The following is a 60,948-nucleotide window of genomic DNA, read 5'->3' as shown; positions in this document are numbered from 1 at the left end:
CACTCCCTCACCCATATCTCTTTTGTCTCCTTTCGAGTGTTTGATGGGTGCTGGGCACGAGAACAAGGGGATCAGATGCACACCCCAAACAGGAAATGAGAAAATTCAAGCAAAATAGGCCCACGTCTGTGCGCCTCGGAGAGAGAACGACAGAAACTCGCGTGGAAGGAATGCAGATAGATAGAGCAAGGGCAGACGGCGGAGGAAGTGAGATAGACGCAGTGAATCAAGGGGCTGTAAACGTTGGAGGTGAAAAGGCTGTTACACCGAAAACGTCCATCTCAGTGGAGACACCCTCGGTAATAAATGTAAAAAGCTTTCACTAGTGCTGTGGGTATCGCCATGAAACCCCAGTTGATTACTTACAATAAGACAATCATTTGTTAAGTTTTCTGAGATTTTATATTTCAATATGCAAATGAGGCGTTATCTTATGAAATATGTGCTAATTTGCATACATCTCAACACTGGATAAAGCCAGGTTCAAAATTCTCATTTTGTTGACATGTCAGGGTCAAAGTCTTTTACTGAGGGAATTATGGATAACTCTTACATTGGAATACATGAAACTTCTCCAGTTGATTACGTTAGGACACTTTCTTTGCAATAATATTATATTGATATATACATTGTGATATTTTTGCATTAAGAATTTGCGGAATTGTGTTTTTAAATATGCGAATGAGACATTATCTCATGCTAACTTCTAGTGAACTCAGGAGAAAGCTACAGAAGTAATAAAATACACACCTAAATATGCATTTTGGATGTTTTCTTTCCACTAGTCTGAAAGAAGTTATGGAGGCAAAATAGCCCAAAATCTCAAAATTGACCAGTGCATGAAAAACAATGTTTTTTTGCCTGGCTCCAGCCCGTTGTCATTCCCAGTGCATCAAATACCGACGCTTTGTCCCGCCCCTCAGTGTCACAACACACCCTCCGGCTTCCATATGAGACGAACCGGCGCTTTCAATAATCACATTGTAAACCCATCTGCGTCATGATTGGATTATTAGACACAGAGCAAACGCTCGGGGAGCGTGATGACTTGACCTCAGGACTGAAAGAAAAACAACAAACAGGACTTTCAGATCACAATTGTGATGTATGTGACATGTTTTCTGCACTTATGTTACGTTGTTTGTGTTGAACCTGGTTTCCTTCGTTATTTGAAGCCCAACCATGATGTTTTTCCTAAAAACTAACTGAAGGGTTCTGTTGCCCAAACTCAAGCAAGTGTTTTTGTTTCATTCCCAACGTTAACCACGTGTTTACTGTGTTACTAAGTGATGTCAAGGGGTCCTACAAAGCATCAGTATGTGACAAGTTGGAATGAGAACGTGTTAGTCGCTCCTTAACTGCACACGTGATCTCGTCCCAGTCCTTTTCAGTGCTCATTTGGGGCCGTGGAGAACACCGACAACTCACATGGGAGTCAGACAGAGCAGCATTTGTTTGCTCCTTTCACCTGGAGGTCACACCAGCTTTTGCGACAGCTCCCGCATCACAACCACGTCCCACAGTCGTACTGACGTGCCAGACGGCGACCCTCCAGTAGTCGAGCTCGTATAAAACAAGAAAAGAGCCAGAGGATTATCCATCTATCAAATGTGACAGTGGAGCCCCTCTCATCTGGCGGTGCTAGCACGTTGTTTCCTTGCCAGTTAAAAACCGGCAGCGACGACATGTTGCGGCGGCTAGTTTATTTTACATCACGGGGCCGCCACTCCTACTGTTTATGAGCAACCAGCACACATGGTCAAGCTTTCCCACAGAGAGGAACCCGCATCATGAGTGACTCAGGATGTCTGGGACGCACACACACACACTCTGACCATGAGATGACTGTGGGACTTGAAAGGAAAAGGAAGGCTTCCGTGGAGCTCTGCAAAGCAAGGTGGTAATACAGAACCAACCCCAAGCTCCGGGGTCCGAATCGTCCCCGAGGGGCGGGAATAGCTGAGGGTCTGATGTGGCCAGGCGGCAGACAGACACCCTTGTCACAGGTGTTCAAGACAAACTGTAAATATCAGCCGGCGGAGCGACATTACTTTCCCGACCGCTGCTTAATAGTGGGCGCACACAAACTGGAACACAGATGCTCCTTGAGTCTCTAATGAGACACTAAAGCTTTGCCATGTCAATACCAGCAGCGGAGAACAAAGAGACTCAGAAACCGTGTCTGAAAATATCCAGTCACACATACAGGCAAGCCATCCAGGATGTTGAGGGGGGGTTGGGGGGGGGGGGGGAGCTTCCTCTTCCTGTTGCTCTTTCTATTGGACTTTCCTGTCAGTTAGCATTAACGACTGACAGACCTTTACTACTGACAGACCTTTGGGTGCCTTCCAGACTCATCCCTGAGCCTTTCTTCTTTCTTTTATCTCGAGGGAGTATGATTCCTTACTGTAAAGTATTAGTTCACATCCTGTACACTTGGGTGGCCGGGCAGAGGAGGCAGCGTAAATTCTAGGTACTCTCTGGAGCAGACGGCCTCTTTGGCACCGCAGCGCAGAGACCAGCGGGCATATCTGAGAGAAAAAACGAGGACCACACTGGGAGGTGCAGCCACAGGAGTTTACAGGCGGCGTGATCCAATACAATCAGCCCGAGATAACGTCTTCCAACACTCTCACTGGACGCCAGTTGAGCTGATCAAATTGAATTAGTCAAATATGTCATCATGACTCAGCAGTGCCAGAGGGCTGTGGAGAATCAGCGCCCACTTTTGAAGTCTGGATTCTGTTATACCTGACCACCTGTCATCTGTTATACCTGACCACATTCCTTTAATGTTAAATAAAAGTAGCAAAACCACAATGATTCCACGACAGGTCCTGCATTCAAATTGTAACAGCAGCTGATCCATCGAAAGCGAAAGTCGTCCTTGATTTGACGTTATACTGTGATAAATATAATATATTACGATGATCAGTAGAACTGGTGCATTCATGAGATGAAGATTAACTTTGATTTTAGGTCAAATCTCTAAAGTAACCCGGAACTTATATTATGTATGATAAAAAAATGTAGATGAAGTGGCCTAGAGTAGAAGTTTAATAAAGCATACAACTGAAATACCCATTTTAAGTAAAGATACCTCAAAGTTATACAGTAAATGTTCCGGTTATAAGTTACTATCCAAGTTAAAAGTGCAAAATAGCAGGAAAAGAACAGAATAGATGTAGTTCAAAAGTAGTGAATACTAGAAAAGGCTTGTATGCCACATATACATACCGCGTGTGTTTCAGTATGCTCTCATATGCATGTATCATGTGATTGTTGCGTGTGAGAGTGCAGTGAATGGGAGGGGAGATGAGGGAGGATTGCATAAACCATACACATAATCTCACCCTGCTGCCCAAAGTGCCCCAATCACAGGAAATGGGTAAAGGAATGACTCAGCTTGCTTTGACCTTCCCCCCCCCCCCCTCTCCTCCAGGGCTGCTTTAATTAAAAAAGCAACCCGTTTGTTATTTCTTCGTCTCCAACACCCAACCTATCGCTCTCTCTCTCGCCGTCCGTGCCTCTCAAAACGAGTGCATCCCAAGAGTGGTGATGAGTCATAGCTTTCTCCTCCACCCATCACTCTTGTGCACTCTCTCTCTCTCTCTCTCTCTCTCTCTCAACTGGCCTAGATTCCACCTTCAATGCAGCGGCGTAAACAAACAAACAGCTGTCACACAGATGTGTGCCCTTATCATACCTGCTCAGGTGCGTCTGACACACAGAACACTCGCAAACGCGCTCGAAACAACTTTGGTAGCGTCATGCTGAAGCGTTTATGTTTCCACCGAGGCCCAGTTGCTTAAGGCTAACACACACACGCACACACATCCGTGCACCCTGCGCTCATGCACGTACGCAAACACTCGCACGCTGCTTCAAAGGATGGCGTGTCGTAAACAGAGGGACTGGGAAGGAGGAATGTGTTGTTCATTGGGGAATTCATGGCCGGTGGGGAGAGGAAAGAGGGGCGGGGGCACGCTGACCTAATGTCTCTCCGAGTGGAGGCAGCAGAGGGAGCAGGCCCGCCGAGCCGTGCTCTCTGCTGTGGTAACCTCTGCACGCCTATCGGTACAGCCGAGAGCCCCACCAACACAGGGGGCCGACTAATCGAAAGCAGATGCCGTACCGAGTCAACACCTCCCTAACCTCCCAAACCTCCCATTTATCCAATAAACAGAGTCCGGTTACCATGTGATACGGACAACACGTGTGTGTGTGTGTGTGTGTGTGCACTCACGGAGCAGGTAGATGATCATTCTTCCTGTCCGCTCTGTCAGTTTAACGCCGGTGTGTGTGATTTGTGACTTTAGTCACACCTCTCTTGATTGGAGTCAGCAGCGTTGCCCCTGCTTTACTGTGTGTGTGTGCGTGTCCGTGCATGTGTGTGTACGTGTGCGTGTGTGTGTTTGTGGATGAAGGAGCCAGTGGGATGACTGATGGTGTGTGATTGAACTTTTAGTTTGCTCCCACTGGTGAGGGTCACAGCCTCAGCTCAACCGAGCTCTCTGAGAAGTGTATGAAGAGCTGAAGCCCCTCCCGTCTCCCAGCATGCCTCTGTTCCACTGGCTTCTGTAACTGCACGGCTCTGTCCAAAACCATTCACTCTTCACTATAAACCACATAGCGTGCCATAGTATAGTGTCTCGTTGGCATTGTGTAGCAGGCAACAATGATCCAACAATGCAACGTTAACATACGATCAATGGTAATGAATTACAATGAATGACCTGTCATGTACCAGACTCCATTGACAGAAACAGTCATTTCTGCTAAAACAAAATCCAACTCATCAAAACCGTCTTTGTTAGTCTTTTCACCAACTCTGGTTTGAGTTTCAAAGAAAGACTGAATAAGTAAACAGATATAAAAAGCAGTCACCACTGTAACAGTTTCACTGTTTACTCACCCTGTTTTCCGGCGAGTTCATGACGTTGAACATGACGCACCAGCCCAAAAAACAGAAAGGCATACACGTCGACTGGCAATCTGCAGGAGTCCATTGCCTATTTTTAGCAGACTTTCCTGTGTTTAACAAAAACCCACATATATACATGTTCATTTTGGTGGGAAGAGGGTTATACCTTAGATGAGCCACTGGATATGCTACTGACCAGCAGAAAAAGGTTGACGTCAAACATCTGGCTTAACAGCAATTGGCGGAGAACAAAAACAGAGCTAACAGGAGAGCGAACTTATATAAAGGTAATCTCTGTCTGTCAACTTGGTATCGCCAAGTGAAAGAAACAAAAACAATTGATGCACATTTGAAATGGTGTTCAAATGAAACCCTCAGAGATATGTTTTTCAGAAAAGACTGTTGAAAGAAAACCCTTTCTGATAATCTCACTGAGTCCCACACGTGAGATCAAACTGCTCTTCAGGAGATGTATGAGCGACGGGAGATCTGGGTGTCTTCATGGCTAATGTTGACTTTTCAGACCCCAGAGTCAGATCCTCTGTTTGTTACCCAGGGACATGGTAGCTGTTTATAGGGGCAGATTTATCCCTCCGTCTCCGCAGGGACGGAGAGCTGAGGAGGAAGGAAACAGAGGGGCGGTACCGTGAGAAGAAGCCACTGCAGTGTAATTGGTACCTTTCCTTTTTTAGAAAACGCTTTCTTACTTAGGTCCAGCAAATGAGTCAGACATGCTTCATAAGCACACTCAGACACTCTCATATGGTTTATCATACTTTCCCTTTGTAGTCTCCACTTTGAAGAGCGTTTGAGTTTCTTCTCTTTGTCTTTGATCCTTTGCGTATTCAGCTATGATGCTAGCTACTTATGTGCATGACAAAAGAGCCATCTGGTGAAAATAAAGTGAGAGGTTTTCATTTTGTGAACATGTTATCTTCTGTAGACATTCGTGCTAAAAGGTTTCAGCTGCATGGCGAGCGAGCAGAGGTGTGTGGTCTTTCACTCACTCCCCTACATCTGCTTTCTTCCCCTATCACTTGCCTTGTTTAGTTCAGGCGATAACTCCAACGGGCCCGGGAGTCTTCAAAGAGCCGGGGAGGGGGGGGGGGGGGGGGACGTAAAGATGAGAGGAGAAAAGTGAGAAAAGGAGAGACGGAGAAAGAGCTGACTCAGACTTTGATAAACATCTTGGCTTAAACTGCAGGTGTGAAGTGAGGGACTCGGAGGTGAGGGCAAGTCAGGTGGAGAGGGCTAAAATACCTGTCAACTCACCGCAAACCTTTTGCATATTCAGCAGTTCAGCCTTCACACGGAACATCCAAGAGTTTAGTTTATGGCTATCACAATCAAACAATAGTGCAAGAAAACATTCAGTGAGATATGATATGATGTGTGTATGTGGGAGAATTCTCATACTTCTATCTTTGTGGGGACCATTTGCAGAAACTTGACAGTGAGGACTTTTCCACCGGTCCCCAGTTCTTCAAAGGGCTGTTTGAATTATGAGTGTGTGTGTCTGTGTGTGTGTACATGTTTTAATGATAGGAGCATAGGAGGGCACTTATTGCAATATCTACCTAAATTAAAATAGAGAAAAAAAGAAATGTAAACTACAACTATCACAAATCCTTTTTGTGAAAGGAAACTCGAGACTACAATTGAATTGTTATACAATTTTAAATGGTTATATTGCTTCTGGACTCACTAAAATAAATTTGAATGTGGTTGAATGTAATAAGGCACATCCAAATGAAAAAATAAATAAAACTGCAATGGACAGAACGTAGAAATCAAGTAGAAAAAGTTCTATAAATTAGAAGTATTTACTTCAGTTTAGACTTCTTCTATCAATAGATATATTACCCGACAATATAAACTTTACAATTAATGTTTTTTCAAGAAAATGAATGAATTACACAATGACCATTTGTATATTCATTACTCATCCTGCTTTGACTTGAAATACTTCGTTTTTCTCTCATGTCGAAGAATCAAAAAACGAATTAAACTAATTTCAGTAAATGGCGGTCGCAGTTAACAACAACTACACGATATTGAAATGAAATGGCAGACGGCAGTCACAATTGGAATTCAAAAGAATACAAAAAAAACAATAATAACGTATAACAGGGAGTTGGAAGGTACGTTTGTTGATGTGTGAGTATTTGTGTGTGTATATGCACAGATTCAGCACCTGGAGCAACAATGGCTTTGAGCAGCTGTGGTGTTTGTGAAGCCGAGCAGAGCAGCAGCAGGACACCGGAGTGTTATTAAGGTCACAGTCAGCTCCGTCTGAGGCCACAGGAATAACAGCAGGTCGCTTCAGTGCTCCACTTATAATGACCGGTTGTGGCGAAACAGAGCAGTGGACATATAATTGCAAATGTCACAGATGTTGTAATAAGCCCAAAACCAAAATATCATTTTGGGACTGGCAGTTTGGCGAATCAGCTTACATTTAGCGTCATCACTTTTCATGAGCTTGTAAAAGCGCCACAAAGAGAAAAAAAAATGTTTCAGGCAGCGTTACATGAAACAGAGCCTTTCATTTTTTTTGCAGATAAAAGAAAACGAATAACAAGCACATGGATGCAATTAAAGGGCCAATTATGTCAAAATTGAGTAACTCGCACAGATGAAGTGCAGCAACATTTTTCCGGTTACTCATGCATTCGTATAAACACGGCACGTGGATCATGTTAGTGATAAAAGAACACCTGCTTGACCTTGAAATGCTGCAGGCATCCGTCTTTGCTCTTCCCTGTTGCGTAACACTCGTACATGGTAGGATGGATTCCAGCACCACCCCCCCCCCCCCCTTTTCTTTTCTCGACGGATGGAGCAGTTTCTGGGATGTGCTTCAGGAGGTGTCAGCAGTTTGTTTCAGTCCCATAAAAAGCCCCAAGGGCTCGAGAGGAAGCAGCTGCTGAATGAACATCAGTTAGGAGGACAAGCCTGCTTGAGTTTTGACTTTCCTCCGGGACTGTTCCATTAACACCGCGGTACATTTATGAGCCTCATGACATTCGTACGCGTTGTTTGGCCGTTACAGGGAAAGTAAAGCAGGTGGAAGGTCGGACATTTGTAGAAACTCGTTTTTAACGATCTTGTCTCCTCCAACAAAACTCGTGTTTTGCTTGTTTGGGTTGGGTAATGATCCTGCTTTCTTTGAGGAAACAAAAAAACACCTTTCAACATTCCAATTACATCTCACCTGCCAAGATAAAACAGGACATATTTCCCCTCGGCACCATTACAATTCAAGACCTGGCAAGAGATCTGTGTGGATCATTTTGAGAGGTGAGACAAGAGTGGATTCAATTATGTTGATCATGTTTCATTTCACTTTGTTTATCTGCCTTTGGAGAGCACTTTCACAAACAAGCGCCTCTGTGTTGGCTCGCGGAGAGAAACATTCCTTTGCTTTCCAGAGGAACCCTGGGTAACATGACCACCTTTGGAACAAGATAGCACAGATCACTGTCACCTTGTTAGCGAGCGCACGCATCTCCGCGCCGCAAAGCTTATGTAAGGTATTCGGCGTTGATGTGCTTGAGCCGTGGCTGTGTGTGTCAGTGGGTTCAGTGTTTTTCATGTGCATGTGTACAGTGTGTGTTTAATTTTCCATGCAGTCACTGCCCTTAAGTCTGAGATTCACCAACGGGTCTGGGCCTGCTCTCCTCACTCCCAATGCAGCCTCGCGGGCTGCCAGTAATCCCTTGAGTACTGAGGGAGAGGGGTGGGGCTGGCAGGGTGGGGGTGGACGAGGTGCTCGGAGATAGTAAAAAAAATAATAAAAAATTGTTGGCATGGTTTGCATCCCTACAGGTAAAAAAGGTAGTGCCAAGAACTTGGCGTCCGGGAAATCCTGTGCTGGGTTGGGAGTCGGTGAAGCCCAGCAGGGCTCGCTGCTCTTCTTCCGTCGGGCCCTCCTCCATCCAGAGTAAACAGGCCACCCCCGCACGCCCAGAAATAGAGCACACGCACCTGGCACACGGCACGCTTTTCCACTGGTAGATCTCTCTCTCCTGACATTGGACAGTCGCTGCTAAGACGTCGAGTACAGATGCACGTCTCCTTCTGCACAGTGATATCGTTAGCAAGTTCTTCAGAAAGAAAATAGTTCCTTCATTAACTACTTTTATGGATTGTACAATGGAACTAGATGGAACAAGCCAAGTACCATCTAGTTCCATTATACTGGAGAGAATGCAGACATCTCTACAGCCAATATTTCAGAAACCAAGCAACTCACACCAAAACAATCTAGATTGATGAATGGAACTACACGTAAGAGAAAAACGGTGTTCTTTCTATTTTGGGGTGAACTGTCTCTTTGAAAAGAAGAGTTGTGTAGGAGGTGTTGCAGTTACACGTTCACAGACCCCAACAAATGCCTAACACGAACAAAATGAAACATTTCATTCATGTTTTCATGTAATGAATAAGACCAAACTGCTGATGATCACATCTACATTACACTATAGGTGTGTTTGGGCTCATTTCGTAAAATGTTCCCTGCGCTTGCATGCACCAACAAGTGCAACAACACACACACACACACACACACACACACACACACACCTTCACAACACAGCGCTCTGACAAGTGGAAACACAGCATGTGGTTTTATTTTGCTCACAGAAATCTTCCACTCTGACGTGATAATTTAACAATGTTTATTTCAAATTGTTAAAATATGTACAAATGCAAATTTCAAATGGTAAGTGCACTATAAAGTTTTGGGTTGTTGCTTGAGTTGTGCAAAAAGCATCACACTTCAGATGAGTCAAAAAAAATTGCCCCTACTTTACTATGAAAAACAAACAGCAAATGTGTGTATTGAGTCTCAATGGCTTCCCTAAAACCGACACCACAGCCACATCCCCCTGACCCTCACCCTCTAGAGACAACAAGCTGTAAATCCTGAGGGACAAAAAAAAACGCTGCGTCATCACTCTTACACCCCCTGATATTACTCATGTTCTCTGACAGCACGGGAGGCTTCATAAGGACAAACTGGCATTACAGCTACGAGGACAAAAATAGCATTGTATAAGTCACGTGGGCTTAAAAAACAAACAAAGAGTAAAACGGTTGGTGTGAAATGCTGCTCTGTTGGCTGGAGGCTCCAGCCTCTCAGTCAGAGGGAGTTTCCCCGGGTCGGACTCTCCCCGCCGGTGTCTGCTGTCCTCTACGGCGCAACTCTCTCCAAAAACACCTGCGGCGTTATCGTCCAGGAAAATCCCCAACAACCACCGCCGTTTTCCACACCTGAGACTTCTAGCACCTTTATCTGTGACCTCATAAGGAAGACGATATGGAAATAACAAAAGTCCCACACAATCATCTGTGAAAAAGAAAGCGTTCTTTCAACGAGGTCATGTTGGTCCTCATGTCCTTTGGCATCCTTTATCCACCTTTTATTTGGGGGGGGGGGGTATTAATCATGTTTTTTATCCTTTTTCATGTTTCACTTTTATACACTTTTTTACAGATCTGTCCCTCCAACAAATAAATTAATTCATTTCAAGACAGATATTTTTTACTACTGCAAGGGAAAAGTCTACACACATAGAAAATTATATCTTTAACATCTATATGAAGAAGTCCACGGTGTGATGTGTGCGATAAAGGGAGAGTTTTTGCAGGAGGAATGGTGGTGACCGCAAAGATCCCGATGACTTCCAATATTGTGTTCCACATTATTGTCGTCCCCTTTACCTCCGTCACACGCTCCCCCTCCGTGCTCTTGAACACATCTCAGAGTGTGTTCGAGGGGCGGGCAGAGCGGTGTGCCGTGCCGTATTTTTAGCTACACTTGCAGGACTTCACGATCATATTGGACAGCTGCTCCACCTGAAGGCGAAAAACCAACAGTAATGTGATTAATCATCGGCTAAAGTGTTGCTTTCACATAAAACGTCCTGTAAACATGTCACCCCAGAGTGACGGTTACTTGGCCGCGGCATAGATACCTTGTGTTGCCTGCCCACGTAGTAGAGGATTGGCAGTGGCTCCAGTGTCTGGGGAACACAGCAGGGCTGGGCAGAGGCTCCTGGGTTGTGATGCTTGTACAGGGCCAAAATCTGTTAACAATTATATGAGGGGGAAAGACATGAAAACAGAGAACTCGGCTCAGAATTCAGCAACACGAGGCAAAAGCAGCTGTAATAGACTTGGATTTACGGGTTACGAGAGTGCTTTTAGCTAGAATCCAGTTATTATTCACAAAGTGTTGCTTCTTGGACAGTCTTTGTAAATGTAATTTTAAAAAGGTGTTAAATTCGATATTCAGTGCAAAAATATAGCAGCAAACAGCTATCATCCATTTAAAGATATGGAGTAATGTCGACCTGAGCAGATAAAGGAAGTCGCTCTCCCTCTGAGTGTGTTGTAATCCAAGCTTCTCTTCGCTGTGTTTACTGTACATCGTAGCATACTAGCTCATGGACGCAGCTCTGCTCTAACACTGCGGTTACAGGCTGTCCTGACGGATACAGCGTTGTCGTAGAGGTTTAGCACCCACCCTCCGGTTCCCGCTCAGGAAAACATAACACGTCGGCTGCGAGCACTGTTAGCTGCGAGCCGCTGGCTTAGCTTTTGCCATGTTAAAAGCCATTGTGTGGCAATGGAAAGACTCCGAATATCGTATTTAGCACCTTCAATGCTTGTAAACAAAGACATTTCTTGACTGTTTGATACTATATTTTATGGTAATCCATTCATTAGCTGTCGAGATATTTCAGTCTGGACCAAAGTGGTTTTGATATCAAATCCATCCATTAATTATTTTCCACCTATTCGGGGGCTGTGCAGGGGCAGCAGGCTCGACAGGGAATTCTATATTCTATACTTCCATCTCCCCAGCAACGTTTCCCAGCTCTTACTGGGGAACCCCGAGGTGTTCCCAGAACAGATGAGACATATAATCTCTCCTGAATGTTTTGGGTGTATCCCGGGGACTTTAATCAGTTGGACGTGCCTGGAAAACCTATAAGTAAGCCGTCCATTAGGGTTCCTGATCAGATGCCCGAACCACCTCAGCCGGACCCTTTTGACACGAAGGAGCAGTCGCTCTCCTCCGAGGTCAACAGTTAAAGTGCTATGTTGTTTGTATTGGGCCTGCAATTAACGATAACTGTCATTAACATTAACTTGTCATTAATTAGTATGTCATTAGTATGTTCTTTTTTGGATTCATTGTATAGTCTATAAAATGTCAGAACATTGTGACAAAATGCCTTCCAAATGTTTTGTGGGGGTTTTTTATCCGACCACCAGCAGAAAAATCTCACATTTGAGAAGCTGGAACCACTGAATTTTTTGACTGAAATGTTTAATAATTTATTAGAATTACGGTCTTCATTTTCTGTTGAGGATCAGCTCACCAGTAATTTAAACCCCCTAACAAGCCGTGACTCTAACACAGACTTCACCACTTGATGTGTTCCACACTACTGGTGGGCGAATCAAAACAGTCCTTTAGTTGCCAGAGGGGCAGAAAATCAAGTAGTCAGAAAGCTTTGGGTCTGAGTTGCCAAAGCTTACATGACTGTGGCTTATTCAGTGAGGTGTTGCCCCATACCTGAGAATATTTGTTTTCAGCATTCCAGATGTAGGTGCAGGACCCCATGCAGTAATTGGCGTTGTAGCCCGTTGGTTTATGTATCCATTTCCAGCCCAGATCTTTCCTGAAGTCGATGTACAAGCTCCGCACGCAGCAGTTCTCCGTCTGGCTGCATCAGAAAAAACGGGGGAACCATCTTTAGGGAAATAGTGTGATGATACGGCTTAAAGATATTTGCCTTTAAAAAGGTACATTTTCAGATAGTATTTCTTCAGGGAGTGCAGTTAGTGACAGTGTGGGCTCCACGGTAGCTCTGACAGCTTGGAGTGGCGGAGTAGCCGTAGGGGGCGGGGCTTAGCAAAGGGTCAATTGCTGCTGAGGGCCAGGCCTCTTGTGTCAGTGGAATGAGGGGGGCATTGTAAAGTGCTTCATCCTACTGTAACTATCCTAAAACAACAGAACAACATGATATTTGCAGGATCGCTTACGCTGTGCAGGTTTCCTTTGTCTCCGTGGAGCGTTTTTTGCGCGAGGTGAGGTGGCTGCTGCTGTTCTGAGGGATGGACATGGTCAGGATGTAGGGTGGTTGCTTTGTCATGATTTGAAACGTTCGTGTGTCTCCCCTATCAGTCTCGATCCCAGAGATCTTAAAGCTGAAGCTACTGTCGGCACCTGTCTGGCCGCATTCACAGAACAGCCGAAGTTCGAAACCCTGCTCATCCTCTGTTGAGACAGAAATGTAAAACAGTGGGGCATTTGAAACTGGTTGGTTACTTCATCTGTGAAGGTAAATATCATCTGGAAATTGCACTAGATTGCACCGAACTAAACAACTGGACAGACGTCATCGTGGTACCAGATCAATAAACAAAGCGTGTTTATCTCACCGGTCCCTTTGAGCCAGGTCTGCAGGGTCTCAGTGACATCGAAGGACAGCCATTTGTCTTTCAACTTGTTGGTGATGAAGCGGGAAGCGAGGTAGCTGGGCGACTTCCCTGGTACGAGACCCTGGTACAGCTCCACCCGCTGCTTATCAGCTATCGCGGGTTTCTTGATGAGCATCCGCAGCTCGGCGTTGGTCAGCAGGCGGTAATCTCCCACACTTTTCCGTATCTCTGAGATGTTGAAGAACATCGGGATACTTTTGAAGGCCTCAGTGGTCCCTGTGTCGTTTTTTGCTGTAGGGATATATGAAACAAAATTTTGTCGGAGATTTCACAAAAAATATTTTGGACAAACAAGTTCAGGCAAGAATTCATCTCGAGTTTTTGGATGCATGAAGGCACAATATGCCATCATGTTAGAGATAAAACTCATAAGTAACTGGCCCTGTCATATAATGTCTCAAACTAATCTTATGCACAAAGAAGGGGCCCTAATTTAAATGCGCAATTGAATTCACATAAGTTATTTTCTCGAATCTGCCACTTAAGATTTATTCCAATAGATTGTACAGCACCTGGTTAGCGGCACAAAAACCACAAGCGATGGCTCACATTAACTTTTCTTTGACGCCACCCGCAAAGATAGCGGCGTTATTTTTGACCGACCGAGTTTCAGCAGTTTTCTTGAATTTTTTATGAATTTCTGTCCTGCCGTTAGTTTGTAGTTGGTTTTCTATTTATATAACTGATGACTGTGAATTTAGATCGTAGGGATCCAGTAGTAGAAATGATCAGGTCAGGAATTACATTTTGCACCTTTCAACGACGAATATTTTTTTCTGCATTACACTACATACATTTACTTTATTATATTTGCACACTGCACCGCAAAATGTAACCCCCGGGATGTTTGTTACTCTGCTCTTCATAAACAAAGAATTCCGCACAAACATTCATAAAATGGAAAAGCCAAACTCACAGTGGTACTCACTAATCTTAACTGCAGCCAAACATTCATCTATTCCAGCTGCTGTAAAGTTCACCACAGAGAGCGTTTTGTTTTCTGACAGTATTCCTGCCCATATTTGCAACTTGTATTCCCCGAGGCGGCCCGCATCGTGACAGCGGGAACATTCCCCCTGCAGAGGCTGATGGAAAACAGAGCCAAGCTACTGAAGGCTTTAATGCCATAAATCTACCAGCGTTACATTACAAAAAGGATTAAGTTGGACGAGGGCGTGCAAAGATAAGCGGATGGGAGGGAAGAGGATCGAGAGGGAAATGCAATGTAAAAACAGAGAGTGAGTGAAGGTGTATAAGAGGGGGGGGGGGTGAAAGAAAAACAGCAAAGTGAAGAATGCACTCATATGAATATAACTCACAGTTGTGAAGGGGTGGAAGGGTGTGAGGGGGTGCAGAGAAATTGGAGATGTGTATCAGTGGAGCCTGGGACCTGGCGCAGGCCCAAACCTTCCACTCTACCTCAGCCTGCCAAAGCCGGGATTCTCTCCACTCAAAGTCCGGGAATTACTCTTTGACAGGAGCAAGAACGCAGCCTGTACCGGGGTCCGCCGTGTCACGGCTGCCCGGTGTATCACTTACACAATATCACCATCTGTGTTGTTGCTTAGCTAGTGAGGCCAAAGTGAAACTGAAAAAGAGAGAGAGCTGTCGTGTGCTGGTAAGGGGGAAATGAGATGACATTCTGCCGGCCCCACCCAGAGCAAAAGTCAAATGTTTGGTTGGGGGCGCTCGAATTGAAACCCAGAGGGTCACAGCAGCAAGGGAAGAGAGAGGCGAACTGACATTGATGTACCAAGCGACGCCACAATAAGGGAAAGTCTCCGTCTCCGGCTTGTGAAAGCGAGATAAATGCGTGACGGGTTGGAGAAGTGTTTACTGAACAGGAAATGAAGTCACTTCCCCTAAGTTGGCTGCAGCTTCATCCTCACTTCTACTTTACAATCAAGTCCCCGTCACTAACCTGCTACATCTGATCAACAGCATTTCTGAACCAGGCCTCGCTCTGCCAGGTTAGGGGTAAAGACAGCACGCTGGCCTGTGCACTAACATGGGTGTGGGGGGGGGGGGGGGGGGGATTTGTGTGTTGAATCAGGGCCTATCCACAGGTAAGCCGGGGGACAGCTGTTGTGACAGGCAGGGAGACAGCTCTGTAATTACCAGTGGGAGGAACCAGATTCCAGCAACAGGCTAAATACCTGCCTCCTTTATATATATACGCTGGGCTCCACCCTCCCACAGCCCACTCGTCAATCTCTAGTTTCCCCCACCTCGCCCCGTTTCTACGCACACCGTCCCGACACCCCCTTGCCACTCTTCTTCATCGTAGGGCTGCAGCAGCTTCATTTACTCTCGAATATAACGAATACTCGGTGAACTAACTGCCCCGCCGAGCGGGGCGCAAAGTGGCCGCTTTCCAAACGGGGGGGAAGGTGTTCTCTCTGTTAACGAGCACAATTGGGAGAAGTGAACTTGTGTGGGCCACCACGCAATTACCACGACGGAGGCTAAAACTATTAAGTTCTAAAACGCACACATATATGCATCCCTGTAGGCCGTTTAGGGGAATCAGGAAAGTGTGAGTCGTCCACTGAAAAAGAACCACAAATTGAGGTGACGAATAGGATTTGTTAATGAATATATCAAAAAGAAAAACTTTTTTTAAATGGCTTTGCTCACACACAGTCGTCTGTCTTTAACTCACAGGAGCTGGATTGTCGCCTACACCCTCCTGTGTGTGTGTGTGTGTGTGTGTTTTAAATAATTGCAAAACACTTCTCGCTGGGCCTGCACACGTCCACTTGGCTCTCCCAGTGTGTTTTTGAAGGAGCCGTGCCGAGGGTTAGGACGGTGGATGGCTGTTCTCTGGCATTCCACAGAGGTAGGAAACACATGCTCCCCATGGGCACCGCTTGCACCGGACCTGAGTCACTCGAAATCTCAGTGGCCATCGGCCTTGCCTTCCTTCCTGCCAAGCTGCCCCGTCACAAACACGCTGCAAACACACTGATAATAAGCTCAGGAAACAGAGGAGAGAGAGAAAGAAAGAGAGAAAGAGAGAGAGAGAGAGAGAGAGAGAGAGAGAGAGAGAGAGAGAGAGAGAGAGAGAGAGAGAGCGAGAGAGAGAGTAATCATGGGCGGAGAGATATGGGAATGAAGTGGAAAATGGTCAGGGAGAAGGAGATATGATGGAGGACAAGTGACAGGATAAGCAAAGGAGAACCCGATGCTCAAATTACAGGAAACCCCCAATCCCTGAGGGACAGAGAGAGAGAGAGAGAGAGAGGGTGAAGGATGTCTTCTCTCATCTCATTTTCCCTTGATTCTCTCCATCTAAGCAGAACAAAACTCAAGCCCCTTCATTTTTTAAAGTTCCTTTCTTCTCCGTTTGGTTTGCACACTCCTGAGCACGGTCCATCCACTCAAGTCTTCCTTTTGAAGTGGTGGATAAAAGAGGGATAGTGTGAATGCCTGCCTGAAAAGGTGAGGAGTATAGACATGTAGAGAACAATGGAGCAAAGAAAAAAAAGTCTGTTTATCATCACAGTCTGGGAGTCATTGCTTGATTACAGCCAAAAACCATTTTGGCTGAACAAACAGCGCATGTGAGCTAGCCAAACAAACAGCGCTAATAAAGCAGCAAAACGCCACAGATACCAGGAAAGGCAACACGGAGCGTCAGATCAGATGCAACACACGGCCCTGCTAACTGGTAGCGCCTGTGATCTCTGAACTCCTGAAGATGTTGGGTGGAGATCAGATGGAGGTACACATGTTGGAGGGAATTTATTGACGAGACCGGAGCTGACCCCGGCCCACGGGGTGCTGATTAATTTGGGCTGTAGCCGCTAAATCTGTTTATGATAGCACCTGCATTAAGGTTTAAATATATGCACTACTTACGAAAAAAGACCATGGTTTGTGTTCAAATAATAGCGCAACGAAACAACCGTAACAACATTACCTAACATAAGCAACAGGTGTAACAGGGTTACGTAACAAGCGGAAAGTCTGCGTTTTGTTTTGGTTTCGCACGGGACAGCAATAGCGGTCTACTGGGTAAACGTCCTGTGTTTGACCAAATGACCAGCCCTCCAATCCGCCCTCAGTGGACTCTTTTGCTTTTTTGTTACTTGTTATTACTGGTTATTCATACCGAGTAACTTTCAATAACGGTCACTCGATATATTCTACATCTCTTGTTCTGCGAGTCGCAAGAACGTACAGTTCCCCCTCATTCTTGACAATGACGTGTGATGGCTGATGTATCTGGTACTCACTGGTCATGTTGAACTTGTGCAGCACCTTGGCGAAGTACTCCTCCTCCTCCTGCTCCGTGGAGATGTCCGTATGGACCTCGGTCTGCTGCTCCCTCAGCATCTCCTTGGTGCTGTTGTAGAGGGACAGCAGGGTGGTCGGGATCTCCTCCTCGTCCCCCGTCTGGTCTGCCTCGGGCTCTTTCGGCAAACGCAGTTTGCTGAGGATCTGGCTCCTGATGGCCTCGATGCGCTTCTTCTTCACCATCTCCAGGTCCAGCGTCTTACACGTGGACATGCCGCTCACGTTGCCCACCGCGTACACAGCCACGAGCGCCAGGAACGCCAGCTTCATGGTGCCGACCGTTTGCACGCTTTGGTTCTCAGCGAATCCTCCCTCACCTTTTCTCTCGCCTGCTTAGAGAGCGGTGAATCACTCGGTGGGCAGGTGTGAGTGACGCAAGGTGTTTACACACCAGCAGAACAAATGAAGCAGTGTGGAGAGCCCTCAAAGTTCCGGACTACTGGTGCCACCGCTGTCGCTGCTGCTGTAAAAAAACAAAACACTTGTGTCTTCTTTGAGGGGATGGATGGAGAGAATCTCCCAGTGGGCGGACAGACGTCTAGTGATGAGCCAGCCCTCTGACTCAGCCACACAGGTAACACGATGACGACCCAGACGCTGAAATGAAGCCTGGAGCGGAGCTGTCAAATGCTATGAGAGCCCCAGCCCAGCCAAACGTGCACACAGACAGCAGCACCCAAAGACTCAGAAGACCCTCAACGAGTCCACAATAATCCACCAACCCTCTGAATCCTGTCTTACTTGAGTATGTTAAACCTCCACGTGTCGGCCCAGTCTCCTCTTTACATGTCCTCGGGGAGCAGCAGAGCGAATGTGAAGGGAGCCGTGTAACACTCGGAAAAATGAACGGTTCTGGCAGAGCTCAACCTACTTAATATCGGAGTCTGACGCGTTTCAGCTGACACTGCTTCCTGTCCTCCTTGACCCACAAGGTTTCTTCACAGAGCACTCAGGGCTGCCCGGCACATGGACAAGTAGGCCCTCTCTAAATGTCGAGAAGGAAGGGAAAACGGCAACGATGACCTCCTGAGCCGGCCAATTTTGAAGTTTGATCCGATGACCCCAGGGGCTGAAGCGTCGACCCCGGAGCTGATCAAATATCCTCGGCGCGGGGAACGAAAGTCTAACCCAGTATTTTGGAATCTCACTGACTTACTCTAGACCAGTTCACAAAGTGATGCAGTCAAGCCATCAAGAAATGTCCCCGCAGGACAAAAAAGAACCATCTGATAAAGTGGTGTCGCTCTCCCGCTCTGACTACCTCTTTTTTTTTAAGCAATAACAGCATGTGATCTGTGCACAGCTGCAGTTCACCAGAAAATGCTTTCAACGCCTCATGCCTACTTCACACACACACACACACACACACACTCACGCAGGGCAGCTGTAACTGTGTCTTCATTCTCAAACACAATAATGTGATATCGGTGTATCAAGTCGGAGCAGCTCAAGCACGCTGTTGATCGAACACTGTCCTCTTGTAAGGAAAGTTTGACACACCTTCTCTTTAACTGAGCGTACCATCCACAGACACAGCAGCAGCAAACGAGTCCCTTAACACTGTTCTGATAGTCTATCCATCCATCGGTGTCGCCTCCTTGTATGCCCTGTGCAGCTCCTTCACACCTTCCCCCTTGAGTCTCCTCTGACACGACTCCCCTACTCGCACCTCTATTTAACTCCCCGTCTCTCTCTCTCTCTCTCTCCCTCTCTCTCTCTCCTGGTGCTTGTGAGAGCTTGCTGGTGGCAAAGTGATTTGTGGGAGCTCAGCTAACTTTTCTCTTGCACTCCCTCGCTCTGCCTTTCTCTCTCTCTCGCTCTCTCGCTCCCTCTAACTCTTCTTTTTTTTTCTGGTTCCTGTTACTCGTCTAACAGAGCGAGGAGCTCTCCGCCCAGGAAATGAGGGTAACGGCCTCAGTGTAAAGCATCTGCTGCTCAACAGAGCTCTGCCTGCCTTCTGTCCACATCAGGAAGCCAGCAGCCGAACACCCTGAATGACTGACTTTAGAGGCACCGGCTCCCTAACATTCTGTGGCCTGTCTGCCACTGGCCGACCGTGTCAACAGGCCCCTGCATGGCACCGGTGTCCCGCCAACTGACCGCCACATTTACCTGGTGGCTGTGAAGGCGGGCAGGGCTGCCAGGCCCAGGGATCTGAGCCACTCGGGGCCGGCGTGTCTAAAAGTAGAAGGGTGAATTTGAAGGGATGGAGATGCCAACAGGGCTGGACCGTGCGGCGTACTGACATATGTCTGGGTGCCTTTTTTAGAGGTTGGATTGTGTATTTTCAAAAGGAAGTCTAGATTAAAACAACCTGGGGATGGTTGTAATGCTTTTGTTTCTGTCTAAGGGTTCAACAGGGAAGTACAGATAGTAGATGGACATAGTATTCAGACTTTGGTATTTTTTTTTCCCTTTAGGTTTTGCCCAAAAGAGTTTCCCCTGGTTGTTTATTGTCTTCCGTTCACAGCTATGAAGAGTGAGCTATTCATCAAACACTGGCAACAAATGGTGACATTTAGCAAAGGGAAACTCAAGGCAGAAATCCCCTAAAATACCAGCAATGATACCAACAGAACAAGATGATCGCTCAGACAAAGACACCAACAGCGTGTCCCACAGTGCCGACAGCACGGTGTCTCAGATTACCATTAATTATACCAGGGTGAGACTAATATGAGTGCGGCTTTCAACCGTCAACAACTACTACTCGAACTTGTGTGTTGGTCTGTGGGAGCTCCGGTGGGTGCGTGCTGCCGCCTGGTGGCCAGAGATGGTGCATTTGGGGGTTGACTGTCAACTTCAAGCCTGAAATATTTAGTCTTTTTTTTTTCTGAGCCACAGTTGTGTTCTTTTCTCACAAAATAATTGTCTATTACAAATGTACACAACTATTATAACAGTATTGAGGTAGAGAAAGGTCAATTACACATCTTCCTTCTCTATCATTTTGTCTGAGAGATAAAATAACTAGGCTGCTCCCTCTTAGTCCATTCGTTGACTAATCGGTCGATTTGGTCTTAGTCAACCAACATTCCTTCAGTCGTTTTTATGCTTTTTTTTCACGCTAGATGGCATATTTCCAAGAGCACATCTTTGGCAAACACAAGACTTAAAGTGGTGCTTTTGTGTAATTCTTTGTGGAGAAACCAGCCGGCAACCTCTGGTTCTGGTTCTCTGCATTCTCTCCACTGGCCAGCAGGGGGCGACTCCTCCGGTTCTAAAAAGATGTCAGATTGTATAGAAGTCTATGAGAAAATGACTCTACTTCTCACTTGGTCTATTCCCTCAGTAAACATTGTAAACATGGGTTTATGGTCTTAATCGCTTGTTTAAATCTTCTTCCATACAGCATGATGTTCATTGAGTAAACGATGGTCCATTTAGAGTCAAATCGATGATAAAGCAGAGTATGCTTTAGGGGCGGGGCTACCTTGTGATTGACAGTTCGCTACCAGAGACGTATATGGCGTCTCTACCACGGCGTCACTCCTCAGCAGTCCAAATATGGTTACTACATTTACTATAGTCACTGGTTGCAAAAAACCAAGATGGCGATGGCCTCAGCGGTTTTGCTTTGGTTATTAACATAGCAGTGATGTATTTGAAACCTGAGGATAACGAGCATTTCCTCTTTCGCTCCTTTAACCAGAGATGCATCTTGGGATAAAAATGAAGGACCTCTGAGTATCAGACCAAGAGAGTTTGACAAAAGAGGAAGCCACTGAACACACACACGAGTTGCAAATAGATCAAGCCTGATTCAAAACCACCTGCTGTATTTTCTCTGCTCTCCGGTGGTTTTCTAACGTACCGCAACGGGCCTCTAAAGACAACAACCTACGTGCCTCACTGACCCCGTTCAACTAGCACGCCTCGCCAGTCTGCTATGGGCCACTTCATATCCTGCACCCACAAGGCCCTCGATGCCTGCACCTCAAGGTGTCTGAGTGTCTCCAGAGCACAACGCGGTGCGCTTTCCCATCATTCGCCGTGAGGCCCTAAATGACATCTCGTGTGATTCTGCAGAGGATCCCATAGAGCTGCGGCAAAGCCCGAAGTCTCTGGGCCAGACGAGCCGAGGGAGGGACGCTGGGGGAAAAAATATTCACAGTCAACAGAGAGAACAGAACAGTCTATAAATCATGCAACCACATCAGAGTTGGTCATGTCTGCGGCAGAGTGACACGATGCTGCAGCTTCTTTCAACAGCGGTGTGAGGCGCTCTCTGGAACTTTGTTTTTGATAACAGCTCATATACTAATGGACAAGCGTGTAAAGTACACAATGTGTTCCTTTTTCAGTACATAAGGAGCAGTGAAAGGGATTTTTTAGTCAAGTAAAAGTGGCAAAAAAACAACATAAAAATACAAAGATTTTCACCCACTTACCTGGAACATTTTTCCAGGTAACAGGACTACAGGGATCAGAGGCTCAAAAGCAAAAATCAACATAGCAACTCGGACGAAGTCACCGAAGTTGAGCGGTTAAATACCACAGGGTGGACGAGGGTGGAAACAGGTGTGTAGGTGGGTGGGGCAGTCAGGTGATGGGGAAAAAGAAGGAAAGTCTGAGGGCATCTTGTGGATGAATGGAAAATGGTAATAAAGGGGCCTGAGGATCAGGGGATGTAGCTGGAGGAGGAGGAGGAGGAGGAGGGACCGAGATATAGACGGTGACAAAATTAAAGACCTTCATTTAAAATCACACTCAAGTAAAATTACAGAGGTGTCATCAGCGAAATGTACATAAATCATTAAGATTTCATTCCTGTTCAGTTAGAATTTCTGTTTGAGTGAAAAGAGTTTAACAGTCTGTGGGTCTTGGTCTGCCGTTTTTTAGAAATGACGGAGAAAAACTGTAATACAGCATTTGTCACCAGACACCCAGTTCGTAATACTGTAAATGAATGTATTTCGCAATACTTTCATCAATGGGCCATATGCTCAATCCCCACTGTGTGACCTCCTTCAGCGATAGTGATTTAATGTACATTTATTTATTCAATGAATATATTCAGAGATTGCCACTTTAAGTACCAAAAGTAAAAGTACTCATAATCCACAGACTTGTGAGCCATGATGAAATTGATATATCTTGAGTAACCAGTTCATGGTTTCTGGAAGAGACTTTGCGATTGAGTTTTTCAAATGTATTCTTTGACACTCTTAGCAACACAAGCCGTTATGCTGGAGAGAGTGCAGACACATCTCTACGGCCGATCTCCAAGACGTGGCAACTTACACCGAAACATTCTAGCTAAATATACAGCACGACAGGTAAACATTTTTTGGGGGTGAACTGTCCCTTTAACGACCGTTCACCTCTCCTGTCGGCCCACCGTCTGAGTCAGCCGACTCCTTGGTTAAAACGAGCGTGCATCCACTCGCGCGCTGTAAACTCACGTAGCCAGCTCTGTGAATTGGCGCTATATCGGTTACCTGTTGCTCTTTTTCCTGCGCAGTGTCAAACGTGCTAATGAGTCCTTACTATCGCTGTGTTCATGAATAAATGAGACGTCGTGTCGATACGAAAGCGAGGACTCGAGAGTGAGACAGTGGACTGACCGTCTGTGTGTCGACGCGAGATAACGACCAGAGAGGGTTACCAAGGGGGGGGGGGGGAGAGACCGCCTCTCACTACTGAGCTACTATATTTCATACTCACGCTAGGCATTGACGCCCAGAGGACATGTAAGCTATAGCTTTGCGGACTTTCGATGGACTTACCCGCAGACTCGCTGCTGACCTGTCGATGAGGAGACCCGTTCACATTCTGCTGCTGCAGGTGAGTGCGCCTCTCGCGCTGGTTGCGACACTTACAACTCGGCGTGAATTGGTTTTGTCAACACACATCCTCTGAATGTAGAACTGCCCCTCAAATAAAAATATATTTGACTAGTTTTGTAGGAAAACTGCAAACCCCAAAGGAAATAGACATGCGCACTTCATGCCATTTTATTTCGGCGATTCCATTAGATTTTGGTGAAGTGCCGAGCGTGCTTTTCTCTCTTCACAGGTGACAGCCGCTAACTGCCGATGGAGAAATATGAAAAGCTGGCCAAAATCGGCGAGGGTTCGTACGGCGTGGTGTTCAAGTGCAGACACAGGGACACGGGCCAGATAGTGGCCATCAAGAAGTTTGTGGAGTCTGAAGACGACCCCGTCATCAAGAAGATTGCATTGCGAGAAATACGCATGCTGAAGGTGAGAACAGAGCATCAGCCCGCAGTATCAAGTTGGGCCCACATCTAACACCGCGGAGTGGACTCTGTGCACGCACACGTGCGCATGCACGCGGCAAGGCCATGTGATCTTTTTTTACACTGTGAGGTCATGCAGGTGTAATTAGCCTACACACAATGCATAGACAGGGCAGCTTTAAAGAGCTTGACAAACATTTATGTTTTTGGAAAACAAACTTTTAAAAAGACAGAATAAAACTAAGTGTAAACATGTTTACAATGTGTGGAAGAAAATCTGAAGACAAACAAAAATAACAGCCATAAACACAGCATTATGATGCATGCTTTAGATCCTCTATTAAGTATTTCGTCCAACATTTTGTGCTGGTCGAGCGCTAAAAACAGTGTCCACGGCGTCTGTCGGTCCCGCAGCAGCTGAAACACGTGAACCTGGTCAACCTGCTGGAGGTCTTCAGGAGGAAAAGACGGCTCCACTTGGTGTTCGAGTTCTGCGAGCAGACGGTCCTCAATGAGCTGGACAAACACCCTCGAGGGTAAGTCTGAGGAAACGCAGCCGTGGCGTGTCTGTGAGTTGTGGGAGATGCTGAAGCGCCACAAATGTAGACAACTGAAGACATTCCTTCTCTCTCCTCCAGAAGTGTATCTGTTATCTATTTCGCTGGTAGCTCTTTTTAAAAATTCATGACAAGATTGCAATGGTGGAATTTACATTTCCTCATAATGTAAAAATACTTTTGAGGCACTTTAGTCGAGTACTTTCCTTTTATGCTACCTTGTACTTCACTACATCTTAATAAATTGTACGTTTTACTCCATAGTTGACATACTTCGCAGACACAACGACACAAATATACTTTAGTAACTTTTTATATGTTGATTACATTTGACTGATAATACTTGCTTTTACTTAAAGTCACAGTGTGTAGGATTTAGTGCCATTTAGCGGCGAGGTTGCAGATTGCATCGTGAGCCGCAGAGTTCAAGACCTCGGTGACGGCGTTGGCCTCGCTCAGAGGTCATCCTCGCCGTAATAACACTACTTCAAGAGCAACAGAAGTCAGACGGCGGCTGGCGGCATCGTGGGTTTGCACTCTGCGGCCTGCGTTTACCGCAGTTTCTCAAGCGCGTCAAAGAACTACGGTGGCCTAAAGGCTCTCACGAGAGCCCGTGTTCGGTTTGGCCTTTCTGGGCTACCGTAGCAACATGGCGGACTCCGAGGAAGAGGACCCGCTCCCTATGTAGATATGAAAGGATTAGTTTAAGATAACGAAAACACATACATTCTTAGTTTCAGGTGATTGTACACAAATGACAACAATGTTATGAATGTTATATTCCATTTCCGCTAATAGATCCGCCTAAATGCTACAGTAAGCTCCAATATGAACAGCCGAGTCTAAAGCTAAATATCAGGTATTTAGGGGAAATGGTTATTTTCTCTCCATCCTGTGAGCACTCCTCAGCCACATCGAAAGTCACAAGATCAGATTTTTACCTTTTGTCATCTGATGTCACACAGCATGCCCAGGCCACAATGGCACGTTGCTATCGGACCATTTCCCCCACAAGGCTGTGCAGCAGAAACTCTAGCTGCTCCAGAAAACAAAGGCGCTGTTGCCGTTAGAGACGGGCCTAAGGTTACCCGGGGTGACAAGGGTTGCTGTGTAAAGCACCACTTCTGTTTTTAGTTTTTTAAATACTAGACAAGGAAAAGAAGACTGGTAAAAGGTTTTAGTTGAGTTCCTCTTACGGCGATCAATAATCCTTTGTGTGTCGTCCTCTGCAGGGTCCAGGAGGCTCAGCTGAAAAGCATCGTGTGGCAGACTCTGCAAGCTGTTAACTTCTGCCACAAGCACAATGTCAGTACATTTTTAATATGGATCTTTGTTTCATGTTTTTTTATCTGAAAGGATACATTTGGAGTTTCCAAGACTGGATTAGAACTTTTCTGTCTTGCCGTATGTGCAGTGCATTGAACACATTGTTTCTGCTCTATCTCTCCATGCTGGTTAGCAGTGGTGTATAAAGTACCCAAAAGCCATACTTGAGTAAAAGTAAAGATACCTTACTGGAAAACTACTCCAGTAAAAGTAAAAAGTCACCTATTAGAATACTACTTGAGTAAAAGTCTTAAAGTATCTGATATTTATTGTACTTAAGTATCAAAAGTAATTTTCTGATATTAAATGTACATAAGTATTGAAAGTAAAAGTACAAGTAAATGCTGTTAATAAAAAAGCAAAGGGTCAGAATTTTGAGAATGATGAAGTTTATTCTTTTAAGTGCTGTGGCACCATGACCAAGGACATGAGCTGTGTTGAACATAATTGGGTTGGCTGTGATCCATCCAGGAGCAACAATGTTCAACATAACATATTGTACATAAGTATACTTTTGCATCTACTATGAACTTATCATCATAATTCTCCGAAAAGCAATATGACACTATGAAGGAGTTGTAACAGTGCGTTTATAAGTATGCTCATTCCGACTAGAGGATGTAGAGGGCCAATGCATAATATTGTGTTCAGCAAAAAATATCCACTTGATGCATCAGGTCAGTGTTGTGAGAAAGGACGCCTGCCTTGTAAACTCCTATGGGACTGATTTGAACACAATAGGCAAAGGTTTTGCTCAAGCTGAATCTGCAATTGGGCGACTGCTACCATCATAACTCCATCTGATCATCCACAACATGACTCAAATATCAAAACATGATCAATACTAAAGCAGCATCGAAAGTAACAACCCAGTCATTACTTGAAACTGAAACATGTCCTGTTCATCTTCAGAAGACAATTCTAGAATGTAAAGAAGTTACATTGTATTGGAATGTAACTTCTTTACATTCTATGTAAAGAAGTTACATTGTATTCGAATGTAAAGAAGTTACATTATATTAGAATGTAAAGAAGCTACAGTGTATAGAATGATTATATTGAAGTTATTTATTTAAGTTGTACACGAGTCACTAATCACTTTAAGAGTGATTATAGCTGATTTAACTTACAGACATGAGATTGATCTTCTCATGTCACTCTCTTCATACAATGATAGAAATTCATCCCCGTTTTATTGATATCTTTACGAAAAGTTACTCCTCATTTTTTGTGCGTTTTTCCTGCAAAAGTCCAGCAACATGAGTCTGTTTTGGCTTGTTACATGCATACTGTCTTTTCAAAATAAACTTCCATCTTCACAGGAAACAACTAAGGTTTAGGCGATGAAACTACTTCGTTAGGTTTAGGAAAAGATCGTGGTTTGCGTTAAGATATCTACGGAAGTGGCGTTGCTTAAGTACGGAAGTCACGTCACAAATAAATCAACATTGGCTTCTCGTTTCACACACGGCACAAACTGCGGCCTGCTGGAGGAAACACCAGTGTTTGTTTGACCCATCCACCTCTCCTCATCCCACCCGTCCTGTGTGGAATGCTACTCATGTAGTCGCCCGCTAGCTATAGCATGTAGCATCCTGGGCATCACTGGGAATCAAAACACCGCGGCTTTGAGAGCACTTGTTTGCGCATTAACGTGATTAACCAATGATTTAACTTGCTGCTAGGACCACTGATTCACCAAACATGCTTGCTTCCAGTCTGTGTTCCACCACAGTCCCCGACGCTGCTCTCATGATTCATTTTGTTTCTGAAGATAGATTTGATTTTGTAGCGAGTAACGAAGGTTTCAGGGGAAATGTATCGGAGTCAAAGTATCAGTTTTCTTTGCAAAATGTAGTGAAGTAAAAGTAAAAGTCAAGAGAAATATGAATAGTAAAGTAAAGTACAGCTATCCAAAGAAACGACTTAAGTACAGTAACGAAGTATTTCTACTTCGTTACTATACACCACTGCTGGTTAGACAGTCACACATTCACAGTGGGACAACTCGTTAAAAGCTAGGGGACAACGTCCACAGCCTCACAGAAGAAGGCACTTTGTTTTTAATGCACAGAATGTGAAACAATTAAGACTGTATTTTGTCCATGAATGACTACAGCAACAAATAACTTTGTGTACATCCGATTATTGTTTTAAGACGTTTTACTGTTGACTCTTTCATTTTTCCCAAAACATTATATTTATATATATAGATATATATATATATCTATATATATATTGCTCTACTACTCTGCTTAACTTTATTTCTACATTTACCTCCATGAGGACTTTGTATCTGTATCATTGCAGTTACATATACAGTACCATATCACGTTGTTATTATTATTATTAATTACTGAACCAGGTCAACATTTATATTTTAGAGTAGGTAACTTGCTGACTGTGGCTGCTCACAGCATTATTTCGATCATGGTTTTTGTGTGATAGCAGTTTGCCAATTCCCCAGAATCTTTCAAAAGATCGTGTAATCTTAGACAGAAAGAATTGATTTCGAACATGTGACAAATGTTATGAAAACTAACAAGAAGAACCAATGAAATGAACAGTAAAGATATACAACAGCAAATAAAAACAACAACCAATAACAGCAGCAGCAGTAAGCATCACAGTGCTAAGAGAGACGAGGCCCATTTCCGCATTCTCTCAAAACACATGTTCATACATCCTCGAGAAAAATGTATTCACACCTCGTTTCATTTCTCCATCTAAACCATTTCATAGATTCACCCCACAAATTGACGTACACATGCGACGTGTGAGATTTGACAACTACTCTAACTTGTCGGACATTAGATTGAGCGTTATTCCAGATCACAATGAGCAAACTCTGACTCGGCTTCAGTTCCCCCCCGAACAGGAGTCATTTAAGTCTCGGCGACTACAATGCAGTGTTCAGCTTCAATATTGAAATGTGCTCAGCTTTCTGATCTCTTGCTGTCGTTCCTCCAGGTCCCTTCCTCATCCGTCAGCCTCAATATAAGCATCTCTCTCTCTCTCTCTCTCTCTCTCTCTCTCTCTCTCTCTCTCTCTCTCTGTCACTAAGAGATTGTGTATCACGTTGCCTAAATCCTTGATGCCGAGCGTTTGTGTTGCAGTGCATCCACCGTGATGTAAAGCCAGAGAACATCCTCCTCACCAAAACCGGAGTCATCAAGCTCTGCGACTTCGGCTTTGCCCGCATTCTGAGTAGGTCAATCCAGAGAGCCAGTGCATTTAGTGTTAATCTCCAATGATTTATTCAACATGGGACCTGAACGGGCTCCTGCCGATGGCCTCCTAACTTTCAATGTTATAAAGAAGGCATTGCACAAGAGGGCTGCTCCGCCAGTTAGCGTGTCTCTGTTTACCCTTCCTGCCTTGGGTTTCGGGTGTTATGTTCCCATACATTAACATGTAGTCGTTGTAATCCCTTCCTCTACGACGCTCGTGTTATTTGGTGTTCAATACGTCTAAGTGCATGTGCGTGTCCCTACAAGTCATCTCTGTCTGCATACTCAGCAGGACCAGAAGATGAGTACACGGACTACGTGGCGACCCGCTGGTACCGGGCCCCTGAGCTGCTGGTGGGGGATACTCAGTACGGGCCCCCCGTGGACGTCTGGGCCCTGGGCTGTGTCTTCGCCGAGCTGCTCCACGGGAATCCACTGTGGCCCGGGAAGTCCGACGTTGACCAGCTCTACCTCATCCGAAAAACTCTAGGTACACCGAGGGGCCACAGTATACCGATCGCATACGACGTTGCTCTCTTAAAGGGTCTCTTTGGTCCTTTTGAACCTGGATTTATGGACTGGGATATTTTCCCTATGTTTTTGCGTCAAAGGGACTAACAGGGACAACGAAGTATCGAAGGAGAACCGCCGCTAAACAGGCTGCAATGTAATCGCTCAGGACAACTCCTCACCGTCAATGTAGTCAGTAAAAGTGCTTGTTTTTGCCACTGACGAGCTCAGATTATTATTAGAAGTGTCTTACAACATTATGGAAAGAACCCCACAGAGAAATGAAACCGTTTCTTTTGGCTTTCTCTCGATATAGTTTGTTGGTTAATCTGCTTCTGGCTCTGAGAGGTCTTGTTCTGAAATCTTGCGTTGCGTCCACATGGTGGAAATCAGCCAATTATTCAGACACAACATTGAAAATCTTCTAGATAACACCAAACTACGCTTTCTGTACTTCAACACAACTAAATCCGACAACACCGACACTCCTCTTTCCGACTCTCACTCACATTTCCACCGTTTTTCACATGACACAATAACAAACAGACCGGATCAAGCTGAAGGTAAAGAGGAGAGGAGTGGCCCCGAGCAATTACACTGCAGCCTGTTTATCAGCTGCAGGCTGCAGCGTTCAATACTAGACCAGTTTAAAAATTGTCCCCATTACTCATTTACAAAAACAGAAACATGGAAAATAGGGTCCAGTTCCCACAATCGGCAGATGGATTTAATAGTTCATTTTTTTTAAATCATAAAATACCATATCTTCTATCTCAGTCTTGTGGTTGGTTTGCTTTGCTTTCCCACCATGAAGAAACTGCACCAGTTAGCTTGAAAGCAGACTTTTCAAGCGACCTCGGTGCGGTCGTTTGACCATTAACAGCTTCCACACCAGTCTAAGCTAACTACAACCAAACGGGCACATGCTCCAGAGTTCCAGTGAACTGAATCAAACAGGTCAGGTGTGAAAGTAAGAAATGTTCACTGAACAGGAACCTTGGACTTCCTATTTCCTTTCCCAATTGCTCTTGTGGGTTTGTTGAACCAGTATAGAAAGCAGGCCTTGCCCCTTTATTTTTGAGGAGATAGTTAGATGTTATTTATACATTTATACATTTACATGAGGTTTCTGTTGAGTCTTAAGGTTTGCGAACCGTTTACCACACACAGAGAGAGATTCAGATTTGTATTGTCATTGCTTCCAATGGCAGTCCAATGCGTTTTACAGAAAATATATAAATAGAATTAAAATAAAGGAATATGTAATGAAAGAATAAAACCAGCAGGGACAAATCAAATTCATGCTTGAACTGAAAGGAAACTACTTTCTACCCCCCCCCCCCCCCCCCCCACACACACACACACACTGATTTTAATGATCTCCTCTCTGACCTCAGGTGACCTGATCCCTCGTCACCAGCAGGTGTTCCGCTCCAACGTGTTCTTTACTGGAGTCAGTATTCCTGAACCCGACACGACGGTACGAAATCGGCTGCCACATGTTCTCAACAGAGAGGCGATGAAGTGTGCTTGTATGTTCTTACTTCACATTTGTTTTTTTGCTCTCAGGAGCCCTTGGAAAAGCGCTTCCATGGCGTGCCTCCTCACGCCCTCCATGTTATGAAGGTATGTTGTGTTTATGAGTGACAGAGTCCGACTTATATACCGGCATTGCCGATGACTCCGTGTAAATCGATGCGTCTTCCTGTGAGCAGTCATGCCTGGTGATGGACCCCGCGCTCCGGCTGTCCTGTGAAGAGCTGCTGGAGCTGCCGTACTTCCAGGAGGAAGCAGCCAACTGGGGCCGCGAGAGCGAGCGCCCGGGACGACGACACGACAGGGGCTCCCGACGCAGACAGCCGGGGGTAAGCACGAAAAAACACGGGAACTGGTTGGTGGAAGAAACCGTCCCGTGAACCCCAAACGTACACGCTGTGCACGCTGCTACAGCCACCCTTTTTACCGCATCCTGATAAAGCATCATCTCACCCAGTTTCTCTCCCTCTCTTCCCCTTTCCTCCCTCTAGGCTCAGTACCTTCCTCAGTTACCAAACAGCAACATCTCACCAGCACCGGATGTTAAGAAGCAGGTGAAGCATAAATATCACCTACCCAACATTTAGCAAAGCCGAGAGAGAGAGAGAGATAAATGGACTTGTGCTATGTTTGTGAGCAATTATTTGAATAATATCCTTGGTGTGAGGGTGAAAGAGTGTATTTTCACTTTCATTTGACTTTGAGATTTGTCATTTGTTATCGCTTAATATTCTTCACACAACAAACAAGAGTTTACAGTTGCAATTAGGCAACACACTTATAGTAAGTGTCGGGTTCTCCTGTCTTTACAAATGATATTAAACAGCTCATGAAAGTCACAATTGTGCCGTCATCACTCGGACAAAAGTGCTATTTGTTTTGTTCTGATCAGGTTTATATCGGCTACAAATATATACTACATGTTAGGATTCACCCATTTAACAAGATGCTCAGTCAACACCAATTCACTTCATAATAATGTTTATTTCCTGATACATTTTATTTATAAAAAATACAGAGTGAATAAAAGCATTTGTTAGCTCATGGTTAAAGTACACACGTACATTTGTGTTCGAAAAAACATTAAAAAAGTACAGACTACATAATACAGTTCCACATATAACGCTGTCTACTGGATGTGTTCGTTCCTTGGTCTTATCAACGTTTAATAAAACCTGCCATGATAGTTATCGGAGCCTCAGTGTTTGACAACGAACCCCACTTATGACATGGACCATCCCACTGCTGCTCTGACACAAGCCAGAGATACACTAGAACATGCATCAACACACCGAGAGGCTGACGCCGCGGTCGGTCACCAGATGACCGATGTGGACGAAACATTCAGTATTTGTTGTTTATCGATTCGTTATTTTTACGTTTTTATAATGCAATTCATCATTTTTTTCCCGCAAAAGCAACCCAGCAAAAAGTGAGAAAACCTAACAAAGAAAAGGCCGAAATCAACTCTTTAAATCAACACCAGAAGACGCTGTTTGGAAGATGTCAAGATGTGTCAACACAGTGAGAACTGTCGGAGAGGCCGTTCACTGTTGAACAAGTGCCCTCTTGTGGCAAAATGTGCCACATGTCCGAGGAACAGAGTGCAAAGTGGACTTTCCTGCAGCAATGTGGTGCGAGTTGAGTGCATCTCTGAGCAATCTGCTCATTGGGATCATTTCAGATTATTACTAATCTTTATGTGCACTGTGTATTCTGACGGCGTCTAGCAAAAGAGAAACACCATTGTGACATAAAATCTTTGGTATACATTTTTTTTTTTAACATTTAGTAAAAGCTTTAACCCTCGGTTGAAGCTAAAACATTTGAGATTATTAACAGAGAATCTTGAGAAGGTGACAAAGGTGTTCATCATTTTGGAATAATATCATGACGCTACAATAGAAGCACTGGACATGTTGACAGAATATGTAGAAACATGATGTGAGCAGGCAAGTATAGATTAAGTTCAACAAGGCACCGTCTTAAATGTCAACCTCAAAATATTTCTTGGCAAGAGCCCAGGAAACTCTCATTCCAAAAATAATAATAATTCCTGTTTTTTTGTTTTTTTTGCTTTGGCACAAACTGAAACCGCTCTGTGCAGTGGGAGTCTAAAGACCACTGAACTCAGCATTTACCGGCTGGGTACATGGCAAACCTCAGAGTTACAGGACAGAGACCTCATATCAAAGTTTCATCGTGATATTTGTTGGTTATGTTTTTTTTTATCCTATTCACCTGTCGTGACATCAAAATATGCATTTTACAAAACATATCTTTAAAGGCTGGTTTCTCTAAATTACATACACCAAACCTTGCAGGTTCATTCCTATTCTGAAGGTTTTTACAGAGGGTTTGTTCATGTATGAGTCTTGGCCTGATTTACAACACATTATTCTTAGAAACATGGTAAAAAGGATTTTTTTTATGGTGGTATTCTGATTTATTGCGTGATAAAAAGAGATATCCAAGATTCCCTCTGTAAAAATCTTTGACTCTAATATGTCAACAAAATGAGACAAGAATTTTGAACCAAGCTTTGTCCAATGTTCAAATTTCTAAGGATTTTGTGTAAAAGGCAGAGTTTTTACAAAGTTTTAAACAGAGACGATACATTCGATGTCTTCAAGACATAAGTGAGTAAATTACCTCGTTGGTTCTTTTACAGCAGGAAGTGATTCAGTACCATTTGTATGTATATATATTTGTAGGTATGTACTTTTATAGTAGTAATGTAGCAATACATTTTAATAGCAGTAGAAAGCGTGATCACAAGTAACACAGGAACAAAGAGTTGATTACAGTACATTAAAGACAACCCAAGCAAAAGACAAGGGGATTCATAATAATGCTGACGGGCCTGCTTGCTACAGCAAACATCACCTGTACAGCAAACAATAAAGCAACCTATAGCACCCTGAGTACGGGGGACTCAGGGTGCTTCAAGCGATGATCGACGGCCCAGGGATGAGCACCTCGTCTCACCGTGGCGTGGCGATAATCTGGTACGTGCGAGGCAGATTGGCAAAGCTGCTGTACTCTGCAACGAGGTTTATACTGTCGGGGCCTCCGGCGCAGGAAAAGGTGAAATTCTGCAGCATCGACACCAGGAAGATGAAAATCTCCATACGAGCCAGAGACTCTCCAACACAGGCTCTCTTCCCTGTGAAGGGACACAATCACAAACAGTATTAGAAATATATTACTGCTCGTGAAAGTGAAGGGGCAATGAGCACGATATTTAATACAAAATGTATCCGATACATTGCAAACCGCCCTCGCAAACAAAACTCTTAACGTAAAGCACAGAGCCATACACGGTTGTTCATGATTTATTCGCTGAAGACCGTGTTTTACCTGCAGCGAAAGGCAGGGATGCAGGACTTTTCTTGAAGTTGTCATTCTGGTCCAGGAAGTGCTGGGGGTTGAAGGACTGGGGAGTCGCCCATTTATTGTCCTCTTTCAGCACAGAGTGCAACAAGGGAATGATTATTGTGTCCTATTGAGACAAAGTAAAAAAGTAAGTCAGTCAACTTTATTTATATGCCGCTTTTCACAGACAAAAGTCACAAAGTGCTTAACGGGAGCGATATTTCAAAGATAGACAACATAAATAACACAATGTGAACATACAAGGGCCACTAATTTACAAGAACAGTTAAAACATGAACACATGAAACGTATTTGAGAAATCACAAAAAACAGTGAAATACACAATAAAAACGTATAGATTAAAAGCAGACCTGGAGCATGAATTTTACGCAAACGCCAGTCAACACAGGTATGTATTGAGCTGATTTTTAAACATATTCACAGAATCAGCAAACCCGTTGGTGCAAGACGAGCATTCCATAGATTTAGTGCTACTGCCTCAAAAGTTCGGTCACCAAAGGTGACAGAAAATTGCACGTTTGACCTGAGAGCGTGGGCTGGTAAATAAGGGTGAGCTGGTTCAGCCACATATGCAGGAGTCTGACCGTGCAGTGCTCTGTAAGTGAGAGTGAGCATTCGAAAGTGGATCCTGTACACTACAGTGAAGAGATCTGAGTACGGGGTATGTGATAGATGTGAGACCGTCTATTTGTGCCAATGAGTAATCTGGCCGCAGCATTCTGGATTGTGCGTTACAATAATCAATGCGAGAAGAGAGAAAGGAATGTATGATCATGTCTAGTTCGGCTGTTGGTATTACAGCTCTCAGTTTACTAATTATTTCTTTGGTGGAAAAAACAAGATCTACAGCTGCTTCACATAGGGGTCAAACGACATGGACTGGTTACATATTACCCATAGATTACGCAGGTTAAAGGGGGCAGCAGAGGAGAGCGGACCAATGCCCTGAAACAACTTCATCTGGTGCAACAACCAGAACCTCCGTCTTATTAGCATTGAGTTGTAAACTATTTTCTGCCATCCTGTCTTTTAATAGCATTGAGACAGTCTAGGAGATAACCTGAAAGCCTCACTGGGTTTGAAGGAAAGGCGGCGTTGAATATCATCCGCATACAAATGATACGCAACATTATAACTTTTTATAATCTGTCCCAAAGGTAACAAATATAAAGAGAGTAGGAAGACAAGACATGATGTTAGTGTAATAATGCCCTGTTTACCCCTCTCTAATGAATATTATATCTCAGGATCACCAATACCTTGCGAATTGTGTAACCCCGAAAAGAGATGTCCTGGAGTGCGTAGTGAGGGAGGCTGAAGGGGATAAGGTCCAGAAAGCGCTGCACCTCATGGACAACTGCATATGTGAAGGGGAGGGACTTCCTGTTCTCCATGCTGGGAGCACAGCCTTGTCCAATCACAGTGTCAATCTCCTTCTGCATTTTCTCTGTACAAAAAAAAACATTGGATGTAGAACAGGTAAGGCAAGATGACTGCGTCCTCCATTCGGGGACCTACCCTGTATGTCTGGGTATTTGATCAGCACACTGAGGCCATATCTGATGGTGGAGCTGGTGGTTTCCGTTCCTGCCATGAAGAGGTTGAGCACTGTAGAGACCAGGTTTTCATAGTGGAACTCGGTCTTGGGATTGTCCTTTTCCTGAGAGAACAAAGTGTTAAAAGTGCCATTAGATGTGCAACAGTTTAAAAAGACATTTTAAGCAACAGGTGGCAGAAGCCCACTTGGACATATGCTTTGTTAGAATTGGATCATTTGAACAATCATACAGTTTTATTCCAGAAGTTAGATCCATTCTTAGCAGCCATTTGTTAAAAGTTATTTTACAGGAGTTTTAAGATGAAAGTGCAGGATGAACGTTATGGGCTCGTGTTCCGAGAACGAAACAAGATTTCCCACCTGATTGATTCGGAGGAGAAAGCAGTCAATAAAGTCCCTTGGGGACCTGGAGTCCAGTGTCTCTTTGTGCTCTTGGATCTTCATCTCGATGAACTCTCTCAACTTCTCAGCTTTGGCAAAACAAGTGTGCTGGGGGCCGGGCAGACGCTCCATGAGCCAGGGAAAGATGTTGTACAACTGTGGGATGATAAAAAAACGTGTATATCGAAGATCATGTGAAAACCAGACTTTAAAATAATGGACTATCGGCTGCTTACCTGACCGACAGGGCTGTTCAGGAACTTTAAAACATCAGATATGATGCTGAGGAGGTTCAGGAACTTCTTGTCCTCGTACCCGAAGCGTTCGCCAAACACCAGGCAGCAGATCACATTGGACACGGTGCGGCTCATCAGGAACGTGGGGTCAAAGGGCTTGCCTGGAGGAGAAGAGGAAAACCTAAATGGACTCATCTATTAAAGGGAAATCCACTGAGAAGACGTTTCCACTGGCATGTAAATGTTTTTCTTAGCTGGGGTTGTGCAGCTCACTTTGGACGTTTTAACAACCACCTGTCAACAGTGACCAGGGAGAAAAGTTTGCATCTTTAAATGATCATTTATTTATTTTTTCAACTTGGGTTCTGCCATGTCAGCGTTTTTGAACTGCCTGAAGCATTGAGCTTGAAAGCACAGGCCCTCTGCACACGGCACAAAGTTGCATGTCAGTGCATGTGAGCATGCAGCAGCAATTGCACTGCACCTTACTGCTTCTTTTTGCACTTCTGGTTAGATGCTACAATTGCATTTCGTCTCATCTCATCATCATCATCTCAATTACAACTGAAAACGCTGCTTCGTCCAACGGCGTCGGTCGAGGAAGCGTAGCACCCAAACACTTCTAGCTCTGCAAACAGAGCTAGAAGTCGCCATGTTGAGAGCCATTGAGAGGCAATCACAAATGCTGTCAATCTCGTACATAGCGCCGTTAAATGCAGTTTTAAATGCTCTCGTTGGAATCTTCAAGCTGTCAGTGAAGTTGCACTGGTTTAGTGGGTTACGTAACACATTCTGTGTTTACTTTGCACAAACCGCCGTCAGACAGAGATAAGGATGAAAGAGTGCGCAGCTGAAGCAAGAGAGATAAACACACCGAGCAATCCGACAAAGCATGGCAGTACACACTCTCTCTTCAGTTGTTGACCAATTTCATGCATTATTCTTTCGGTCGGCTCTGTGTGTTTCCTTCAGGCTCCATCTGACGGCCAGTATTCAGACCTGTATGTCATGTGCAGACATGCATAAGGCGTTGTGATTGATCAGGGTTTTTCTCTTGTTCTCAGTGTATCTCAGTTAACAAGTATAAAATCAGTTTTGGTCACATTTCTTTTACTGTCCTTTAACATGGGCGTCAGAAACTCTTTGGGACTGAAGCTGTGATCCAGGGCAGCACAAAGTAAACTTAAAGGGAAAATCTGCCACCATTTCTGTGCATGTGCAATCAGCGTTATGCCAATTCAAGCAATTCTTCCGTTTGTGCTATATTGATCAAGAAAGTTGAGTTTGCAGCTGTTTTTTCTGCACCCGGTGACGTAGTTAGAGGCAAAGGACGAACTACAGTTCATTCTGAGGAATGCATTGCTTCAATTGACTACATTTACAAATAAGTGCAATAATCCCGTTTCACATCAACCCTGTGTGACACGTATGCTCTCAAAACAACAGCTGCAAACACACCTTTGAATGACTCTATGCGGGCCCTCAGGTGTGTGCTCTCCTCCTGGATCCACTCCTCCATCCCCTTGCGTCCCATCCCAAAGTCTCTCAGGGTCGACAGTGTGAAACGTCGCAGTTGGCGCCAGCGCTCCCCGTTGCTGTCCCCCAAACCTGAACAAAAAAAGTAAATGTGTCACCAGAGACATGCGTGGACGGAAAGCAGTGGAGAAAAACCACCGATCCCTCGACAGAGACGACAGATTTGAAGTGTCTCGAACTTACCGTAGCCCTTGGTCACTTTGATCAGAAACGGCAGTGGCGCTCTGCCCGTGAAGTCGTCTGCCTGGTCCACCAGAGCCTCCTTCACCGCGTCATATCCCACCAGAAAAACCACCCGCTGCCAGCCCAGGTAGAGGGTCATCACAGGACCGTAGGTTTCACTTAACTACAAGGAGAGAGGATTTTTTTGTGCAAAAGTGAACAAGTTCAATTCAGCATGGGTGACCAAAGTAATGACATCTCAGATTACGGGATAAGGTATATTACACAACATCAAATCAATGTAAATGTTGCAGGAAATTCTTACCTTGACAATGCTTTTAAAAGGGACATTTTTGTCCAGTTGCGGCAGGTTTCCTATGAGAGGAAGTGCAAAGGGTCCTGGGGGCAAGCGGTACTTCCTGCTGTTTCTGACACTAAACGACCACAGCAGAGCTAAGATTAGCCCCGCCAGGATCACTGTTGCAGAAAGGTCCATGACGCTTTTTTCGCCTCGTCTTCTCGACTCTTTGCTGGTCGGCAGATCCCTCTTATACTCTTCTTTCTGAATGCTTGTTTATTTTAACAGGGAGTTGGCAGGGGTGAGTCACGCAGAGTCACGTGACTCTGTGTGCTTTAGTGAACCTTCACCCTGCTTATTTATTTTTATTGACTTGGAGCCAGAGAGAATCAAACAAACATCTGACTTGAATTATACGGTGAGAAGAAGAAGAGTTGAGCCCACAGAGCTGCCTCGAAAACATGCATACACGATCAGGGGAAGGTCAGGATATAAAAAGCATAAAGCATATACTCAGAAATCAATAGTTAAAGTGTAAACAAAAGATAAGGTTCATGATCATTATATAACAAAATGTTTAATCAATATGTAACAAATGTTTAATGCATAGAGTGATTTAACAACTGTAAAAACTGATTAACAAATGTTCTGTGTGACCGGAGCCGAGATGTAGGAAGTGTTTTGTCAGGATGAGTTAGCAAAAAGAGTGAAGTTAGGAACAGATGTTTTTGGGTGTGGTTAGGAAAAGACTGTTGCAAGAGATGAGTCATAGAGGCATAATATAGGATAAGTCTGAACTTGTCTGGACTTGCCTGGACATGTCCATAACCAAACGCCCACAAGTGGGTGGGGGAATGAGATCATGTGTTGGAGAGGAGGGGGCAGAATAGACAGCCCAAATTATGAATAAAAGGAGATGCTTGCAAACTGCAAACTGGGATTTCTACACGGGCGCCGTCCAAGTGCGCTGAGGAGGAGATACGGACGATCGCAACTGGTGTATTGAGGACTTCGTCTCTGTTCACGGAAAGAAGACCGCTGTTCGTGGACAATAAGATTTAAAGACGGAGGTTTTCCTCTCCCCACTGCTCGACTCTTAACAACTGGACAACGGAGAAGACGCAGCAGCCCGAGAAAGACTTTGTACTGAGTTTTGAGGACTGTTGAACGGACTCTGCTGCAGAGCAGGAGGAGTCCGAGGGTCCGGCCGGACCCTCGCTCCTAACAACTCCAAAAGCACCTTTTCAACGCACCATTGAAAATCCGGCTCCACCGAACCGTCTCGGCATCTAAAACGAATGAGTATAATCGAAGAAGAAAATTAAAGTAACGAATCAAGTGTAGTAACGTTTTATGTGAGCTGTAGCTTAACCCTTGCTAACTAACTAAATATAACCTGCAATAAATATCTAATCTGCATTTAAAGTAAATTTCTCAAGTGCATTCATTTGCTCAAGTAGTAAAAAGTTTCTCGTGGCAGTAAAAGGTTAAATCCATTGTATGTCCAACAACTGAGTTCTGTAAGGTTATCCTAGAGACCGAATCCACTTAACAATCCCTTACGGTTTTAGAAAGAAGTAATCCTAGCCGTTAAAACCTAACCTGGCATTTACCAAGAGCACGGATCCAGAAGAGGGAAGCTGCCATAACCGACGTGACTGGTGGGAGCGCCCGGGGCCAGGACTGGTCTCTCGGCCGAGTGCGCTCAGACCGGAGGAAGCAGGGTAGACGTCGGGAGTAACAGCAGTTAGCGGAGCCAGGCGAGTTCCCTCGCAAGAACACCAGCTCGACAATCTTTTAATAGAGAGCTGAGTCAGTAAGTAGCCCCGTATCGGGCCAGATGTACCCCAGGATCTAACACGTGGCGCCCATAACGTGGGGCTCGACGGAAAAGGAGTACGTTGAGTCCAAGAGAAGAACCCCGGCAGCAAAGAGAGGCTGTCGTTCGTGTACGAAAATACCTGAGGTGAGGCGTTGGGGTAGAAAGTTAAGCTGCCCAAGCCTCGAAGAAGTCCGATTGCGAGACATCCACGAATCGAAGCTGTGTGTGGTATTTACAAGCCAACACAGGAGAAGCCGCAGGCGACGGGGAGCATCGACCAGACTCACCCGACCTGTAGAGGGACCAGAGCCTGATCCCATCCCTTCCTCACCGCGCGACGAGAGGCTTTGGGAGGAAGGCGACTCGAGACAACAAAGACAAAGACAAAGTCCAAGATGGAATCACCGACCGGCGGACCCGATGGCGACGAAGGCAGCCCGCAGACGACGACGACGGCTCAGCAGGACGTGCCAGCGCCATCGACCCCGGACCAGGCAGCAGACGGCAGCGAGGACCAGCAGCCAGGCGACGCTGGACCACGAGGAGCGGCATCGGGAGAACCGACACCGGATACAGGAGGCAGAGGCTACGTCCCACATCAGATCATCCTGAATGGAAAAGGATGGGCCACCTGGGACGATTCTGTCCGACAACACCTAATCGAGCTGCATGAAGAAGCAGATAAGGAGAAGGTGGGAGAAAAAGTAGAAGAATTTTGCAAAAGGGAGGGGGGTTATCTTGCTCCCCTCACCCTTAAGTCAGGAATGGTGGCGTCAGTAGTAGGGTGTGAAGGACCCCCCAAAGGCAAAAAGAAAGTGGCAGAGTGGCTACGTTGGTGGCTCGTGGTACTGAGAGTCATTAAAGGAAAAATAGTCACCATAATTAGCCCGTCAAAAGAATACGACTCGGTCGTGAAGATGCTGGCCACAGACATGGGAGCGGGGTGGCTAACTATAGAGCAGAAAGTAAAAGCCACCTCCCGCTACCAAGAAAATAAAAAAGAGCAAGAAGCAATAGCGGCATACATAGCCGAACAACCATGTTACAACGAGGCTACCAGCGAAGATCAGATCAGCACCCACGGGACCGAGGTCTCCGTGGGCTCCCAGTCAGAGGAATCCACGGGGTCCGAAAAAGAGGGAGACGAGGACAGCAGCGAGAACGGGGAAGAAGGGAGAGAAGACTCAGGTGCTGAGTACCAACTGCTCCCGCTTTCCATGGGATCCGGGACTCCCGCTGCAGTAAGAAAGGTCCTGCAGGAGTACAAGGACCCAGTGCAGGGGCGGTCCAAGAAAGCTCAGGCTAAGACAAGACACGTTCGCTCCCCGAGCCCAGAAGAGCATGACCCATGGCCCATGACCACCAAAGACGGAAGAAAAGCCTATGCTCCAGAGGTCGGTCAGACAGGTTATGATGTTCCAGAAATATGGATGCACGACCTCGAGGGAATGAAAGGAACAATGGTCTACGCAACAAAAGGAGAATGGGCGAATTTTCTGATGACCCCGACCTACGGCTCCCTCGCAAAAGCCACGGAGCTGACGGGTAACTTTCGCACGGGCTTTGTGACGATCGTGTACGACGTCATGTTGCGACGCCTGAAGAAAGCAGCCTATAAGCTGGCAACGGAGGAAGAAAAAGCGCTGAGGCAAGACATCTCGGACAGCGAAGACGAAACGCCAACTCAAGGGCAGGGCCTCGCACGAAGCAGCTGCCTCACCACCGCTGAAGAAAATGACTGCATAACAAAGATGCAGGCTTCTACCCAGAGCTTTGGTGAGTTCAAAAAGATCAAGGCGATGGTGGCCAACCGAGACCCAAAAGAATCAGTGCAAGAATATCTGATGCAGAAATGGCTTATGGTAAAAGCCAGCTCCACAAACGATGAGGCGAAAAGATTGTGGCTGGCCCATGTGACGGACCAACCGATGGGTCCCGAAGAAACCGCGGAACAGCACTACCGAAGATTAGTGCTGGAAGACTGCGAAGACGAGGAGTCACACATCGACAAGGCAAGAAAAAGCTTAGAAAAAGGGCAAACTCTCACCCAGGCGTGGTACGCCTTGCGACAGGCGATTCCGCCAGAAAGAAGTGTGCAAGCCCTTAGGAAGCTGACAAAGGGCCTAATGAATGACATCGATTTCGTGACCCTAAACATCAACAAAAGTACCACAGAACAAATCCAAGAAACGGTAAGAAAGTGGGATTTGAAGAAAAAACACTTGGAAGAGAAAAGAGAGAAAGGAAACCAACCGAAGCCGCCGGCTCCCAGGCCCTCGTATGACAACGCGAGGCCCACCGAGGGACCTGGCCCCTCACAGACACCAAGAAGGCAGACAGGAGGATTCCAGAGGGGTCCACAAGGCTACCAAGGCTACCAGCGTGAGCCCGGATTCCAGAGGAGTCCACAAGGCTACCAAGGCTATCAGCGAGAGCCAGGAGCCCAGAGGGGTCCGCAAGGCAACCAAAGGGAGCAGGGTGCTCAGAGGCAAGAAGGATTCCAGAGGCAGGGCGTTTACCACAGGACCCCGCCGGATCAACAACAGGAGGGGCCACGGCCCCCACCAGCCAACAAGATCTCTCTTCCGAGGATTACAACAAGCTGACGACCGAGCAGAAACAGGCCCTTCGTGTCTCCCGCATGGAAGCTGGGAGCGAAGGGCAGAGAAAGTAATGGCTAAGCGGGCGCGGGTCACAGTGGATCATGCCTATTGGGTGGGGGACGACATATACACCGACGTGGATGGAATCCCCTATCAGGTAGATACTGGTGCCGAAGTGTCGATGACCCGCAAATGCCTTGAAACAAAAGGACACCTGACTGTTCAACTAGCCGACGGAACCATCAAAAAGATTCCGTTTGGCGTCTGGAAAGGAGTTGTATGGGCTCTAGGACCCTACAATTTAATGACAATAACAGACCTAAAAGAGCTGCATAGCAGCCCAGGAAATCGAACCCCAATACAACAGCGACTCAGAATCCTCGGGGCAAAACTAATCCAAATGGGATCGTTATCACCGGAGTGGTACAAACCAGTGAACATTCCAGAAGTGACCAAGCAACAAATCGAAGACAGCGACCTTTCCCCGGAGGGAAAAGAAACGCTAGAAGACATACTTTCCAAAGCCGGAGTGGCTAGATTCAAAAATGACTGTGGAGACATGGGTGCGAAATACACCCACACCATAGAAGGGGGTGTACACCCGCCTGTCCGCCAATACCCCCTGAATCCAGGGGCAGTTGCAGAAATGGACCTGATAGTCACGGAGCTCAGCGAACTAGGAGTGGTGCGCGAGGAGCCAAATCCCATCACAAACAGCCCAATACAGGCAGTCAAAAAGCCTGAGTCATCGGGAGGAGGATGGAGACCTGTTATCAACTTCAAGGCCCTCAACCGCAGGACTGTCGCCAACCGAGCCAGCCTGATCAACCCCCAAGGGACGCTGAAAACACTAAGACTAAAGAGGTACAAATCCTGCATAGATCTGGCAAACGGATTTTTCTCGTTGAGGCTAGCCAAAGCCTCCCAAGGCAAGACAGCGTTCACCCACAAAGGTAAAGCGTACATCTGGGAACGGCTACCGCAAGGCTACAAAAACTCTCCGAATGTTTTCCAGTCGGCCGTAATGGACATACTTGACGGCCTAGAGACAACAATCTACATCGATGATGTATTCATTGCAGATGACACCGAAGAAGAACATCTGCAAAAATTGAGAAAAGTCACAGAACGACTAACAGCGGCAGGCTTAAAATTGAATCTGAAAAAATGCCAATTTGGACGATTCCAAGTGAACTACCTGGGGTTCCAGGTCTCGAACGACCTGGGACTCTCGGACGGATTCCGGGAAAAAGTGGAGCAGATCGACCCGCCAACCTCGCTGAACGAACTACAGAAGGTGCTGGGACTCTGCAACTACGTTAGGGACCATGTCCCTGGCTACCAGAAGTATGCAAGACCACTGTATGTAAAACTAAGAAAAGAAAAGCCAGAAGACGCCCACAAGAAGTGGGAATGGACCACAACGGATCAAAACAGTTTGGAAAACCTGCGGACAGCCATTAAAGAAGCTTTGCGGCTGGAGCCACGAAGCCTTACAACGAAGCTGGTGGCAGAGGTCAGTTGCAACGACGACGACGCAGTGGTAAAAGTGTGCAACGAAGGCGGGGGAATAGTCACTTTGTGGAGCTACACCCTGTCCTCCGTGGAAAAGAAATATCCAGCAGAAGAAAAGGAGTTGGCAGTTCTGGCAAGGTATTGGAGCACCCTGAAAGACCTTGCTCAAGGACAGGGCATCAGGGTCCTCACGCAAAGCCAGGTCCATCGGTTCCTAAGAAAAGCCACGGTAGAGAGCACGAAGGCGACGAACGCGTGGTGGGGACGTTGGGAAGACATCCTGCTGGACCCAGACCTCGAAATCGGCCCTGCACAACCCGTGAGTAAGAAAAAGACGACTCAGGACGAGACGCCATCCGAACCGTTAGAGTGGACTCTATACACCGACGGCTCGCGAAAAGGACAGGACGAGAAAGCCTACTGGGGCTTCATTCTCAAACACAATGAGAAGGAGCGCTCCAGACAACGAGGCCAAGTCCCCAGCAGTGCCCAGACCGGGGAGGTGACAGCGATACTGGAAGGTTTGCTCGAGTTGGAGCGAAGAAGGGTGAAAAGAGCTAGAGTCATAACTGATAGTTATTACTGTGCTCAGGCCCTTAACGAAGACCTGTCCATATGGGAAGAAAATGGTTTTGAGAGTGCTAAAAACAAGAAAGTAGCTCACGAAAACCTATGGAGAAAAATAGCCGAATTGCGGCTAACAATGGAGCTCGAAGTGGTGCACCAGAGGGCCCACATGCGAGCAGGAACTCATTGGCAAGGAAACGAAGAAGTGGATCGTTTCGTCCAGATGAGACAAATTGTCTTTGTTGGGATCGAGAAGTGGGAAGATTTGCTCAAAGGACGGGTAGTCCCAGAAGAGAATGTGAAGGAGGTGGTGCAAGCAGTGCATGGAGCACTTGGACATGCAGGCACCGTTCCAACGCGAAGGGAACTGGAAAAGCAGCGACTCTGGATTCCTGAAAAAGAAGTCCGCAGAATCCTTAAAGACTGTGAGTTGTGTGGTCGATACAACGCAGGAAGGAGAGGACAAAGGGTGGGAGGACTCACCATTAAAAGTACCGTACCCTGGGGTTCTATCTGCATGGATGTGGCAGGACCCTTAGGGGTACCGGGTAAAAGTGGAGAAAAGTACCTGTTGGTGCTAGTGGACTCCATGTCAGGGTATGTAACCACAAAAGCAGTAAGGAAAGCTAATGGCAACAGTGTTGTTAGCATGCTGGACCAAGTCTGTGGCTACTTAGGGTTGCCTAAAGAGCTCAGGACTGACAACGGAACGCATTTTCGCAACGCAAAAGTGGACCAGTGGTGCCAACAGCATGGGGTAATGAGGATCTACTCTCCCCCATACACCCCCCAGGCCAACGGGGTGGTGGAAAGGACCATTGGCTTGGTGAAAAGTTGGATTGGGAAAAATGCCAACCCGAGAGAATGGAGCACTAAGACCCTGGACATCGCCAAGGCCCTGAACGACCGCTACCGAAGTGACAGGCCCTCCCCTGCGGAGGAGCTGATGCGCCGCCCCTTCACATCACAGGAAGTGGGGCGGGGCTCAGAAGATAAAGAGCCCAAGCTTGAGCAAAAGGTGCCACTTCGAGTAGGACAGTGCGTCTGGATCAAGGCTCAGGTCGGTGCTTCTAACTCTGCAGTCAAAGCCAAGTACGATAAATCAGACATAGTTGTCAAGATATTGGACAGTAATACTGTTCAACTCAAGAAGAAAAGAATCCAAGGAGTAGGGCAGCTGAAGCCAGTTCCGTACTAGGAGAAAACCAGGAACTCAAGAATGGCCACTAACATACAAGCTTTACCACCCTTTGTCAGAGTGGCCAATGTCAAAGGGGTGGTTAACATGAGAAGGAGTACTACGGGGCTCTGGGCAGGAAGAGCCCTGAAGAAGTTAGAATATGCAAAGAAAGGATTTCTCTCAGAAGAGAAAGAAGTATTGACATGGAGAGAAATCAAGAACGATTGTGTGGTCTGCCTGCTGCCGACCACCCTTGACCTCACATGGCAGGGACCCGGAAACAAGAAACCACTCCGGGTCACAGGAAGAAGAAAAGAATTTAACCGTATGACCCACAAACCAGTGAAGGTTTTGGATGCATATATATGCGGTTTATGTCGTATAGAGATGTCACCAAGGTTGCTCTTCGTCATCCAGTGGGATCTACGTGGGACGAAGCTGAACCTTAAGGACTGTGTCTGCCAATGGGATGGACACAGGCTGCACCTCTGTGCGTCTTGCTCCGTACTCCAGCAAAATGGACTGATGGTGCAAGCTGGAACAGCCGAGGGATGGCAGGTGAGAAAGTTTCTTCAGCCAATACAAACCCTGGCACCCGCCTCATGGGAAGGTGAAGGTGCTGCCGCTCCTGTTGATACATCTCACAACGAGGAGACTGGGGAACCCTCGGCACCCTCTATGAGCCCACTCGACGGAGACCCACAAGAAGAAGGTGGAAACCGGATTGCTGGCCCCAGGGGATCTTGGAGGGAGTTGGTGCAACGGAACTGGCCATACAGCTCAGCTCAGGCCGAAGTTACATACCCGCCCCTGGCTTCCGTACAGATCCCAGCGGCCTTCAGGGTCTTTCGCAGCCCTGATGCCCCAGGGTACGCAGCCACCGCAGCAAACTTACCCGATTGCCGCTTAGAAATGGCAACGCGAGAGGGGTGGCTGGGGCCCTGGGAACTTACAACCTGGCGCCTGTTAATCGAAGATGTGTATTGTGATCCAGATGTGCCAATACGTGAGCTTGCCCCGGTGCCAACAGAGGCTGGTGCTCGAGGCACGAATCTCCGGTATACCATCACGGATCTGGACGCTTTCCACCACACCGGGGCCAGGACCAAGGAAAAGAGTAAGATTTTCACAGTCACCCCAGAGGGGTGGCGGAGAGACGGTGTTATGCAACTACCGGGCTCTTGGGCGGCCAGAGCGGCAACGCCTACATGGGAGGCCCGCACAATGCGCGTCATGGTGACGCTGAGAACCGTGATGGTCCCATTCGACGGTGTGTACTCTGTTGGGGTGGAGCTGACCAGAGCGGATGAGGCGGTGCCTCCTCCAAACCCACGTGCAGATGCAAGGGGTTTAACCGCTTGGGCACGGAAGTCATTCCGCAAACTGCAGCGGGGTGGAAAGACTCGCAGTAGCAGCGCTTAAGAAGCATAGTTGCTAAAAAAACGGAACTTGATTGTCGACATGTCGCTGCCAACCCAAACAAATAAAGAAGGGCGGAAATTTAAAAGAGTCTCTCGGACTCTCCGAGCACAAAAAAGGCCATATCTGCAATTGCCGAACGAAAGAGTCTATTTGGACAGACCCCTAAGAGATTTTGCATACCGAAAAGGATTCTGTGGATCCGGCGCTTATTTCTGCAGCAATGGCGAATATAAGCGCTCCCCGGACCTGACTGTTCCAGGGAACGTGGATTTACACACAACTTTTCGCACGGGATGGGATCTCCAGTATGACAGAGCCATGGTCCGGTGGACATGTCCATGGATGATGCAGCCGGTCCTCTGTTGTCCTGACCTGTCCCCCTGGATCCTGAATACCGCGTTCATCCCCGTGAAAGGCACAATGCTGAAGTTGCGGTGGGGTCCTAACTATGCTGATTATTTGCAAGACGAATATGTTGATCTTTGGCTGGGTGAGAATATGATCTGGACCACCAGCCCGGTCATGCAGCGTCTTGCATGCTGGTCTTATCAACGTTTAATAAAACCTGCCATGATAGTTATCGGAGCCTCAGTGTTTGACAACGACCCCCCACTTATGACATGGACCATCCCACTGCTGCTCTGACACAAGCCAGAGATACACTAGAACATGCATCAACACACCGAGAGGCTGACGCTGCGGTCGGTCACCAGATGACCGATGTGGACGAAACATTCAGTATTTGTTGTTTATCGATTCGTTATTTTTACGTTTTTATAATGCAATTCATCATTTTTTTCCCGCAAAAGCAACCCAGCAAAAAGTGAGAAAACCTAACAAAGAAAAGGCCGAAATCAACTCTTTAAATCAACACCAGAAGACGCAGTTTGGAAGATGTCAAGATGTGTCAACACAGTGAGAACTGTCGGAGAGGCCGTTCACTGTTGAATACTAATCTTTATGTGCACTGTGTATTCTGACGGCGTCCAGCAAAAGAGAAACACCATTGTGACATAAAATCTTTGGTATACTTTTTTTTTTTAACATTTAGTAAAAGCTTTAACCCTCGGTTGAAGCTAAAACATTTGAGATTATTAACGGAGAATCTTGAGAAGGTGACAAAGGTGTTCATCATTTTGGAATAATATCATGACGCTACAATAGAAGCACTGGACATGTTGACAGAATATGTAGAAACATGATGTGAGCAGGCAAGTATAGATTAAGTTCAACAAGGCACCGTCTTAAATGTCAACCTCAAAATATTTCTTGGCAAGAGCCCAGGAAACACTCATTCCAAAAATAATAATAATTCCTGTTTTTTTGTTTTTTTTGCTTTGGCACAAACTGAAACCGCTCTGTGCAGTGGGAGTGTGAGGGTTTTAAGTTTTATTTCATGCATTCAGTGTCTGTGAGATGGGGTTTGAGGAATGTGCTGGAGTGGGGGTGGTGTGAAAGTGGCAGGGAGAGGTGTGAAGTTTAGGACAATGGGGCATAGGCCCAGGTGGGGCTTGTTGGACTTCAGCCAATCAGTGAGCTGATCGATGAGCTGAGGAATGCAACTTTGAGGGGACAAAGGGTTTGAAGCACGGGGGAATTTCAGATCTTCTGCTGGCCACCGAGGAGGCAGACCAGCCTTCTGGGTGGCTCGGATTGGATCTCACATTTGATTTTATATATATATGTTTGTTTTGTTAATAATTGTGTGATTCGGTTTGTAACTGTTTGTATCTGTTTTTATGCTTCTTGGATAATAAATCCATTTGATTTTTACTTTAACCTGCTGTTGTGTTTTGGAGGCGATTGAGACAGCATGGCTGCAAGGGGGGGGGGGGGGGGGATTTCTCCCTGTGTCCAGAAGTTGTGGCCTTAACAAATTTGGCACCCCAGATGGGACTTGACGAACTCTAAGACGGGGATGTGGGACCGCGGATACTTTCGGAGTGTACACGAATAAAAGGTGAGCAGAGCCATTTTAATAAAAATCTGTTTTGGTAATCTTAGCCGAAAGTGTTCACGGACCGCATAGACCCTTAGGGCCGCATCTGGGCACAGAGAAAGACCGCAGAGTAACCTGTAGCTGGAAAAGTGCATTCTCCTGACATTTGTGATAAATAAGACCTCAGAGAGGCCGGGTTAGAGTCCCGCAATGTGATACGCTAAATAAGACCTCAGGGAGGCCGGGTTGGAGTCCCACGCTAAATAAGACCTCAGAGAGGCCGGGTTAGAGTCCCGCAATGTGATACGCTAAATAAGACCTCAGGGAGGCCGGGTTGGAGTCCCGCAATGTGATACGCTAAATAAGACCTCAGGGAGGCCGGGTTAGAGTCCCGCAATGTGATAAATAAGACCTCAGAGAGGCCGGGTTAGAGTCCCGCAATGTGATACGCTAAATAAGACCTCAGAGAGGCCGGGTTAGAGTCCCGCAATGTGATACGCTAAATAAGACCTCAGGGAGGCCGGGTTGGAGTCCCACGCTAAATAAGACCTCAGAGAGGCCGGGTTAGAGTCCCGCAATGTGATATGGAGAATACAGCGAAAAAATAGATGGCCTGTTAGACCAGAGGCAAATATAAGGGTGGACTAAATTGGGGTTCCTTGAAAAAGGTAGTTTTTGCCAATTAAAATGTGATCAACTTGGAGTGTGCTTAGAGAAGAGAGAGAAGTGAAATGTATAATGAGTTTGTTGGACAAAATATACTGCTGTCTCTGTTTCTCTGTCTCCCACACAATCTGAGTTGTAAAAGGTGGAGATTGCACATGTGTTCTGGTACGAGGACCAGGAATGGTGTGAAAGGACATGTCTGACTGGCAGCAAGTCAGACTCAATTCACTGACTTAAAAAACACCGATGATCCTGGCAGCAGAGCTGGTTACACCCACTGAGACAGCGGCTTCATTAACCCCCCTTCCCCCAAACCACTCCACAACCCCCAACCGGAAAGGACAAAGGCACTGGCAAGCTGAGCAGTGTCATGGACAGTTCTCTTCACCACCCACACGAGAACGAGCTCCCTGCACAGTCACTGCACTCACAGACTCACCTGAACTTTTTGACAGAGATACACACTTACATGAGTGAAAAGCAAATTCCCCACCATTGGACGACGAAGAAACACCCAGAACTATGTGACCTTAGAGGCACAATGTGTTGTCTGCTGATTTTAGCATGTAATTTGTAATACCTATTCTGCTTACACATCATGATGACACCTATGTGTAAAGAATAATCCTTTTCCCTCAACAGCTTGTACTTACTTTAGCAATGCCACACGATAACTGTTATAAATGCTTTTAATATACAGGGCAACCAGTTATGAGTGGATGATGCATTGATGGATACAACTGTTTCATGTACTCACTCTGAAGAGTGAGTAAAGGGGGAATTGTGAGGGTTTTAAGTTTTATTTCATGCATTCAGTGTCTGTGAGATGGGGTTTGAGGAATGTGCTGGAGTGGGGGTGGTGTGAAAGTGGCAGGGAGAGGTGTGAAGTTTAGGACAATGGGGCATAGGCCCAGGTGGGGCTTGTTGGACTTCAGCCAATCAGTGAGCTGATCGATGAGCTGAGGAATGCAACTTTGAGGGGACAAAGGGTTTGAAGCACGGGGGAATTTCAGATCTTCTGCTGGCCACCGAGGAGGCAGACCAGCCTTCTGGGTGGCTCGGATTGGATCTCACATTTGATTTTATATATATATGTTTGTTTTGTTAATAATTGTGTGATTCGGTTTGTAACTGTTTGTATCTGTTTTTATGCTTCTTGGATAATAAATCCATTTGATTTTTACTTTAACCTGCTGTTGTGTTTTGGAGGCGATTGAGACAGCATGGCTGCAAGGGGGGGGGGGGGGGGGGGGATTTCTCCCTGTGTCCAGAAGTTGTGGCCTTAACAGGAGTCTAAAGACCACTGAACTCAGCATTTACCGGCTGGGTACATGGCAAACCTCAGAGTTACAGGACAGAGACCTCATATCAAAGTTTCATCGTGATATTTGTTGGTTATGTTTTTTTTATCCTATTCACCTGTCGTGACATCAAAATATGCATTTTACAAAACATATCTTTAAAGGCTGGTTTCTCTAAATTACATACACCAAACCTTGCAGGTTCATTCCTATTCTGAAGGTTTTTACAGAGGGTTTGTTCATGTATGAGTCTTGGCCTGATTTACAACACATTATTCTTAAAAACATGGTAAAAAGGATTTTTTTATGGTGGTATTCTCTGATTTATTGCGTGATAAAAAGAGATATCCAAGATTCCCTCTGTAAAAATCTTTGACTCTAATATGTTAACAAAATGAGACAAGAATTTTGAACCAAGCTTTGTCCAATGTTCAAATTTCTAAGGATTTTGTGTAAAAGGCAGAGTTTTTACAAAGTTTTAAACAGAGACGATACATTCGATGTCTTCAAGACATAAGTGAGTAAATTACCTCGTTGGTTCTTTTACAGCAGGAAGTGATTCAGTACCATTTGTATGTATATATATTTGTATGTATGTAATTTTATAGTAGTAATGTAGCAATACATTTTAAAAGCAGTAGAAAGCGTGATCACAAGTAACACAGGAACAAAGAGTTGATTACCAATACATTAAAGACAACCCAAGCAAAAGACAAGGGGATTCATAATAATGCTGACGGGCCTGCTTGCTACAGCAAACATCACCTGTACAGCAAACAATAAAGCAACCTATAGCACCCTGAGTACGAGGGACTCAGGGTGCTTCAAGCGATGATCGACGGCCCAGGGATGAGCACCTCGTCTCACCGTGGCGTGGCGATAATCTGGTACGTGCGAGGCAGATTGGCAAAGCTGCTGTACTCTGCAACGAGGTTTATACTGTCGGGGCCTCCGGCGCAGGAAAAGGTGAAATTCTGCAGCATCGACACCAGGAAGATGAAAATCTCCATACGAGCCAGAGACTCTCCAACACAGGCTCTCTTCCCTGTGAAGGGACACAATCACAAACAGTATTAGAAATATATTACTGCTCGTGAAAGTGAAGGGGCAATGAGCACGATATTTAATACAAAATGTATCCGATACATTGCAAACCGCCCTCGCAAACAAAACTCTTAACGTAAAGCACAGAGCCATACACGGTTGTTCATGATTTATTCGCTGAAGACCGTGTTTTACCTGCAGCGAAAGGCAGGGATGCAGGACTTTTCTTGAAGTTGTCATTCTGGTCCAGGAAGTGCTGGGGGTTGAAGGACTGGGGAGTCGCCCATTTATTGTCCTCTTTCAGCACAGAGTGCAACAAGGGAATGATTATTGTGTCCTATTGAGACAAAGTAAAAAAGTAAGTCAGTCAACTTTATTTATATGCCGCTTTTCACAGACAAAAGTCACAAAGTGCTTAACGGGAGCGATATTTCAAAGATAGACAACATAAATAACACAATGTGAACATACAAGGGCCACTAATTTACAAGAACAGTTAAAACATGAACACATGAAACGTATTTGAGAAATCACAAAAAACAGTGAAATACACAATAAAAACGTATAGATTAAAAGCAGACCTGGAGCATGAATTTTACGCAAACGCCAGTCAACACAGGTATGTATTGAGCTGATTTTTAAACATATTCACAGAATCAGCAAACCCGTTGGTGCAAGACGAGCATTCCATAGATTTAGTGCTACTGCCTCAAAAGTTCGGTCACCAAAGGTGACAGAAAATTGCACGTTTGACCTGAGAGCGTGGGCTGGTAAATAAGGGTGAGCTGGTTCAGCCACATATGCAGGAGTCTGACCGTGCAGTGCTCTGTAAGTGAGAGTGAGCATTCGAAAGTGGATCCTGTACACTACAGTGAAGAGATCTGAGTACGGGGTATGTGATAGATGTGAGACCGTCTATTTGTGCCAATGAGTAATCTGGCCGCAGCATTCTGGATTGTGCGTTACATCAATAATCAATGCGAGAAGAGAGAAAGGAATGTATGATCATGTCTAGTTCAGCTGTTGGTATTACAGCTCTCAGTTTACTAATTATTTCTTTGGTGGAAAAAACAAGATCTACAGCTGCTTCACATAGGGGTCAAACGACATGGACTGGTTACATATTACCCATAGATTACGCAGGTTAACGGGGGCAGCAGAGGAGAGCGGACCAATGCCCTGAAACACCTTCATCTGGTGCAACAACCAGAACCTCCGTCTTATTAGCATTGAGTTGTAAACTATTTTCTGCCATCCTGTCTTTTAATAGCATTGAGACAGTCTAGGACAGGGGTGCCCAATACGTCGATCGCGATCGACCGGTCGATCGCGGAGGTAGTGCGGGTAGATCGCATGCCATTCAAAAAAAATTTGATTTCCTCATGGCATTTGCCACTTGATTTTCTAACACATGGGTCACCACGTATGCGCGGTCAACCGCAAAACTCCGGCGAGCTAATTAGTTAGCCTTCCAATTTATTTCTACTAAAGAATCTAAAGCTGCAGCGCCATGATTTGGGAAACTTTCAAAACCTGGCGTCAGAACTGGAGACTCAGCGGAAGGCGTGTGCGTAACTCGACAGCGCGCGCTACACAGAGCAGGTTGACAAGTGTCTGTCAGAGTTTGACAAACGCTTTCCAGACTTTGCTTTACTCGAGCCAGTTGCTACACTTATGTGCTGCACATTTGGGGAAGATATTGAGGTTGATTCACTCGCATCAAAAATGTCAACGCTGTTTCACCTGAACTCGTCTGGAGTGGAGGATGAGATTCTGACACTGCAAGCTGACATTCAGCTGAAGTCCAGGGCTCATGGACAGTTTCCTCAGAGAGGAAAATTACCCAAACATGAGGACATGTGATACCTTCTTGACTGCATTATTCAGCTCTACTCATTTATGTGAGTCAGCCTTTTCCCACATGAAGAACATTAAGACCAAACACCGTTCCACCATGACTGATGAACATTTGAAGTCTGCTTGAGGCGGACACCAGCAACTACTGTCCGGACTATGCAACTCTGGCCAATGCCATTCAGTGCAAGTCATCAGAGTAAGGTCATGACCAAAAATGTACAGCATTGTATTGTGCCATAAGGGTTCATGCAGTTATGCAAGGTACGCCAACATATATTGTAAATATAAAGTATACTCAGTATGTCATACAAATAATTGACTTTAAAATCCTGCTGTTGGTTTACAAAGCACTGAATGGTTTAGGGCCAAAATACATCTCTGATCTGCTGCTACCTTATGAACCATCCCGACCCCTCAGGTCGTCTGGGACCGGTCTACTTTCTGTTCCCAGAGTCAGAACTAAACATGGAGAAGCAGCGTTCAGTTTTTCTGCTCCACATATCTGGAACAAAGTCCCAGAAAGCTGCAGGTCTGCTGAGACCCTCAGCTCATTTAAATCAAGATTGAAGACCTTTCTGTTTGCTGCTGCCTTTAATTGAACCACATTCAATTCATATATTAATCAATTTCCTGCATTTCTGCATTTTACTACTGTATTTTATTTCTTACACTGTTTAAAAAAAAAATGTTTAATGCAATGAATGTTCTTAATTGTTTTTAAATCTCCTTTTTCACCTTATGTTTTGATGCTTTTAATGGTTTTATGTGAAGCACTTTGAATTACCTTGTTGAAATGTGCTATACAAATAAACTTGCCTTGCCTATATATATATATATATATATATATATATATATAAATAGATATTCAGCATTTTTAATGTAGGTAGATCATTTTGACTTCGTCATTTTAAAAGTAGCTCGCAAGCCGAAAAAGTGTGGGCACCCCTGGTCTAGGAGATAACCTGAAAGCCTCACTGGGTTTGAAGGAAAGGCGGCGTTGAATATCATCTGCATACAAATGATACGCAACATTATAACTTTTTATAATCTGTCCCAAAGGTAACAAATATAAAGAGAGTAGGAAGACAAGACATGATGTTAGTGTAATAATGCCCTGTTTACCCCTCTCTAATGAATATTATATCTCAGGATCGCCAATACCTTGCGAATTGTGTAACCCCGAAAAGAGATGTCCTGGAGTGCGTAGTGAGGGAGGCTGAAGGGGATAAGGTCCAGAAAGCGCTGCACCTCATGGACAACTGCATATGTGAAGGGGAGGGACTTCCTGTTCTCCATGCTGGGAGCACAGCCTTGTCCAATCACAGTGTCAATCTCCTTCTGCATTTTCTCTGTACAAAAAAAAACATTGGATGTAGAACAGGTAAGGTAAGATGACTGCGTCCTCCATTCGGGGACCTACCCTGTATGTCTGGGTATTTGATCAGCACACTGAGGCCATATCTGATGGTGGAGCTGGTGGTTTCCGTTCCTGCTATGAAGAGGTTGAGCACTGTAGAGACCAGGTTTTCATAGTGGAACTCGGTCTTGGGATTGTCCTTTTCCTGAGAGAACAAAGTGTTAAAAGTGCCATTAGATGTGCAACAGTTTAAAAAGACATTTTAAGCAACAGGTGGCAGAAGCCCACTTGGACATATGCTTTGTTAGAATTGGATCATTTGAACAATCATACAGTTTTATTCCAGAAGTTAGATCCATTCTTAGCAGCCATTTGTTAAAAGTTATTTTACAGGAGTTTTAAGATGAAAGTGCAGGATGAACGTTATGGGCTCGTGTTCCGAGAACGAAACAAGATTTCCCACCTGATTGATTCGGAGGAGAAAGCAGTCAATAAAGTCCCTCGGGGACCTGGAGTCCAGTGTCTCTTTGTGCTCTTGGATCTTCATCTCGATGAACTCTCTCAACTTCTCAGCTTTGGCAAAACAAGTGTGCTGGGGGCCGGGCAGACGCTCCATGAGCCAGGGAAAGATGTTGTACAACTGTGGGATGATAAAAAAACGTGTATATCGAAGATCATGTGAAAACCAGACTTTAAAATAATGGACTATCGGCTGCTTACCTGACCGACAGGGCTGTTCAGGAACTTTAAAACATCAGATATGATGCTGAGGAGGTTCAGGAACTTCTTGTCCTCGTACCCGAAGCGTTCGCCAAACACCAGGCAGCAGATCACATTGGACACGGTGCGGCTCATCAGGAACGTGGGGTCAAAGGGCTTGCCTGGAGGAGAAGAGGAAAACCTAAATGGACTCATCTATTAAAGGGAAATCCACTGAGAAGACGTTTCCACTGGCATGTAAATGTTTTTCTTAGCTGGGGTTGTGCAGCTCACTTTGGACGTTTTAACAACCACCTGTCAACAGTGACCAGGGAGAAAAGTTTGCATCTTTAAATGATCATTTATTTATTTTTTCAACTTGGGTTCTGCCATGTCAGCGTTTTTGAACTGCCTGAAGCATTGAGCTTGAAAGCACAGGCCCTCTGCACACGGCACAAAGTTGCATGTCAGTGCATGTGAGCGTGCAGCAGCAATTGCACTGCACCTTACTGCTTCTTTTTGCACTTCTGGTTAGACGCTTCAATTGCATTTCGTCTCATCTCATCATCATCATCTCAATTACAACTGAAAACGCTGCTTCGTCCAACGGCGTCGGTCGAGGAAGCGTAGCACCCAAACACTTCTAGCTCTGCAAACACTTTTGCCATAGTTTGCACTGTCAGCCGCCGGCTCGGCTGTCGCCATGTTGAGAGCCATTGAGAGGCAATCACAAATGCTGTCAATCTCGTACATAGCGCCGTTAAATGCAGTTTTAAATGCTCTCGTTGGAATCTTCAAGCTGTCAGTGAAGTTGCACTGGTTTAGTGGGTTACGTAACACATTCTGTGTTTACTTTGCACAAACCGCCGTCAGACAGAGATAAGGATGAAAGAGTGCGCAGCTGAAGCAAGAGAGATAAACACACCGAGCAATCCGACAAAGCATGGCAGTACACACTCTCTCTTCAGTTGTTGACCAATTTCATGCATTATTCTTTCGGTCGGCTCTGTGTGTTTCCTTCAGGCTCCATCTGACGGCCAGTATTCAGACCTGTATGTCATGTGCAGACATGCATAAGGCGTTGTGATTGATCAGGGTTTTTCTCTTGTTCTCAGTGTATCTCAGTTAATGAGTATAAAATCAGTTTTGGTCACATTTCTTTTACTGTCCTTTAACATGGGCGTCAGAAACTCTTTGGGACTGAAGCTGTGATCCAGGGCAGCACAAAGTAAACTTAAAGGGAAAATCTGCCACCATTTCTGTGCATGTGCAATCAGTGTTATGCCAATTCAAGCAATTCTTCCGTTTGTGCTATATTGATCAAGAAAGCTGAGTTTGCAGCTGTTTTTTCTGCACCCGGTGACGTAGTTAGAGGCAAAGGACGAACTACAGTTCATTCTGAGGAATGCATTGCTTCAATTGACTACATTTACAAATAAGTGCAATAATCCCGTTTCACATCAACCCTGTGTGACACGTATGCTCTCAAAACAACAGCTGCAAACACACCTTTGAATGACTCTATGCGGGCCCTCAGGTGTGTGCTCTCCTCCTGGATCCACTCCTCCATCCCCTTGCGTCCCATCCCAAAGTCTCTCAGGGTCGACAGTGTGAAACGTCGCAGTTGGCGCCAGCGCTCCCCGTTGCTGACCCCCAAACCTGAACAAAAAAAGTAAATGTGTCACCAGAGACATGCGTGCACGGAAAGCAGTGGAGAAAAACCACCGATCCCTCGACAGAGACGACAGATTTGAAGTGTCTCGAACTTACCGTAGCCCTTGGTCACTTTGATCAGAAACGGCAGTGGCGCTCTGCCTGTGAAGTCGTCTGCCTGGTCCACCAGAGCCTCCTTCACCGCGTCATATCCCACCAGAAAAACCACCCGCTGCCAGCCCAGGTAGAGGGTCATCACAGGACCGTAGGTTTCACTTAACTACAAGGAGACAGGATTTTTTGGGTCATAAACGTAAAACTATTTTTGTGCAAAAGTGAACAAGTTCAATTCAGCATGGGTGACCAAAGTAATGACATCTCAGATTACGGGATAAGGTATTACACAACATCAAATCAATGTAAATGTTGCAGGAAATTCTTACCTTGACAATGCTTTTAAAAGGGACATTTTTGTCCAGTTGCGGCAGGTTTCCTATGAGAGGAAGTGCAAAGGGTCCTGGGGGCAAGCGGTACTTCCTGCTGTTTCTGACACTAAACGACCACAGCAGAGCTAAGATTAGCCCCGCCAGGATCACTGTTGCAGAAAGGTCCATGACGCTTTTTTCGCCTCGTCTTCTCGACTCTTTGCTGGTCGGCAGATCCCTCTTATACTCTTCTTTCTGAATGCTTGTTTATTTTAACAGGGAGTTGGCAGGGGTGAGTCACGCAGAGTCACGTGACTCTGTGTGCTTTAGTGAACCTTCACCCTGCTTATTTATTTTTATTGACTTGGAGCCAGAGAGAATCAAACAAACATCTGACTTGAATTATACGGTGAGAAGAAGAAGAGTTGAGCCCACAGAGCTGCCTCGAAAACATGCATACACGATCAGGGGAAGGTCAGGATATAAAAAGCATAAAGCATATACTCAGAAATCAATAGTAAAAGTGTAATCAAAAGATAAGGTTCATGATCATTATATAACAAAATGTTTAATCAATATGTAACAAATGTTTAATGCATAGAGTGATTTAACAACTGTAAAAACTAATTAACAAATGTTCTGTGTGACCGGAGCCGAGATGTAGGAAAAGTGTTTTGTCAGGATGAGTTAGCAAAAAGAGTGAAGTTAGGAACAAATGTTTTTGGGTGTGGTTAGGAAAAGACTGTTGCAAGAGATGAGTCATAGAGGCATAATATAGGATAAGTCTGAACTTGTCTGGACTTGCCTGGACATGTCCATAACCAAACGCCCACAAGTGGGTGGGGGAATGAGATCATGTGTTGGAGAGGAGGGGGCAGAATAGACAGCCCAAATTATGAATAAAAGGAGATGCTTGCAAACTGCAAACTGGGATTTCTACACGGGCGCCGTCCAAGTGCACCGATGAGGAGATACGGACGATCGCAACTGATGTATTGAGGACTTCGTCTCTGTTCACGGAAAGAAGACCGCTGTTCGTGGACAATAAGATTTAAAGACGGAGATTTTCCTCTCCCCACTGCTCGACCTTTAACAACTGGACAACGGAGAAGACGCAGCAGCCCTAGAAAGACTTTGTACTGAGTTTTGAGGACTGTTGAACGGACTCTGCTGCAGAGCAGGAGGACCGAAGGTCTGTCCAGACCTTCGCTCCAAACAACTCCAAAAGAACCTTTTCATCGCACCTTTGGACATCCAGCTCCAACCGAGCCGTCTCGGCATCTAAATCTAATGAGTATAATCGAAGAAGAAAATTAAAGTAACGAATCAAGTGTAGTAACATTTTATGTGAGCTGTAGCTTAACCCTTGCAAACTAACTAAATATAACCTGCAATAAATATCTAATCTGCATTTAAAGTAAATTTCTCAAGTGCATTCATTTGCTCAAGTAGTAAAAAGTTCCTCGTGGCAGTAAAAAGTTAAATCCATTGTATGTCCAACAACTGAGTTCTGTAAGGTTATCCTAGAGACCGAATCCACTTAACAACCCCTTACGGTTTTAGAAAGAAGTAATCCTAGCCGTTAAAACCTAACCTGGCATTTACCAAGAGCACGGATCCATAAGAGGGAAGCTGCCATAACCGACGCGACTGGTGGGAGCGCCCGGGGTCAGGGTGGCCCCTCGACCGAGTGCACTCAGACCGGAGGAAGCAGGGTAGACGTCGGGAGTAACGGCAGTTAGCGGAGCCAGGCGAGTTCCCTCGCAAGAACACCAGCTCGACAATCTTTTAATAGAGAGCTGAGTCAGTAAGTAGCCCCGTATCGGGCCAGAAGTACCCCAGGATCTAACAACGGGCAATAAGTTACTTTTGGGGTATACTTGTCATGCTGAAAAAAATAATAATTGAAAACCAGGAGACAAACAAGAGGCCAGCAGCTTTTGATCAAAATATTGGTTGAATTTATTTGATGTTAGGAAACAAACTACGTCTGCACTGTAGCTCCAGTCATTGTGGTATAAAGAAAATTAAGCCTGGTGCCTTTTTGCCGTATAATTAGAAGAAAGAAGAAACCATTTTTATATACACAAAAGTTGACCCATCCCTGTATATAGGGAGCAGTGGGCTGACTATGACAGGCGCCTGGGGAGCCGTTAGGGGTTCAGTGTATTGCTCAAGTACACTTCGACTCGTGACACGATAGATCCGATTGAGGAATAAATGTGCAGAG

The 60,948-nt window shown here is 45.6% G+C and overlaps 4 protein-coding genes across 6 annotated transcripts; 1 reads left to right on the top strand and 3 right to left on the bottom strand.

Moving 5' to 3' along the window:
* Window positions 1-9,556: 9,556 nt before the first annotated feature.
* On the bottom strand, window positions 9,557-19,550 carry tgfb1a (transforming growth factor, beta 1a). The gene is made up of 6 exons (XM_079272069.1): window positions 17,680-19,550; window positions 13,382-13,672; window positions 12,983-13,217; window positions 12,513-12,663; window positions 10,903-11,013; window positions 9,557-10,783 (listed from the first exon to the last, which is right to left on the bottom strand). The coding sequence occupies exons 1-6, from the start codon at window positions 18,008-18,010 to the stop codon at window positions 10,736-10,738; spliced, it is 1,167 nt and encodes a 388-aa protein (XP_079128195.1). The 5' UTR covers window positions 18,011-19,550; the 3' UTR covers window positions 9,557-10,735.
* A 3,856-nt stretch (window positions 19,551-23,406) lies between these two features.
* LOC306779948 (cyclin-dependent kinase-like 1) lies at window positions 23,407-31,688 on the top strand (the record flags this gene model as incomplete). Of its 3 annotated transcripts, none has more annotated exons than XM_079272072.1 (10): window positions 23,407-23,527; window positions 23,759-23,946; window positions 24,360-24,478; window positions 25,732-25,804; window positions 28,942-29,032; window positions 29,345-29,545; window positions 30,963-31,045; window positions 31,135-31,191; window positions 31,281-31,430; window positions 31,593-31,688. In XM_079272072.1, exons 2-10 carry the CDS (start codon window positions 23,779-23,781, stop codon window positions 31,686-31,688), a joined length of 1,038 nt encoding a protein of 345 aa, XP_079128198.1. In that variant the 5' UTR covers window positions 23,407-23,527; window positions 23,759-23,778. The 3 variants fall into 3 exon arrangements, with proteins under 3 accessions (XP_079128198.1, XP_079128197.1, XP_079128196.1); XM_079272071.1 differs by having other exon boundaries at window positions 24,357-24,478; window positions 29,348-29,545; XM_079272070.1 differs by having other exon boundaries at window positions 24,357-24,478.
* A 2,392-nt stretch (window positions 31,689-34,080) lies between these two features.
* On the bottom strand, window positions 34,081-38,866 carry LOC306779742 (cytochrome P450 2A10-like; the record flags this gene model as incomplete). Its single annotated transcript, XM_079271736.1, has 9 exons — window positions 34,081-34,267; window positions 34,462-34,603; window positions 35,757-35,944; window positions 36,016-36,157; window positions 36,416-36,592; window positions 36,673-36,833; window positions 38,131-38,280; window positions 38,392-38,554; window positions 38,696-38,866. 9 exons carry the CDS (start codon window positions 38,864-38,866, stop codon window positions 34,086-34,088), a joined length of 1,476 nt encoding a protein of 491 aa, XP_079127862.1. The 3' UTR covers window positions 34,081-34,085.
* Window positions 38,867-52,546: 13,680 nt separating this feature from the next.
* Window positions 52,547-58,907, bottom strand: LOC306779329 (cytochrome P450 2A10-like; the record flags this gene model as incomplete). Its single annotated transcript, XM_079271198.1, has 9 exons — window positions 52,547-52,728; window positions 52,923-53,064; window positions 55,746-55,933; window positions 56,005-56,146; window positions 56,405-56,581; window positions 56,662-56,822; window positions 58,150-58,299; window positions 58,411-58,573; window positions 58,737-58,907. 9 exons carry the CDS (start codon window positions 58,905-58,907, stop codon window positions 52,547-52,549), a joined length of 1,476 nt encoding a protein of 491 aa, XP_079127324.1.
* Window positions 58,908-60,948: the final 2,041 nt, after the last annotated feature.

This window comes from Melanostigma gelatinosum (genome assembly GCF_949748355.1).
Source record: "Melanostigma gelatinosum genome assembly, chromosome: 7".
Lineage (NCBI taxonomy): Eukaryota > Metazoa > Chordata > Actinopteri > Perciformes > Zoarcidae > Melanostigma > Melanostigma gelatinosum.
The sequence above is the reverse complement of the archived record's forward strand: the minus strand, read 5'-3'. Positions and strand labels throughout refer to the sequence as shown.

Excerpts from the sequence above, each read along its gene's own strand:
- tgfb1a (XM_079272069.1), bottom strand. The coding sequence starts at position 18,010 with ATGAAGCTGGCGTTCCTGGCGCTCGTGGCTGTGTACGCGGTGGGCAAC. Across the intron at positions 13,218-13,381 it reads GACCTGGCTCAAAGGGACCG|AGGATGAGCAGGGTTTCGAA; the intron begins GTGAGATAAACA and ends CTGTCTCAACAG. Across the intron at positions 11,014-12,512 it reads CTGAAAACAAATATTCTCAG|ATTTTGGCCCTGTACAAGCA; the intron begins GTATGGGGCAAC and ends AATTGTTAACAG.